This window comes from Ovis aries, chromosome 17 (genome assembly GCF_016772045.2).
Source record: "Ovis aries strain OAR_USU_Benz2616 breed Rambouillet chromosome 17, ARS-UI_Ramb_v3.0, whole genome shotgun sequence".
Lineage (NCBI taxonomy): Eukaryota > Metazoa > Chordata > Mammalia > Artiodactyla > Bovidae > Ovis > Ovis aries.
The window spans coordinates 39233224-39305312 of NC_056070.1; the positions used below are offsets into that span (position 1 = coordinate 39233224).

The 72089-nt window shown below is 38.3% G+C and overlaps 1 pseudogene; it reads right to left on the minus strand.

Moving 5' to 3' along the window:
• Window positions 1–16360: 16360 nt before the first annotated feature.
• On the minus strand, window positions 16361–38714 carry LOC101111051 (heterogeneous nuclear ribonucleoprotein A1-like; annotated as a pseudogene).
• Between the last annotated feature and the right edge of the window lie 33375 nt (window positions 38715–72089).

Here is a 72089-nt window from a genome sequence, read left to right on the forward strand (position 1 = left end):
GAGCCTTAGAAATCATCACTATGAACAAAGATAGTGGAGGTGACAGAATTCCAGTTGGAGCTATTTCAAATCCTGAAAGATGATGCTGTGAAAGTGCTGCACTCAATATGCCAGGAAATTTGGGAAAGTGAGCAGTGGCCACAGGAGTGGAAAAGGTCAGTTTTCATTCCAATCCCAAAGAAAGGCACTGCCAAAGAATGCTCAAACTACTACACAATTGCACTCGTCTCACACGCTAGTAAAGTAATGCTCAAATTCTCCAAGCCAGGCTTCAGCAGTACATGAACCGTGAACTCCCTGATGTTCAGGTTGGTTTTAGAAAAGGCAGAGGAACCAGAGATCAAACTGCCAAATCCGCTGGATCATGGAAAAAATAAGAGAGTTCCAGGAAAACATCTATTTCTGCTTTATTGACTATGCTAAAACATATGACTGTGTGGATCACAATAAACTGTGGAAAATTCTGAGAGAGATGGGAATACAGACCACCTGACCTGCCTTTTGAGAAATCAGTATGCAGGTCAGGAAGCAACAGTTAGAACTGGACATGGAACAACAGACTGGTTCCAAACAGGAAAAGGAGTATGTCAAGGTTGTATATTGTCACCCTGCTTCTTTAACTTACTTATATGCAGAGTACATCATGAGAAACGCTGAACTGGAAGAAACACAAGCTGGAATCAAGATTGCCGGGAGAAATATCAATAACCTCAGATATGCAGATGACACCACCCTTATGGCAGAAAGTGAAGAGGAACTAAAAAGCCCTCTTGATGAAAGTGAAAGAGGAGAGTGAACAAGTTGGCTTGAAACTCAACATTCAGAAAATGAAGATCATGGCATCTGGTCTCATCACTTAATGGCAAATAGATGGGGAAACAGTGGAAACAGTGTCAGACTTTATTTTGGGGGGGCTCCAGAATCACTGCAATGGTGATTGCAGCCATTAAATTAAAAGACACTTACTCTTTGGAACAAAAGTTATGACCAACCTAGATAGTATATTGAAAAGCAGAGACGTTATTTTGCCAACAAAGGTCCATCTAGTCAAGGCTATGGTTTTTTCAGTGCTCATGTATGGATGTGAGAGTTGGAGTGTGAAGAAGGCTGAGCGCCAAAGAATTGATGCTTTTGAACTGTGGTGTTGGAGAAGACTCTTGAGAGTCCCTTGGACTGCAAGGAGATCCAACCAGTCCATTCTGAAGGAGATCAGTCCTGGGATTTCTTTGGAGGGAATGATGCTGAAGCTGAAACTCCAGTACTTTGGCCACCTCATGTGAAGAGTTGACTCATTGGAAAAGACTCTGATGCTGGGAGGGATTGGGGGCAGGAGGAGAAGGGGATGACCCAGGATGAGATGGCTGGATGGCATCACGGACTCGATGGACGTGAGTCTGAGTGAACTCCGGGAGTTGATGATGGACAGGGAGGCCTGGCGTGCTGCAATTCATGGGGTCGCAAAGAGTCGGACACGACTGAGTGACTGAACTGAACTGAGCTTACCCAACATCTCCCACCTTGCCAGTCAACTTAAACATTCCTGTGAATGAGCCACTTATGCTATGTCAAGGAGGGAGAAATTTCCTCTACCCTTCTAAGTTCTTCCGGCTAATTTATGAATTCAGTTGACATGAGGCAGTTTAATGGGAGATAATCAAACAAACTTTAACAACATAAGTACATGGGTGAGAACTAGGGAAACTCAGTAACTCATGAAGGTGGCCAAAGCACTTGCTTTAATATCTTCCTCAGCTAAAGACAAAAGAAGATGTTGATGGAGGAAAAAGTTATGGGAGGTGACCAGGAAAAGCACAGTTAACAAAGGTAAGATTGTTCTTCAGATTTAGGTCTTTGCTGTCTCCACTGAAGAGTTTCTACAGGTTTTGTCACATGTCTCGTCCTTGTTCATCAAGGGAGATGCCTTTACAAATAGAAATTTCCCTTATAAATGTAAATGTTTCTTACCAAAGAGTAACTCCTTCATGGTTTCCAGAGTTTCTCCCAAGCCTTCTGTTTCTTAGAAAAGAGCTAGCTTAAAATAATTAATACACCAAAAAGACGTATTTTGGGGTGACAAATTCCACTTCCATATGGATTCTAATCTTACAGTCGTTTGACTTAATTCCAGGACTTGTAATCTCCATTACACACACATACACACTTACACACACATGCACACACACACACACCTCATTTGGTTTAAAATTCATTCTTTTTCTTCCCATACCTACTTCTTGTGCTACATTTTCTTCTGCATTAATATCACAAGGTAGTTGCCTGAGCCAAGAAACTTGGAGTCATCCTTAATTCTTTCATCACCATCCTTCCCATTTCAAACCTAGACTTTGTCAGACATTTATAATAATTAGCTCCCAGATCTAGTGTCTCTTCTTTATCACCTGTTGCTACTGTCTGAAGTTGAGCTTTATTATTTGTCATTTATTTTTTTGTTATTAACCTCAACGACATTTAATCTATACTCACTACCTCAAAGGTTATATTTCTAAGAACCGTATTTCACATAATTAGAGAGTATAATTTTGGAACATAATATTCTTCATCAAATGCCCATTAACTTTAGGATAAAATCAAAATAGTTCACAGTATATAAAGGCTCCAAACCACATCTTTAACCCTTCAGCTTTCTCTTACCATCTCTCATGAGTATTCTTTGCTCCTATCATGCTGAATCATTTGTTTATCTCAAATACCATTATACTCAAAACATAAGTACTTGGCAATATGTATTCTCTCTTCCTAGAGTATTAGCTCTTCAGAACAAGAACCCTATGTCTTTGCCTCTGTATGCCTCTCTTTCTCTAAACTTAATATCTGTAGAGCCTTGAAATATTCATGGAACATAAAGAGTTTTTGGAACAAATGAGTGAATTATTAAATGACTGTATGAACAGATGACTGCAGGATATAGAGTGAACAGTGATAAAAAGACACGGTCATTTACTTTTCAACATACTATTTTAAAGATTAGTAAGGAATTACTTTACAACATATTATTTAACCATTAGTAAGAAACATACATTAATAATTAGTCAGTCAGTTCAGTTCAGTTCAGTCGCTCAGTCATGTCCGACTCTTTGCAACCCCATGAACTGCAGCTCGCCAGGCCTCCCTGTCCATCACCAACTCCCGGAATTCACTCAAACTCATGTCCATTGAGTCGGTGATGCCATCCAGCCATCTCATCCTCTGTTGTCCCCTTCTCCTCTTTCCTCCAATCCCTCCCAGCATCAGGGTCTTTTCCAATGAGTCAACTCTTCGCATGAGGTGGCCAAAGTACTGGAGTTTCAGCTTTAGCATAAAAGGAGAAAACTGTCTACTGAAAAAAATGTACAATGTGAGATCTGGGAGATCAGTTTTATTTGAGACAAAATGAGGACTATAGCCCTGGAGATGGCCTCTCTAGCTCTGAGTAACTGCTCCCAGGTGGTAACAGCGAGGTCAGTCCATATGTAATTTTGGTGAAGGGGGTACATGCAGTCAAGCACACATCTCTGTAGAAACTCACTACTAGTCTTGAGGAGCAGATGTCTCCATTAATAATTTTAGTGCTTTTCTAGGTATGAGAAGATGCAACAAATGGAGTTCATAAGATCTTCTCCTGAAAATATCTAATTATCTGAAGGCCTATTCTGCCCGTTTTCTTACAGAGTACCTCATTCCTGAACTCCTTTCAGGGGGTGTTAAAGATCAGTGACTACAGTGGCTAATGATCTAATCCTTATAGAGGCAAATGGTGACTGACATTCTTCAGTTTGCAAAAATAGTAAGTTCCAAATGGTAAATACAGACAAATTGACAGAAGCTTGCAAAGAGACGCTATGTACTCTTTTCCTGGAAAATAAAATATAAGAGAGCAGAAAAGATTTCAGAATGAAATATTTGAGTCCAGCCTTGAATACAACATACATTTTGATCTTTAAAAAAAGGGGGTAGATTTTTCTAGCATGACCCTTCCCCACTGTTTGAGGTCAGTGGGTATTCTGATGGTTAATGAGTTACTGAAACTGTAGATGAGAAGTGGATAGTAAGGTAGATTGGATTCAGATTGTGGATTCCATTAAATTTTATGCTGAGGAATTTGAGAACTTTTAGGTAGGCAGTTAAAATAGCTTTATGCCTCATTCTGACAAACATGTCAGTTTCTTTGAAGGAATAAATTAAATGACATGGTTTAAAAAATGTACAACTTCACACTAATCGATAGCCTAGCGTTCTGTAATAAACATTTTGTCAGTTGAAATTCATCTTACTGCTTGTCTCTGACAGATAGGGACTGTTTCAGGTATTTCTTTCCCCACAGACTTTCTGGGAACTTTTCTTCAGTTAAATTATATAGGTGACAAAAGATTCTACTCCAGTAAAATTTCTTGAAATGTCATACACATTTTTTTTTTCCAAATACATAGACATTAAAAACACCATCTGGCTTAGTTTGGGGCTCAAAAAGTCTAAATGTTTGTGTTACAAATCAGAAAGTTAGGATATAGAATGCTTGGGGCTGGTGCACTGGGATGACCCAGAGAGATGATATGGGGAGGGTGGTGGGAGGGGGTTCAAGGTTGGGAACTCATGTACACCTGTGGTAGATTCATGTCAATGTATGGCAAAACCAATACAGTATTGTAAAGTAAAAAAATAAAATTTAAACTAAAGAAAAAAAAAAGAAAGTTACTTTTATTCTTCATGCCCTAATCCCACCACTACCTTTCCATTAATTTGGATGAACTCAACCAGCTTCTAAAACAACACTGCCATCTCCCTGACCTAAATATAATTCCTTTTCAGCATGTCAGCTTCATGTCTTTGATGAACCTGCAGTGATTAAAATTTAATGTGCATTCTGTCATTTTATCCATGTCTTCCTTCTCTTTAATCAGTCTGTTACATTTTGATGTTGAGTAGGTGAATAAGAAGCTGTCTTATTAATATTCCCTAGTTTGTCAAGTATTCTAAGTAACAAGTGAATTCCAGTTTGCAAATCTACAAGAAATACTGGACAGACTAACTACTAGAAATGGGGGCTAATGGATTAAGAGGACAGGAGGCTTTTCAAAGATTTTGTTTGTTTGTTTTTGGATGTAACATCTTTATTGAACTTGTTGCAATATTGCCTCTGTTATTTTTGTTCTCATTTTCTGGCCGTGAGGCATTTTAGCTCCCCTACCAGAGATTGAACTGGCACCCATGAATTGGAAGGTGAAGTCTTAACCACTGGAAAACCAGGGAAATCTCAAGGGGAGGCTTTTTAACTCATGTTATACTAGAATCAACAAAGTTGGAACTTAATTTCCTGAATGATCAAGCTATATGTATAAGAATAACATTTCGGTTCAGTTCAGTCACTCAATTGTGTCCAACTCTTTGCTACCCCATGAACTGCAGCACGCCAAGCCTCCCTGTCCATCACCAACTCCCGGAGTTTACTCAAACTCACGTCCATCAAGTTGGTGATGCCACCCAGTCATCTCATCCTCTGTCTTCCCCTTCTCCTCCTGCCCCCAATCCCTCCCAGCATCAGGGTCTTTTCCAATGAGTCAGCTCTTCGAATGAGGTGGCCAAAGTACTGGAGTTTCAGCTTTAGCATCATTCCTTCCAAAGAAATCCCAGAGCTGATCTCCTTCACAATGGACTGGTTGGATCCCCTTGCAGTCCAACGGACTTTCAAGAGTTTTCTCCAACACCACAGTTCAAAAGCATCAATTCTTTTTTTTTTTTTTTTTAGTTTTTTATTTTTTAAATTTTAAAATCTTTAATTCTTTTTTTTTCCATCTTACATATTTTTTTTTATTTTTTAAATTTCAAAATCTTTAATTCTTACATGCATTCCCAAACATGAACCCCCCTCCCACCTCCCTCCCCATAACATCTTTCTGGGTCATCCCCATGCACCAGCCCCAAGCAAAAAGCATCAATTCTTCAGTGCTCAGCCTTCTTCACAGTCCAACTCTCACATCCATACGTAACTACTGGAAAAACCATAGCCTTGACTAGATGGACCTTTGTTGGCAAAGTAATGTCTCTGCTTTTGAATATGCTATCTAGGTTGGTCATCACTTTTCTTCCAAGGACTAAGCGTCTTTTAATTTCATGGCTGCAGTCACCATCTGCAGTGATTTTGGAGCCCCCAAAAATAAAGTCTGCCACTGTTTCCACTGTTTCCCCATCTATTTCCCATGAAGTGATGGGACCAGATGCCATGATCTGAGTTTTCTGAATGTTGAGCTTTAAGCCAACTTTTTCACTCTCCTCTTTCACTTTCATCAAGAATAACATTTACTAATTTGTATATACTTAAAACTGGTTAAGTTCTTTAAATTGACTTTTTGGGGGACTTCCCTGGTGGTACAGTGGCTAGGGCTCAGTGTTCCCACTGCAGGGGCTGTGGGTTCAATATCTGGTTGGGGAACTAAGATTCCACACTCCAGCATCACCAAAAAAAAAAAAAAAAGGTGTCTTTTTAGTACTCATTAATTCTAAGATGTAGGTACTATTTTTAGACTAGAAAGCAATATTTGATGATTATAGAATGAGTTTTCCAGAGGGTGTTCTATGTTTATATTCCCCAATTGAAGGTTAAAGCCAAGGCTCCCAAGACCTTGTAGAAACCAGGTTAGAATTTACATGATTCCTCCTTATTTGACCTCTTGCCTTTCTATCCCTGACTTTGAATCAAGCTGAAAAAGGCTACAAAATACACTGTCTGCGAGGAGATGAATTTTCAACAGATATCAGGCAGCCGACAAGGCAAATCTATCAAAACAACAGTTGCAAACTGTAGCTCCATCCACTATTGAAAGGAACTGCAAATGTTATTAGTTTGGAAATAAGATTAATGTTTCCATACTGAATGTTGAAATACATGTGCTAAGTCACTTCAGTCATGTCTGACTCTTTGTGACCCCATGGACTATAGCCCACCAGGCTCCTCTGTCCATGGAATTCTCTAGGCAAAAATACTGGAGTAGATTGCCATTTCCTTCTCCAGGGAATCTTCGTGACCCAGAGATCGAACCCAGGTCTCCTACATTGTGGGTAAACTCTTTACTGACTGAGCCACCAGGGAAGCCTAGTTGAAATACATATGGAAGATTTAATGAAAAGCCTTATGTGGTGTAAAAGTGCAGGATGGAGGCACAGTAGGAGGATGAATGGCAGACACAAAGAGGCCCCATCCACCTTTAACATAACCACCCAGAGCACATGGAAAGGACAGCTGCAGCTTCCAGTGCCCTCTGCATCTGGAAACAGGCATCTCTTCTCTCCAGTATTCACTTCCTCTGCTTGTTTCCCCTACAAAACATATTTGACAGATATAAGAGTTGCAGCATGGTAAGGAGCTAAACCAGTCTCTGAAGACAATAATGTATGATGGGTTTCTGCATTATGAACATCCCAGATTACTCAAGACTTGAGTGTTAAGATGCAGTGAAAGATAGTTCCAAAAGGAATTATTAAAATAGGGTAAGTTTAATGTTGGTTTTGTTCTGCGGTTCAAATAAGATTCTTTATTAAGTTCATCAAGGCATGTGAATGATAATTATAAGACATAGATCTAAATTCATAAAAAAATATATATATATCTTTGTATTTATCAGTTATCTATCTGGAAACACCACGTATCCAAATATGTAGGTGAAAGTCTTGTAAATTAGATTGTAATTCAGTGATGCCAATATCTTTTCCTTATAAAGACATTTAAATCTCCAGTAGCATACTGGTATTTTTATATGGCACTTTTAAATGCAGAGATGCTAAAAATTACAATTACCCTCTGAGAAAGAAATAGATATATATCAAAAGCAGTTCAAAAAAGAGTTCAATTCAGGCTTCAAGCTATCTGTCAGGTCACTTTTATTTCTAGTTTAAGCTCATTGTCCCTTAGAGACACAATCATTCACATAGATTAGCTCTCTGATGAACCTGTAGTGTCACCAAGTTCGATATTACCAACTCTTAGAAGAGTTCCTTGTGTGAAGTTTATCACTCAATGAAATATTTATGTATTCAATTACCTGTGTTATGGACTTAATTAAACCTTGCTGAATAACTAGAGTATCTTTTTTTCCCAATTTTTGGCAATATTGATGGAATTTACTGAAATATATCATACCCTAGAAATATTTCAAAGACTTTATACATATATACATATTAAGGTGGTCCTAATAATGAGATTTATTAACTACATACACACATGGCCTAAAATTGTTTTGAAAACTACCAATATAAAGTTAAGTAATTAGCAAAGTCTCCTTAATACCTTTCTGGATAAATTTAATTTTGACTGTCTCAAAGAAAAATTTTTTATTAAATTAAATTCATTTATGAGAAAGGAACAAAGCAAGAATATAATTCAATTACATTTTTTGATTTTTAACCCATGCATTGCATTTATTTTCTTCTAATAAATGTTATCACTATAATAGAAAAGTCTACCTCCAAATATTCAGTTTTCTCTTGTATTCTTTAAAAATCTCTAAATGGAAAAAAAAATCTCTAAATGCACAAGCCTGTTGAAACCATAAGCCTCTGCTGGATACGAAAAAGTAGCTTTTATATTTTAAATCACTGATGAGTAACTACATATTGTCTTGTGTGTTGTTTGAAACATTCGTCTTTTCAGTGGAAAGAAACAAAGAAAAGATAAGAAGTGAGTGATAATAGATGGACAAAGATTGGGAGATTACAAAGCCTGAAATCTGTCTTGCTGACACAAGTTTAAAACTCTGTCCTTCAATTACTTTTTTAGAAAGTAGGAATATAGTCATTCTGAAACTAATATTTTGTGAAAACTCAGGAAAGACATCTATAAAGTGATTTCTTTCTAAAGACAGTTTCATTTACTAGAGGCAAAAACTTTTTGGCAGATTATTTTTATTGATTCCTCTGTATATGGCCCTAAGATTAAATTCAGAGGTCCATGCCTCAGATTATGTTACACAGGAATTATGAGGAATCCTAGCAGTACTTCTAGCAATTTAACCTGTGGAAATGGTTCAAGATATACCTTGGCTACAAAGCTGTAAATTCCTGAACTCTTAAGTGCAATGTCTTTCATCACTGAATTCTAGTGTCCAGATTCTCAATAAATTTCTATTAGTGCAGTCTTATGGGTTTTTGTCGCTATTCATGGAGATCAATGGAGAAGGCAACGGCACCCCACTCCAGCACTCTTGCCTGGAAAATCCCATGGACAGAGGAGCCTGGTAGGCTGCAGTCCATGGGTCACTAAGAGTCGGACACGGCTGAGTGACTTCACTTTCACTTTTCAGTTTCATGCACTGGAAAAGGAAATGACAACCCACTCCAGTGTTCTTGCCTAGAGCATCCCAGGGACGGGGGAGCCTGGTAGGCAGCCATCTCTGGGGTCGCACAGAATCGGACACGACTGCTGTGACTTAGCAGCAGCAGCAGCAGCATGGAGATCAATCCTAAATTCTAAATCCTAAATCCTAAACTGATTTCCTGTATCCTAAAGGAAATCAGTCCTGAATACTCTTTGGAAGGACTGATATTGAAGCTGAAGCTCCAATATTTTGGCTGTCTGATGCAAAGAACTGACTCCTTGGAAAAGACCCTGATGCTGGGACAGATTGAAGGCACGAGGAGAAGGGGATGACAGAGGATGAGATGACTAGATGGCATCACCAGCTCGATGGACATGAGTTTGAGCAGGCTCTGGGAGTTGATGATGGACAGGGAAGCCTGGCATGGCACTGTCCATGGGGTCACAAAGAGTCAGACATGACTGAGTGATTGAACTGACTGAAGAACCATTAAATACCAATTATGTGTCAAGGACACAATAAAGCAACCGAACTGAACAGATTGCCAAGGACTAAAGAAATGTCTCTGTGTTTGTTTTGCTTCACCTCTCTAATCTTAACAATAGATTGCAACATAGATGCTATTATTCCCAGTTTACTGATATTAAAACCAAAGCTCTAAGAAAATAAATTGCCAAAGTTGCCGTTTTTAGGCAGCGTACATAGCACAAGTCAGTCTGCCTCCATAACAATACTCTTTCTGATGCATCCTATTCAGCTGACGCATAATTGCCACATTAGTAATGTTCCAGTGTAGATGGAGCAAGAAGAGTTTGTCACTGTGATTAAATATTAAAAATTTGAAATAAACACCAGTAAGTCCTTAGAGCCATCCCTTGGTGAATCAAAACCATCTACTCTATAGCAGACATGAATCTGATTAATCTTAGTAGCACAGTCCAAGTCAGTCCACACTACTCGAATGGAAATGGTACAACATATACAGATAAATAATAGTATTCTTAAGTAAGGACAAAATACAGTAAAGATACAATATTAGCTAATTTTATGCTGGTACTTTTCTGGAATCCATGGATATTAGTTAAGGGGAAGAGGTGATGAGGCTTTGTAAGTTAATCCCTGCTCTTTGAAACCTAGCTCTACTGTGTTTCAGTCAAAACCGAGTGGAAAATGGATTTCAGTTTGTCTCTTAATCTGGTGAGAACCATTGTCACCCCCATGAAAAGCCACACACCAGTCACTTCCCACATTTGTTTTCACATATGCACCCTCTAATTGATGATCTGTCAGCAACATTGAACTTACTCTGACAAAATTTGTGAGTTTTATAAGAGCAGTCAGAGATGTTTATTTTCCTAAGGAGATCAGCTTCAACTCTGCTGATAATGTGCTTTCTTTTGAAAATGAGCAGACAGGCTGCTGGAATCATCCCAGAATCCACACCAAGTGACAGCTCCAACTTGCTAGGTCCACACTGCCCACGTTCCAGCAGATTGAAAGTCTCACCCAGCTTGGGCAAGTAACAATTGCAGACACAGTGACAACGGGGACAGAGAGCTGCAGGCGGAGGACCTCACAAAAGTGGGAAAAGCAGGATGAGGATTTTGAGGCAAGAGTAACTGAAAAGAAAGTGGGTGGAGAGGGAAATCTTAACAGATATGACTGAGGCAACTCTAAATAGAATTGCACACAAAAAATTTCCTTAAAGAAAGCCATTCAGAAAATCATCCTTTAAGGTGTCCATCGCAAGAAGAAAGGAGACAATATTTTAGAACTGATCTTAATTAATTAATTAATTAATCCAAGTTGCTCAGTCATGTCTGACTCTTTGCGACCCCATGGACTGTATAGCCCACAGGCTCCTCAGTCATGGAATTTTCCAGGCAAGAGTACTGGAGTGGGTTACCATTTCCTTCTCCAGGGGATCTTCCCAACCCAGGGATCGAACCCAGGTCTCCCGCACTGCAGGCAGATGCTTTACCATCTGAGCCACCAGGGAGTCCTCAGAACTGATCTTATGATCAAGCAATGGGGCCTCAGAATCCTTCTGAGAATTCTATTCTTCGAAATCATGGTGAATTGAACATGCTTAGTCCTCAAAGTACTTACTGCCACATTTTCTCTTTCTGGCTTGCTCATGCCTGAAGTCGACTCACAACCATTGTGCTTTCACTTTCCACCTAACTGAGATGTCCTTGTATGTGCACAGCTCTGAGACCTTAGCCACTATTTTTCAATAGCAAGTGTATAAGAGGTCAGGTATCAAATTGTCTTTGTCCTAAGGGATGACTTTATCAGTTCTCACTATAGATGCTATTGTCAAACCAACCTTGAGTCTGCTTGGCCAACATGCAGCAAAGTCAATCTACTGACACTGGGTTGTGGTGAAGGAAAATACAGCACTTATTGCAGATGCCAAGCAGGGAAACTAGGCTGCTCATGCTCAAAAGACCCAAGCTTTCCAATGACTTTCAGGGAAGGGTTTTTAGGATAGTATGACAGAGAGGATCATGGAGTGCCTGATCAGCTCATGACCAATTCTTTGACTGGTTGGTAATGAGGTAACAGGGTGGTGTTTTAAGACTCTCAGTCATCAACCTGTCTGCAGTCTACATGCTGGTGGGCAGGAAGTAGTTAATTCCCTCCACCTCATGGGGGTTTCAGTATCTGCAAAACAACTTAAGGGCATGGCTCGAGATATTATCTATAGCCCTGAGACTTTGTTTTATGGCTAAACTCATTATTTTATCTTAATTTGTTTTCCTGTGTTTCTGAATTTTCTCATTTCTCTTATAAAATTAGCTCTTCAAACACAGGGAAGACTATAAGGCTAAAGCTTTCCTACAAAGAAGAGTCAGTGTGTCTGTTTCCAGGAAGGCCCCTCATGGTCCTGCTTGGTTTCAGTACTGCAGTTTCCTCTACTCAGTCTTGCAGAACTCTCTTGACAGCTGCTCATTTGACAAGCATGACGCTCTTACGTAGTCTAATCAATACCAAAATGAATATCTCAAGAGGTCTTGAAGAACTTCAGAAATCATCAAGTGTGCCTGTGGAATCTGAAGGGGTTAGTGCAGATGGTTCCGAAGTGGAGGAGTGGTCCCTCCCACCCCTGCTATAGTTTGGCAATGGTGGGAATCTGTACAGACTGTTCTATGTATGTTAATGCCAGGTGTATCTAGGCAACACATATAAGGGTCCGTGTTTTACCAATGACTACTGACTCCTACAATCTTTCAGCTTTGTCCTCTTCTCATCCCCCTACCACATCCCACCAACTACTATAAGCTGAGTTGCTTTTTTTTTTATTTTATTTAAGTTTCCATTTTGGATAAAAAGACGGAAGAATTTTATGCAAAATCACTGGAAAGGGAGATAAGCATAGAAGGTTTCAAACTCTGCATCCACCCTCATGTAGGAAATGTTTTCCATGCCCAACCGAGTGAATAGGAGGTAGAGAAAGGGATCTGCTCCCTGCGGATCCTATGGAAGTTGAAAGGAAAACAGACACATTTTGGCATCTTTGAAAGAATTTTAGCTCTTGGATCATTTCAACCTCAACAAGCACTGGAAGAGAGCATCCGGTTAGGTGGCCACCAAAAGATAAACACAGCAGTGACCAGGAGGATGTTTCAGTGGTCCTTTCACCAGTGGATGCAGTGTGCAGAGCACCAGGGTTGAGGACTAATTTACCATAAGCAACAGATGCCAAGGTGAGTAATGGAAATATTTGGATAGGCACATTGCAGTTCCTAAAACAGTACATAGGGACTTCATTAAGGGAACCTTGTGCTAGATTGAAACATTGTCATTTAGGGAAAAAAAATTAAATATTCCTTTTAGCATTTAAAAATCTTTTGCACTCTCCACATTGGTCTCATTTACACTTGTCATTATTTTCAAACTCATCATTCTTTGTCCCAAACAATTTAGACATTAATAAAGCCTCCAATAAAGATTGCTTAAATGCCAGCTTGATTTAAAATGAAAATCAATACAGAAAATACTACCCCCAGCACCTGGGTTTTGCAAGTATTTGGCAAAGATTGATCTAATACCACAACTGTGGAAAGCAAGACTGTTCTGCCTCCAGGTCCCATTTTGCTTGTGGCCAAGTTAAGGCACAGAGGAATTATGCCATTAGCCCAAAGTCACACAGCCAATTGGTTTCGGAGCTCAGATGGCCTGTGTTTAGCCCACAGGGCTGTACTGTCTGCCCCTGTCATTATTTACTGTCTTTTTCATCTCCCTACTAGATCCACACTAAAATCGCTAGTCTTGGTCAAGGAACAGCCAGTGCTGCTATGTATACTGGTCTGCGAACCTGTTCTCTTTAACACTCCAGGGAAAAAGAGGAAGTTTTCACTGTTATTGATTTGCTCCTTTGCTGGACGATGTGTTGTCAAGTGAAGAGAAAGAAAGGCAAGACCAGGAATAAGGGCTCAATCATTTCAGTCCCAGCTGTGTCTGGGGCTTAAGGCAAGTGTCCTCATCTTACAAAACTTCAGATGCAAAAGGAAACTCAGAATACTCACTTCAGCAGTGCTTGAATGAATTTGGTATTTTGTAATATTAAATCACAAAGGATTTATCAAGGTTATGTGATTTCCAGTTATCAATTGTGTTATTAGTATTCTGATGCTTTAACACTATACTGATGAGAAAACAGATTCTTCAAAGAATTTTAAGTCATTGAAGCAACAATATCTATGGATTCACCAAATCCTACTCCTCTTTTTTTTTTTTCCTTTAGAAATAAAGCATTCTTGCAAAGACACACATAAAGGTATTTGTTTCGGTTTGTAAGAAACAGTTTTGCTACTAACATGCCAAAAAAGCATATGAGACAACCCTCAGAAGTAAATGGAGATTTATTACCGGAAAAGAAGACGTTTGGGTTTCAGTATTTTCATTTTCACATATGAGTCAAAGTGCTTTTCAGCTTCCTAAATCAGAAGTGCTAATAAAAGATGTAAAATTCTTGCTTTTATGGCTGTGACAGCACTTTAGCAAAACACTCCTTCTCGATGCTTGCTGAAGTGAAAATTCTCTTCAAGTCTCTAAACACAGTCTTAGATCTTTCTGATTATTTGCAGATGTGGTTTTGTGTGTTCATTAATTTTTTATAATTCATAAAAAATGTATAGAAATGTAAAACCCCTCCATTCAACCCTTACATCTAAATAGACTCCTTTACTACCTGTTCAGTCTATGAAAATCGGCTTCTTGAACCAGGCGCCAGCAGTGAATATTCACAAAGCTCCAGTTAGTTCTCCAGACCAACAAGAAATGGGTCCTGTGCAGGATTCCACTGCAAAATAAGACTTGACTCCTGACCAGCCTGCTGGAACCAAAAAGTAGGGAGCATGTTTACATGCAGCAACAAAGTGAACCTCAGATGGGAGCAGGAGAATCCTGGAAGGATAACTGGATCAAGAGAGTGAAATCTTCTCCAATGTCTCGAATCTCCTTCCGCCAAGAATACAAATGTCTGTGAATTTCCTAAGTCCTTGCTTTTCTCTTATTTCTTTCTCCTTTCGTCTGTACTTTTCACGAATAAGATAAAAGAGGTCAAGAAAGATGGTCACAGGGAGGTTTATTTTATTGCACCCTTTCTTTCCCTTTTTTTTAAAAAAAAAAAAAAGAAGCTCTGTTAGTCCTACTCTACCCTCTTTGCCCTATGTCTGTTTGTCCAATTGCAGTACCTGGGCTTTACTCACTCCAGTGCGTGAATTTAGAGCTCCAGCAAATGTACTCTCCGTCTTGTGCACTTGTGGAGAAACTGTTATCAAATGAGCACAGTGCCATCAACAAGACAGATAAGTGCCTTCCATTTCCCAATTACCCGTGAGTAGGCAGAATGCAGAGGCCGGCAGCCTGGATGACGACCCTAAAGGACGATTTAGACTCAGGTCGCGTTGCAGAGGGCTCTGGAGTCATTTGTAATTGGACTTGCTACCAGGGAGCCATAATGGTTTTTCATTTTCTATCAGATATTTCAGGGCAGATTGCAGGAGAAGTAATGTCTTTTAGTGGCATATTTCTACTTGACAGAGTCTAACATAAATGTTGAGTATAGTAAGTACTCAGATGGTTTTTTAATCAAAGCGGTAAAATTCTTCTACCCAACTTTCCAGCTTCAGTGATATTCCTACCCTACCTCTAACTGACCTCAATGTGTAAATAAGTTTTGAGATTTTAAGACCAAGCTTCTCAGAATAGGGTGTCCTTTTTTTTTTATTCAAGTCTGTGCCAAATTGTTATTTATGTACCAATTAGAGCAAAGCTATATCAAAAGTAATGAGATAAAACTAGGAAAACTGATATAAAACCAGTCATCTAGTTGTTTTTTTAATGTGTGTGTTCATATACGTTCATATCCATACACATATATACATTATATACAATATATCCTGTATATACAAATATATCCTGTATAGTATGTATACACATGCTGTCTATACACTGAACACATTTATATATCCTTCCCCAGAGCTGTCTTCCTTCCTCACAAGAAAAGCAAGAAACCCCAACTGTAACACCTCCCCATTCTATACAAACTATATGTTCCTTGCTTTACTTCCTTAATTTTGCATCGAGAGACAGGTTTGATCTTACCGTCATCTGTCGCATTAATAATACATAACAAAAAGGCATGTTTGATCTGTTTCAGTCTCTCACGCTCACTCCTAGGGTTCCATTTTCCTGCAGCCTTGTAAAAAGCCAGCTTTTCTTCTCATCTGGTTTTTGTTTGTTTGTTTGTTTGTTTGCTCAAAAGGGATTGCAGCTTTATACAGAAGATCAAAGCTCACCAAATCATCAGTATGGAGCTGAGGAAGAAGCTTCTATGAGATTGCTGGAGCTTTTTGATACAAAGGAATTTTGAGTTTGGGGAAGTGCTCAGGGCCCAATAACACTTTCCTTTTCAAAACTGAATGTGCATGATGCTAACAAATATTATTTCAGGTTCAATAACCAATCGTAAGAATGGCTGCATATATGCAAAGTCAGAAAAATTTTCACAGAAAGGCCATCACCACTCATGTTTGATAATGGTTTCACGTGGACCAAGCATATAATCTGTAGTATCGTTTACTAAAAAGAGAGCAGGCATTGAAGGTTACACATGGTCAAGATTTCACTCTAAATAGTACGCAAGTTGGATACATCCTAAAAGTCCAACTTGGTGTAGGACTCGTATCAGCATTTGAGAAATTGCCATCATGTCTTTTCTTTGAATGGGTCTTAGACAATGAGTGATCTGAGGCAAACTGTAGTTGTGAGGGTCCATACTGGATAAGTATATTAAGTCACAGAGAAGCTGGTTTCCAAGGAGCATCCTCAAACTTCTATAGTTTGATCTAATCCCCAAACTAACTTGGAAACACAGTTGTTTTCATTTCCCATAAAGCTTTTCCAATTTTATCCACCAACTTTATACCAAATTTCACCTCAGTTACCAGATATATCAACATTCCTGGTACTAAGCTGCTCTAGAGCTTAGAAGGAAAACAGCAGTTTAAAAAGAATTTTGTCAAAAGTGGTTAAGAGCATGAGTTTTTATATGGACTTGAATACCGCATTTGTAGTTTCTAAGTTATGTGATTTTAGTCAGGTTTTTTTTTTTTAACTTTCTTATAAAGCACATACCAAAATGTTGGGCATAATCTATATTCAATAAATGGTAGCTCTCATTTTACTGTTTTAATAAATCTGTTTTAAATATCCCTAGTCTAGATCCAGCTTCTATACTGGATGCAAGAAAATATAAATTAGAACAGTGACACAAATGTAGTTGGAGACTGTCTAACTTTAGAGGGAAATGCATCTTATCGGGACTTCTTTGTTCATTTTATGAAAAAGAATTATAAACTTACTCTAGAGGAAGTTCCACTTTATTGATCATCATTGCCCTCTCCTGAGTGCTCAGTAAGTGTTAAAATACATTATCTTCTTTAATTCATACAACAAATGGATCAAGCAGGTAATTTTACTCATTTTACGTATGAGAAAATTGACACTTGGAGGAGTTAGCTCACTTGCTTAGGAAAATACTGTTAAGAAAGAGTACGAAGATTTCAATCCGATCATTTCTTAATCCAAGGATCCAAAGTTTTAAATACATAATATACAGTCATCTCATTGTACCCATGATGGATTGGTTCCAGGAACAACCTTCCAATACCAAAATCCATAGATGCTCAAGTCTCTTATATGAGATAGCATAATGTTGACATATAACCTACATACATCCTCCCATATACTTTATCTCTGTATTACTTATAAAACCTAATGCATGTAAATGTTATGTAAATAGTTGCTGTTGCACCAAAATTAAAGTGTTACATTTTGGAGGTTTCTGGAAGCCATTTTTTTTGAACATGTGGAACCTGTGGACACAGAGGGCTGATAGTACTTCATCCTGTGCTGTGTCACACATCATGAGAGAGCAGATAGCGACTTAAAGATAACTGTTCAGTCTCTCTTGCTTAAAGGATGATTCCTCTACATTTTTTCATTCTCAAGGGCTTTACTATCAATAATTCATGATTTCTTTTGTATGGAATACATGTATCTAGAGAAAAAATATATGGACACTTCCTTTTCCCAGCACCGTTGCCTTTCCTTTCAGTAACTGGACGGTGCTCACCAACCATCTATTCCGAAATGACTGTGTTCTAAAACACTGGCATCTTGCAGAAGCCTAAAGCTACAGCAGTACTGAAAGCAAGCATCAAATCTGAGAGGCACTTGCTTTTATTCGTGCTTTCTTTTCAACTGGCTAAGTCATAGTGGGAGACAGAAGGGCTGTTCTATTCATTATGTCAAGACTGAAGGTATAGGACTGCTCCTGGCTTACTTTTGAGCTCTAAATTATATTTGATCGTGGAAGGGTAAGGGTTAGGGGGAAATGTCCACTTCTTCTTTTGCCAATTTTCACTACAACATCAAGCATGAGGTAAACAGTTCTAATTAGCTTCTTTATTATTTGCATACCAGTAATTCTTCTTTATAGGTAACAGAAATGCTGTGCTTTCAGAATCATAGCTTTTCTTTCTGTCACAGACAAGCAATCTGTACTGCCTTATTGATTTGCCCAACCAATTAGTCCAATGATTGTTTCCCATCTATAAAAACAACAGCAATGCAAAATCATATATATCCAATGGAAAATATGATAGAACTTAGAAGGCAGCTATGAATAAAAATGATTGATAAAAATGATACCTACTGACATTTGCATTTTCTCAGTAGCTTTTTTCCCATGTTCCAACTGAATGGTTCACAGTACATTGATGAAGCATCACAAAATCCATGAAAATGATATAAGAAACTTCTTAGTAAGGGCTGAAACTACAGAAGAAATAAGGGAGCTTTTATTTGTGTACATTTGGCTTCTAGTTCAAAAGTTTATGGTTTTCTTTTCACATTCAGTTGACACACTACTATATCGCAGCCTGAAAGATCTGAACTACCACCACTCATGAATTGTGAAGACCAAGACATTTGAAACTTTTACCAGATTTATGACCTAGAGAAGCAAAAATAGAGCAGGAAAAAGAAATGAATGGAACTATAAAGCAGATCTGAGTCTATCTTGCAGGGAAAAGAATTGAACTAAAAAGTTAGAAGATTCTAGAAGTTAAAATTTTATTCTAGGCAACGGTGACTGACCAAGTGTGTTAGGTGAATGAACATGTTAATTCATTTCTAATTAACTAACTAGCTGTTATGTTTCTCTTGCAGCTTTGCTTAAGGAAGATAATGCACCAAGAGTTTCCAAAAGGCATTATTTAAATTTCAGTCTGAGTCACACATGTAAATTATAAGGCAAAGATCACATTATAAGATAAAATTATGTCTCTTATTCTAGGAAGTTGTGCTATACTAATGATCCTTAATGACTCAATATCACACTAAGCAGTCTAAAATTTTTAAGCTGAAATAACCCTGGAGGCATATACATCAACTTCACAGTGATTATTCATCTTGGGTAGGAAACCCTATATTGCATGAAACATCAAAAACTAAACAGAATTTAAATTGTCCAATCACAGAGATCTTCTACTGAGTCAGTATCTCAAATTATAAGATATTAGAAAATAACTAACTTTAATAGAATGAAATTCCCCCCTGATTAGAAAGGCCAGGGTGTCTAAGAATCAGTTGTTTAATTTAAAGCAGTACCAAAGGAATTAACAGGAAAATCCAATAGTAGAAATGCTATACAGAGAGTGCCTTTGGATGCTGGTGATTAATTGAACCTGTATGCAGAATATGGACTACTGGATGAGTATAGAATGACTCATAATTTCAGTTTAGGTGACTTCGTAAATGGCTATAATATATTCTGAATTAGGTCACACAAATAGAAACAGATTGGAATATCATAATTCATTTTGGAATGTGCTATGTTTAAGCCACTTGTGTGAGTGGTATATGTGAAGACGTGGAATGGGAAGCTGTCTGTATCAGTCAGGAGCTCAGAAGGAAAGTCTGAACTTAAGACCGGGATTTAAAGTCATCAGTGTATGAGCAGTATTTAAATCACAGAATCAGATAAAATTGACCAAGGAGACATATAGACTGAGAATGAGGCAGGTTGAGGACACAACATCACCAGCAGCAAACACCAGGAGAATACCAACATCTAGAAAGAGAACATTTAAGGAGACTAAGAAAGAAAGTGAGCCAAAGAAGAAAACAGGAAAGAAGTAGTCAGGAAAGAGACAGAAAGATGACCAAAGAGAGCAATAATTGAGGTCAGAGAGAGGAAAAATACTGTGAAATAATTTAGCAATTGTCTTAACCTTCTAGGGCTGCTACAAGACACTACAGACTAGATGACTGTTTTCTCACAGTCCTAGGGGCTGGATGCCCAAGATCGGGGTGTTGACAGGTTTGGCTTCTCTGGCTCCCTCCCTGGCTTGCAGACAGCCGCCTTCTCATCATTGCTCACATGGGCTTTCCCCTGCTTATGCACATCCTGCTGTTTCTTTCTAATATAATATATTATATTCTAAGGGGTTCTAAATATAACACAAGTTATATTAGATTCAGGCCCCATTCTTATGGCCTCATTTTTAATTTTTTTTCAATTTTATTGAGATTATAATTGACATATAGCCGTCCATAAGTTTAAGGTGTACAGTGTAATAATTTAACCTACATATACATGAAATGATTATCACATAAGTTTAGCAAATATCCATAATTCCGTATAGATACACAATTAAATAGAAAAAAAAATTGTTTTCCTTGTGATAACTCAGGATCTACTAACAAAACCAAAAAGACTAAACTTGACAAGATCAGATTTGTGATTATCCAAGGCAGGGGGGAGGGAAGGGGAACTGGATGAAGCTGGTCAAAAGGTGCATGTTCATAATCAATTGTGTCCAACTCTTTGTGACCCCATGGACCGTGGCCCACCAGGCTCCTCTGTGCTAAATGCCTCCAATCAACTTCTCAGTCCCTCATTGCTATCTCTTACTTCAATTCCAAGGGAGAAATTTGGTTTCTCCTGATTATGCTTGTGTTTGTATGCCTCTGTGCCCTTAGGGTCATCTTGATCCTCTACATAAACAAATCCTAGCTCACCTTGAAAATCTCCCTCAAAAATTTGCTTCTTTTCAAAAAGACTTTTCTTATCCTTCCTAGTAAGAAATGCTTCCTGCATCTATGCTACTTCTGCATTTTATTCCTTTGTCACAAAGTCCTCATTAAATTCTATTATGATTATCTCTACTAGAAGGTCAGCTCATCTAACTATATGTTACTCATCTTTTGTACATGTGTCCTCCAGTATTTTTACAGATAAATGCCAGAACTCTATTAAATGTAAGACAGTAAATAAATAAGGAAATGAATGAACAAAAAACAACAGGTAAATTAATGAACAGCTACACTATCCATAATGAGTCATTTCTCTAATATTTATGGATGCCTGGAGTGCTGCAGTCCACTGGGTTGCAAAGAGCCAGACATGACTAAGTAACTGAACTGAACTGAAATATAAAAAAATACACTGTGTACATTATCATAGAATATGAGAGTAGTGTTCAACTGCTCTAGATAATCACTTTATTAAATACAGTGCAAAAACAAAATATAAATAAATAAGAAACAATGTGATAGGGATGGTAGAAAAATTCACAGATTATAAATACAAAACATGATGCAAACCTTAGATTTATACATTAAAGGAGAAGTAGACTAAACTGCATGCTGGAAAAAAGCACGGGACCAAATGATGTGAAAGAATCTACTTGTTATACATTTAGTTTATCCTGTTCTGTTATCCTGACAATGAGCATTGAATGTGATGAACTTTAAGCACAGAGGATTTGTGTAGGTGAATGATATAGCTCTCCTCAAGTTCTTTAGTATAGGACTTCAGTAACAGGACATCACCACCCAGCTTAGCAGAAACCAACCTTTACATTCCTTATTTAAAACAGTTACAAAGCTTCAACTGTCTATACATACTCTACTATGGGATTAGTGATGGGATTATTTGTCCTTCCAGGAATAGACAGCATCCAAGTTTCCACATGGCTGAGGCAATAACCAAAAGATGTGACAGTAAAGGAGATATCAAAGGTAGAGGTCCAAGAAGCTTGCCTCACAAAGTTTCAGAACTAGGACTCAGGGGACCCCACTCTCCAAGGTCCCAAGTCACTTCCTGTCAGCACAGGTTCTTGAGGATGCATTTGTTGACTCTCTCCAAGAGCAAGAGCGCAGTTACTTCTCATCCCAGCTGATATCCAATCCTGGCCATTAGCTCAGTTATAAGACAAAACTAAAATCATGCATCATTTTCTCTAATAATCCTCTCTATCTCTTTGATTATTTTAACAACACAGCCTTGAGATTCAGTCCATCAGTTTCAGTTTAGTCGCTCAGTCATGTCCAACTCTTTGCGACCCCATGAATCACAGCACGCCAGGCCTCCCTGTCCATCACCAACTCCCGGATTCACTCAGTCTCACGTCCATCGACCCCATGGACTGCAGCCTATCAGGCTCCTCCATCCATGGGATTTTCCAGGCAAGGGTACTGGAGTGGGGTGCCATTGCCTTCTCAGTTATTCTATTCTACATCTATGTAAATGTATAACACTGTCACATGGTCCTGTAAATCAGCTTTAGGTAGCAAAATCATGGCAGGCATGAACAGCATCATTTCTGTGGAAGGACCCTTTTCTGCTCAGTTCAGATGGTTGGGCATTCATGGTTAACTGAGGATTCTACTCATCCTCTGGATGGTCTGAAATCCTGAATTCACTAAGTAATGATTCAACTCTGATACCATCCTGGAACTGTTGTATCAGTAGGAATGTGTGGAAGTCATGAGCAGAATGGTCCTTTCTCTCAAAAGGACTGGAAGTTGAATGTGCCTTTGAAAACATATTGACTTTATACAGACATTTAATTTGTTCTTAGCCCTCTGTTTTCCTCATCTGCACTCTTAGCAATATGATCCATGTTGGTCTATTACCTAAGGTTGAAATATCAGAGGCAGCTGATGACTGCTGTCCCCTCTGCCTTCTGCCATCACCAAAGCAATGTCAAATCCCAGGTATGTATCAGAACCCCCATCACATATCTCATTATAAAACCTGATTTTGCAGAAAGTACACTGGCCACAACCTAAGTAATTACTTTAGGAACCTACAAAACAAAGCTCTAAAACAATAAGAGGAAAAGAAATAATGAAAAATTAGAATGAAAGAATCAATGGATTTAAAAACAGTAAAACTAAAAAAAAAAATTAGTCTAAATCAAAAGCTGGTTCTTGAAAAATCAATAAAATTGATACCTCTATGCAGGCTAGATAAGAAAAACAAGAAGACATATATTACCACTATTAGCCACTAAGGAGGGAAGTTTTTACTGCTGATCCCATTCACATTAAATGGTTAGTAAAGAAATTCTGAGTTCACCAAGTATTCCTCTGGGGTTCTTCCATAACATTTTATGGAATAATTTCAAAAATAATTGCAGAAAACCATTTGAAAAAAGTAATCAATTATAATAAAAAACTTTAAAAGAAAATGAGAAATATAAGTTATACAAGTTATACATATTAAAAAAAATAAAAACCTTATAGCTAATATCATCTTTTGTGGAGTAGGACTAACTCTTTTCACATAAATTCAGGGGTAAGACAAGAATATCTTGTTTCTGAGTTCCTATTCAGCATTGTACTGGAAGTCCTAACATTCAATAAGATGAAAAAGAGAAAAATAAAGATACACAAAATTTAAAAGAAAGAATGAAACAGTTTTTACTCAAAGGTGATTGACTGTGTAGATAACCTGAAAAATAACCAATAAAATGGATAAACAATGAAAAATAATTAATGAATACAGCATGGTAGCTGATATAAAGTCAGCGTGTTTTTAAAAAATCAGTTGATTTCCTATTATCAACAAAGAAAATTGGAATATTAAATTTTAAAATTTCATTTACAATTGTACCAAAAATTTTAAACAAAAAAATGCTGATTAACAAAAAAAAACTAAGTAAATGGGAAATAGATGGGGAAACAGTGGAAACAGTGTCAGACTTTATTTTTGGGGGCTCCAAAATCACTGCAGATGGTGATTGCAGCCATGAAATTAAAAGACGCTTACTCCTTGGAAGGAAGGTTATGACCAACCTAGATAGTATATTCAAAGGCAGAGACATTACTTTGCCAACAAAGGTCCGTCTAGTCAAGGCTATGGTTTTTCCAGTAGTCATGTATGGATGTGAGAGTTGGACTGTGAAGCAGGCTGAGCGCCGAAGAATTGATGCTTTTGAACTGTGGTGTTGGAGAAGACTCTTGAGAGTCCTTTGGACTGCAAGGAGATCCAACCAGTCCATTCTGAAGGAGATCAGCCCTGGGATTTCTTTGGAGGGAATGATGCTAAAGCTGAAACTCCAGTACTTTGGCCACCTCATGTGAAGAGTTGACTCATTGGAAAAGACTCTGATGCTGGGAGGGATTGGGGGCAGGAGAAGAAGGGGACAACAGAGAATGAGATGGTTTGATGGCATCCCTGACTCGATGGACGTGAGTTTGGGTGAACTCTGGGAGTTAGTGATGGACAGGGAGGCCTGGCGTGCTGCAATTCATGGGGTCACAAAGAGTCGGACACGACTGAGCGACTGAACTGAACTGAACTGAACTGAAGTAAATGGAGAGATTTTGTGTTCATGGATTCAAGAACTCAATTACTACTTTTCTTAGTAGTAAAGAAGTCATTTTTTTTTCCAAATTGATGTATTTATTGACTTAATACACTATTGCTAAAATACTAGCAATTTGTTTGGTGGTAACAACAAACCAATTATAATAATTGTACACTAAGAAAGCAAACACTCAATTTCAAGATTCACTTTCATGCAACAGTAATCAAGAGAGCATGGCATTGGTGAAAGAATAGACATACAACCTAAGCAATAAACAGAGAACTTAGAAATAGCCCCACACAGATAAAGTCAACTGATTTTTGACAAAAGCAAAAAGGCAATATAACAGATATAACACAAGGATAGTCTTTTCCATTGATGATGATGGAATAATAAGAAGCCCCCATTTTTTTAAATAAATAAAGAAAAAATAATAAAGAAACTGGACATGGATCTCATGTTTTCTGCAAATATTATTCAAAACATACCATTGACTTAAATGTAATGCAAAGTTACAAAACTTCTAGAAGAATACATAGGAAAAACTCTGCATTACCTGCAATTTAGTGATATGTTTTTAGATATAATTCAACATTGAAAGTAAATCCATGGAAGAAAAATATACATATAAGTTGGAATTTATTAATTTTTTGGAGGGTATTAAATCTTTTTTGTTTACACATAATAATGAATGATACACAAGCTTCATTCCCTGGCTGAGTTCACAAATCTGGGGCAGGGCCTAGCTGCTACAAAGAAGAAATGCTTTAGACAATACTCATGTGTATGGGCAAAAAAATTGAGGACTGTACTTGTGACCAATTGTATAACAGGTCATTTCAGTTTCTTTTCTGTGGAAAGCATAAAGCATTTCAACAAAGGGTTTTAATGTAGATTTCTTTTCTGTACCCATACTGTTGATGGCTAAATGTAATAGGCTGATCATGACATTGAATAAATGTATGTCTCTAATGACAGTCTTGTCTACGGAGTCATGGTAATCAAAAGTTGAAAAGCCTCTCTCTTTGCCACTGCCTCAATCAGTCATGATTTCAACCGCTTCAATTTTACCAAACTGTTCAAAATAACCCCTCAGGTGATGTTCTTCAGTGTTGTCTCTAATGCCGCCAATAAACATCTTTTTCACAGTTAAGTGGGCACCAGGTTTTGAGAATCTTCTCTGGAGACGGCCCTCCTCGGCTCCACAACTCTTCCATCTACCTTGTATGGCCTTGCATTCATGGCCGCATCCACCTCCTCCACAGTGACCTGTGTGACAAACCCGAAGCCTCTGGAGCACTTGGTGCTTGGAACCCTCATCACCACACAGTCTGTGAGCATTCTGCATTGCTCAAAATGGCTCCTCAGACTCTCATTGGTTGTTGCAAAGCTCAGTCCTCCAATGAAGAACTTCTGCAGCTGTTCGGACTCTTTGGGAAACTCTGACTTAGACTTGATTGCAGTGGAGAGGGAGAGGCTTCAATGATGCTTACCCAGCAGCATCCACAGGCAAAAAGTGGAATTTATTTAATTTTTTAAAAATTTTTAAAAAGCAGTGTTCTGCAAAAAAACTGTTAAGAGGATGAAACATCACAGATTAAAAGAACATTTGTAAATCACTTAGCTAGTAAATGACTAATATACAAAATATACAAAATTATGTAATAATAAAGTGTCTCAGTCCTCTATACTAAGAAAACAATAATAAGCAAAAAAAACTGAATAAACAACTCACCACTGAAAATATACAGGTGGCAAATAAGCATGTGTAAACATTCTCAATGTCATGTATCTTTAAGGAAATAGAAATTACGTACTACTGTGCACCTACTGGAATGGCTAAAACTTAAAATCTGACAGTATCCATCACTGATGAATATGTGGACCAACAGTAACTCCCATTTATTGCTGGTAGGAAAGCAAAATGTTACAACCACTTTGAGATATATGTTGGCAGTTTCTTATAAGCTAAACATAGCTTGCTAGAGAATAACTCCAGTTTTACCCAACTGATTTGAAACTTATACAGAAATCTGCACATGAATAAATTATAAATCAGCTTTACTTAGCACCATTAAAAACTGGTAGCAACCTAGATGTATTTGAATAGATGAATAAATGAATAAACCATGGTATATTAGTATAATGGAATATTACCCAGTGATATGAATGGATGAACTATCAACCCAAAAAACAACATATATGAACTGTAAGAATATCACTAAGTGAATGAAGTAAGTCTTGAAAAGGCAGCATACTTTATGATCCCATTTAAACGACATTCTGAAAAAGACAAAACTATGGAGAAGGAAAACAGATTAGTGATTGTCAGGGTCTTGGGGGAAAGGGAGGGGTTGATTGGTTGAAGCACAGAGGAATTTTCAGTGCTGTAACTATTTTGCTTGATACTAGTGTCAGACACATATTACTATGTACTTGTCAAAACTCATAGAATCTTTCACCACAGGAAGTGAACTTTAATATACACAAACAAAAATTCAAGGAGGTCAGGGATCCCAAAATGGAATGCAAACTGTGGCAAGAGAATCTAACTGTATTACAGATGTGTAATATAAACTCTCAGAGAAGTGAAGAGAAATCACTCAGTCGTGTCCAACTCTTTGCGACCCCATGGACTGTAGCCTACCAGGCTCCTCCATCCATGGAATTTTCCAGGCAGGAATACTGGAGTGGGTTGCCATTTTCTTCTCCAGGGGATCTTTCTGACCCAAGGTTTGAACCTGGGTCTCCCGCATTGCAGGCAGACTTTTTACCATCTGAACCACCAGGGAACACCCAACCTCTCAGAGAAGGATGTGGAAAATGTTCTGACTCATGCAAAGAGTTGACTCATTGGAAAGACTTTGATGCTGGGAGGGATTGGGGGCAGGAGAAGAAGGGGACAACCGAGGATGAGATGGCTGGATGGCATCACTGACTCGATGGAAGCGAGTCTGAGTGAACTCCAGGAGTTGGTGATGGACAGGGAGGCCTGGCGTGCTGCGATTCATGGGGTCGCAAAGAGTCAGACACGATTGAGCGACTCAACTGAACTGAAGCAAATTTGGAAATAAGTGGAGAAAAAAAGAAACTGCATGTAAGCACTGTACTCCAGTAGGTAGCATTGTTTCTTACAGGGGTATAGGTTGATAACTGTGAAACCCTAGATTATGCTGGAATTGAACAGATAGGTAAATGGATGCTAAATGACAAGAGCCAGGAGCCTCACTCCTTGGGGGGGGGGGCAGAGTTTACATAGAAGCAGGGGAAGTAGCTAGAAGAACCCATATGGTTATGGATTGGACGTGGTGCCTCCAGCATGAACTCATGTTCAATTTAACATAAATACAGATGGAGAGATTCAGCAATACTTAGAGCAAAATGTTGCCTGGGAAGACTTAGGTGCAATGAGCACATCAGTACAGAATCAGAGCTCCTTGCAAAGAATGGTTGATTCTAGGCCTGGGGAATGTAATACACAATATGAGCCTGGAGCATAATTAATCCAAAAAGTAGGAAATGCTATATTAAACACGCACACACACACACACACGCACACACGCACACATATACACACACTGATGGGAGCATGTAAAGGGGGAACAGAAATCAATTGAAAAAGCTCCCAATGGCCAAAACTGGAACCATTCTAACAATTAAGCAAATAACATATTATTGGATTATGACTCAAAGCATAAAATAAATACCTTGAGTCCATACTCATCTAAATAAATGATTGAGTAAATAAATAAATGACTGAGAATATGCCCAGTATAGAAGAATTCCAAATAATTTATGTAGATACTCTCCCCTTAATATGGTGGAGCTGGTGGGACATCACATCCTTCCCTCCCACCAGTCTTCAAAGAATACAGGATGAAAATGCGGCAAAGGAGTAACTAAGTTGGAAACTGTAGTGGACAAATATTATCTGAGCCAGGTGATCAAGGTTGGCATCAACAATGATAAATCATGTTGAGAATACATATCCTTGATGTGATTTGATGAAAATGTCACTTTATCTGTGACTTTTCTCCCAAGACACATATCCTCAGTCTATTCATGGGAAATAGAAAAAGTAAGACAAACCCAGACTGAACCACATTCTACAAAATATCTGACCAGTACTATTCAAAATTATCAAGGTCCTTGAAAACAAGGTAAGTCTGAGAAATGATCACAGCCAAAAGTATTCCATGCAAACACAGCTACTGAATGTTGACATGGCATCTTGCTTTGGATCCTGGGATAGAACAGCATAAGAAAAAAATTAAAGAAATTTTTAAAATATGGTCTTGAGTTATTAATATTGCATCAATACTAATTCACTAATACAACAAATATTTCAGACATAGATAAGATGTTAGCAATCAGGGAAATAAGATGCAGAATATATGGAACTTAGAAAGATGGTAATGATAACCCTGTATGTGAGACAGCAAAAGAGACACACATGTATAGAACGGACTTTTGGACTCTGTGGGAGAGGGAGAGGGTGGGATGATTTGGGAGAATGGCATTGAAACATGTATACTATCATGTAAGAAACGAATTGCCAGTCTATGTCCAATGCAGGATACAGGATGCTTGGGGCTGGTGCATGGGGAAAATCCAGAGAGATGATATGGGGTGAGAGGTGGGAGGGGGTTCATGTTTGGGAACTCATGTACACCCGTGGCAGATTCACGTCAATGTATGGCAAAACCAATACAGTATTGTAAAGCAAAATAAAGTAAAAATTGAGATTAAAAAAAAAGGTGCAGAATATGAGAACTCTGTATACTGTATTTATACCTTTTCTATAAATCTAGAAATTTCCTAAAATAGAAAAATTACTAAAAAATTGCCCTTATATTTGGAAAAGATGAAAACTCTGACTTGAAAAGATACATGCACTCTAATGTTCGTAGCAATACTATTTGCAGTAGCCAAAACATGGAAGCAATACATACTGTATATATATGTACGCATATAATGGAATATTACTCAACCTGCTCTAGCACTGGATTGCACCATAAGCAATTAGTGGAAATTAAGCCAGTTTTGACATTAAAAAAACAGAAATTTAAAATGGTTTGACCTAATAATCAAGATAATCGTCTTCGGTGTCAATAGCATTTAAAAATTTAATAACTACTGTCAAAATAGGTCTCCAAAAAGGTTGTACATCAATTTATATCAATGGCAGAGAAGAGGACAGGGTACTCTCCACTCTTGGTTAATGGGTCAGTCCCAGGGTGGCCAGTGGCAGCAGTGAGGCCAGAGAGCCCTCCACTCCTTGGCGTCCTCCAGTGTTGGCTCCAGCCTTCCCTGGACCCTCTTCCTGGTGACTCCAGCAGGGCCGCTGCCTCAGTCCACCAGCAGCCATGTAGACCGATCTCTGACAGCTGGTGAAAGTTTACGCACTCAAGGAGGACCAGCAGTGGGACAACCAGGGCACCAGGCATGTAATCTAGCTACACAGAGCACCAGAAGGACATGTCTCTGCTAGTCAAAATGTGGCAAAACATGGTCCACTGGAGAAGGGAATGGCAAACCACTTCAGTATTCTTACCTTGAGAACCCCATGGAAAGTATGAAAAGACAAAAAGATATGATACTGAAAGATGAGGCCACTGAGTCAGTAGGTCTCCAACACGCCACTGGAAAAAAGTGGAGAAATAATTCCAGAAAAAATGAAGAGCCTGAGCCAGAGCAAAAAAGATGCCGAGTTGTGGTTGTGTCTGGTTGTGCAAGTAAAGTCTGATGCTGTAAAGAACAATATTGCATAGGAACCTGGAATGTTAGTCCCTGAATCAAGGGAAATTGGAAGTGATCAAACAGGAGATGGCAAGAGTGAACACTGACATTTTAGAAAACAATGAACTGAAATGGATGGGAAAGGGCACATTTAATCCAGATGACCATTATATCTACATTATACCTAAGGGCAGGAATCCCTTAGAAGGAATAGAATAGCCCTCATAGTCAACAAAATAGTCTGAAATGCAGTAATTGGGTGCGATCTCAAAAATGACAGAATGATCTCTGTCCATTTCCAAGGCAAACCATTCAATATCACAGTAATCCAAGTCTATGCCCCAACCCCAAATGCCAAAGAAGCTGAAGATGAATTATTCTATGAAGACCTATAGGACCTCCTAGAACTAACACCGAAAATAGATGTCCTTTTCCCATAGGGTATTGAAATGCAAAAATAGGAAGACAAGAGATACCTGGAGTAACAGGCAAGTTTGGCCTTGAAGTACAAAATGAAGCAGGGAAAAGGTTAAAAGAGTTTTGCCAAGAGAACACACTGGTCATAGCAAGCACCTTCATCCAACAACACAAGAGAGGACTCTACGCATGGACATCGCCAGATGGTCAATACTGAAATCAGATTGATTATATTCTTTGCAGCCAAAGATGGAGAAGCTCCATACAGTCAGCAAAATCAAGACCTGGAGCCTACTGTGACTCATATCATTAGCTCCTTATTGCAAAATCAGGCTCAAATCGAAGAAAGTAGCAAAAACCACTAGGCTATTCAGGAATGACCTAAATCATATCCCTTGTGATTATATAATGTAGGTGATGAATAAATTCAAGGGACTAAATCTGGTAGACAAAGTGCCCTCAGAACTATGGACTTAGGTTCATATCATTGTACAAGAGGTGGTGACTAAAACCACTCCCAAGAAAAAGATATGCAAGAAGGCAAAGCAGTTGTCTGAGGAGGTCTTACAAACAACTGAGAAAAGAAGAGATGCTAATGGCAAAGGACAAAAGGAAAGTTACATTCATCTGAATGCAGAGTTCCGGAGAATAGCAAGGAGAGATGAAAGAGCCTTCCTAAGTGAATGATGCAAAGAAATGAAGGAAAACAATAGAATGGGAAAGACTAGAGATCTCTTCAAAAAAATTCAAGATAACAAGGGAATATTTCATGCAAGATGGGCCCAATAAAGAACAGAAATGTCAAGAACCTAACAGAAAAAGAGATTAAGAAGAGATGGCAAGATACACAGAAGAACTGTATGAAAAAGGTCTTAAAGACCAAGATAGCCACAATGGTGTGGTCACTCACCTAGAGCTAGACATCCTGGAATGTGAAGTCAAGTGGGCCTTAGGAAGTATTACTAGAAACAAAGCCAGTGGAGGTGATGGAATTACAGCAGAGTTATTTCAAATCCTAAACGATGATGCTATTAATGTGCCACACTCAATATGTCAGCAAATTTGGAAAACTGAGCAGTGGCCACAGGACTGGGAAAGCTCAATTTTTATTCCAAAATCAAAGAGGGAAATACCTAAGAATGTTCAAACTACTGCACAATTGTATGCTTTTTACATGCTAGCAAGATTATGCTCAAGCTAGGCTTCAACAATGTATGAACTGAAAAATTCCAGAAGTACAAGCTGGATTTAGAAAAGGCAAAGGAACCAGAGATCAAATTGCCAACATCCACTAGATCATAGAAAAAGCAAGGGAATTTTTTTAAAAATCTACTTTTGCTTCATTGACTATGCTAAAGCCTTTGACTGTGTGGATCACCACAAACTGTGGAAAATTCTTAGAGATGAGAGTACCAGACCACCTTACCTGTCTCCTGAGAAACCTCTATACAGGTCAAGAAGCAACAGAAAGAACCAGACATGAAACAGCGAACTGGTTTAAAACTGGAAAGGCGTAGTTCAATGTTGTATATTGTCACTCTGCTTATTTAATTTACATGCAGAGTACATCATGAGAAATGCCAGACTGAATGAAGCACAAGCTGGGAGAAATATCAACAACCTCAGATATGCAGATGATACCACCCTGATGGTGGAAAACAAGGAGGAACTAAAAAGCCACTTATAAAGATGAAAGAGGGGAGAGAAAAAGCTAGCTTGAAACACAGCAACAACAAAAAAAAGGTCATGCAATCTGGTCCCATCACTTCATGGCAAATAGATGGGGAAAAATTGGAAACAGTGACAGATTTCATTTTCTTGGGCCCCAGAATCAGTGGAGATGGTGACTGCAGCCACAAAATTAAAAGACTCCTTGGAAGAAAAGCTATGACAGCTGAGAGAGTGTTTAAAAGCCAAGACATCGCTTTGCTGATTAAGGTCTGCATAGTCAAAGCTATGGTTTTTTTCAGTAGTCATGTCTGAATGTGAAAGTTGGACTATAAAGAAGGCTGAGTGCTGAAGAACTGATGCTTTTGAACTGTGGTGCTAGAGGAGAATCTTGAGAGTCCCTTGAACAGCAAGGAGATCAAACCAGTCAATCTTAAAGGAAACCAACCCTAATATTCATTGGAAGGACTGATGCTGAAGCTGAAGCTCCAATACTTTGGCCACCTGATGTGAATGGAAAAGACCCTGATGCTGAGAAAGATTGAGGGCAAGATGAGAAGGGGGTGGGAGAAGATGAGATAGTTCGATGGCATCAATGACTCAATGGACATGAGTTTGATCAAACTCTGGGAGATGGTGAAGGACAGTGAAACCTAATGTGATGCAGTCCATGTGATCACAAAGAGTCAGACATGACTGAGCAACTGAACAACAAAAACAACATAAAAAGAATGAAATACTGCCATTTGTAGCAACATATAAGGACCTAGAAATTATCACATTAAGTGAAGTAAGACATAGAAAGACAAATATTGTATGGTATCATTTATATGTGGTATTTAAAGAAAATGGTATAAATGAACTTAAATACAAGACTGAAACAGAACCACAGACATAGGATACAAATTATGATTATCAAAAGGAAAAGAGTTGGGGGAAGGAATAAATTAGAAGTTTGGAATTAACAGATACATCCAATGATATACTGTCAACTACAAATTGGTACTTGCCTTTGGCACTGGCCATCAACCTCTACAAGGATTAAATCATGTGCTTCTGCAGCTGCTGACCTTCAACACCCCTGAAAGGAATTCAAGGTGGAGAGAATAATTCAAGGTGGAGAGAAGAAATGAGGTACTTTGTGCTCTGGGAAAAATTGGCAGAACAGGTCCTCAGTTAGATAATTTCAGAAGATTTTATGAGTCCTATTCTTGCATCTCCTCATATTTAGAAAAGCACTAAAGTCCTTCATGTTCCTTGTGACTAGCAGAAACCTTCATGAGACTAGCAGAAACCTGGAAAAATATGGGCTTGATTGCATGTACTCCTCCTCCCCCAAAGCCACATATACTACTGACCTACACCACCCCCCACCATGCCCCACTGTTCACCTCTTTGGAGCAGTTTCTCAGAGCTATCTGAGGTCCTGTATCCTGGGCTATAGTCCTCATTTTGTCCCACGTATAACTTAATTAACAATTTTCACATTGTGAATTTTTATGTAGTTAATATAAAAAATATATATAAACATCAGGGACCTACTGTATAGCACAATGAATTATATTCAATATCTTTTAATTACATATAAAAGGAAAATAATCTGCAAAATAATATATATAGAGAGACACATATATATGTAGATACATTTTATTGTTCAGCTGCTCACTTGTGTCCAACTCTTTGCAGACCCATGGACTCCAGCAGGCCAGGCTTTCTTGTCCTTCACCATCTCCCAGAGTTTGCTCAGACTCACATCCATTGAGTTGATAATGTGAGGCTTCCACATCACAGGCAAGTTCTTTACTGTCTCAGCCATCAGGAGTTGCATATATATAATATATATATATATACATATATGACATATATGTATAACTGAATCACTTTACTGTGTACCTAAAATTGACACAACATTGTAAATTAACTATACTTCAATTTTAAAAAGTAATAAAAAAACACATTGCCCCATTGGTATTCTTAAAAGTCAGGCACAAATTCAAACTCAATAAAATATACCTTCAATTTTCTAGGAACCAATTATTCTCATTTTCATTTCCAAGTGAATTATTAAACACAATAATTTGAACAGAGGTTTAAAGAGCTTTACCCTAGATGTCTATTTTGTTTTAATCATGAAACTCAAATATGCATAGTGTTATAGATTGTATATTCCTTTTAAATTATTATAACAGGGTGTCCAAGAAAAAAGGGAAAGAAGTCAAAATCTTATCGTTTACTATTAAGAAATGTCCTAATTTGAAGAGTTCTGTCAGAAATATTTTTATACAGTGTACCATTTTGCATACTGTCCCCTCAAAATTCATGTCCACAGTAACCTCACACTGTGAACTTATTTGGAAATAGAGTCCTTGAGGATACGATTAGGTGAATCATCCTGGAACAGGGTTGGCCCTAATTCAATGACTGGAGTCCTTATAGGAAAATAAAACAGACACATGGTGAGAAAAAGAGAAGAAATAGACACAACATACAGACACACAGAGAAAATCAGACAGATGCCAAGTGACACTGGAAACAAAGACTGCAGTGATGCAGCTACCTGGGCAAAAAAAGGCAAGTGGTATCCACCAGAAGGGAAAATCTTCCCCTAAAGCCTTTAGCAATTTGCATTGTCCTGGCAACCTCTTGATTTCATGCTTCTAGCCTCCAGAACTGTAAGAGAACAAGTCTTGTAGTTTTAAGCCACCAAGTTTATGGTAATTTGTTCTGGCAGACCTAGGAAATGAATGCATACAGATTTGCAGGGTGGGCGATACACCAGAATGAAAGTGGTGCTTGTGTCTTTCTCAGAGCTAATTCCTTCTGTTGTATTTCTTTTTCTCCAGCAGTTACAGACTGCTGATGGATGCAGGGGTGTTGAAATGAGCACTGATTCTTGATCTCAGAAAATATCACATTATCATCACCTACTCTTATCAGACCTATCACAGCTTCTCATCTCTGACTAGCAAATTGTGCTATTTGGATGAAGTCACTTTCATTAATTAACAATTCCTTTCACAAGTCAATTATTTTCTTTTCTAAGCCCAAGAGCCTAATTTTAGCTACTTAACCTCATTATGTCCTTGACATCACTTTGGTGAAATTCTAAAACTTCTTTCATTTACTTTTTTGACAAAAAGTAAAACTACACACCAGACAATCATATTAACGTTTCTCCTGTAATTAAATCTTTTATCTAAAGTTAACATGGCTGAGAAGAAAAGAATATAAAGGGTCTTTGGTCCCAGTCTTCCCAACACTATTTTTGTTTCTAAAATCTATGAAATGCTCCAAGATAGTCTATTGAAAAAAAGAGGTCGAACCTACTTTTATTCTGAAAAGAAGGTCTCGAGAATTGCAATATTTTCCCCCACTCTCATTCCTACTTCTTTACCCATGGAACTATTAATGTAAGATATATTAAGATAAATAAGAAAGAAATGAGATTTTAACAGTGAGAAAATGAGAGAGCATTTTCAGCAAGATATTTGAGTTCCTACAGTAGAGAAGTGATTTCACAGTATAGATGAGGCAAAATCACTGGAAGTAAAAGTTCTTTCTTAATTTAAAATGGGAAGGGGCTGGAGAACATCATACTAAAATAAATGTCTGCTAAGTCTACTGCAAGGCTTTAATTACCTGTGAACCAGAAACTATGGAAGGTAAATAACATGGTGACATTAAGATTACCAGTAATGTAGGTCATTATTTTTACAGAAAAGCAATTGCAATAACCTGCTTAGTATTTTCCTCTCAATATTGCTGAGAAAGAAATAGATTGGCACTAACAAAATAAGACCTGACAAGTGAGTGATACACCCAACAACACCAACTCCCTGGATAACAACCTTACTTTTCTGTTGAAATCTTTTCTGAGCTGCTTTTACTCTTGACAACCCATAAAATAATTCCTTTTTCATAATTCCCCATGGTTCAACATTTATTTGGTACTTGCATACAATAGAATTCAAAGTAAGCTGCAAGTGCTCAATATTAGAATACAGATAGGATGAAATAAAGTGTTAGTTGTTCCATCATGTACGACTCTTTGCAACCCTCTGACTATAGCCCACCAGGGTCCTCTGTCCGTGGTATTCTCCAGGCAAGAATACTGGAATGGGTAGCCATTTTCTCCTCCAGGGCATCTTCCCCACCCAGGCATTGAACCCAGTTACAGTCTGAGCCACCAGGGAAGCCCTGCATCAATAAACACTAATAACTATATACATGGGCTAAGAGTAAGCATCAGAACTCATCTCTGTGTATGCTTGGAGTAAATAAATACACGTAATGGCAATTACCATCTACTATGCCTATGCAAAGTTCAATAAGATTCATACTTCCACTTTTGTCAATAGTCCACTCCACTGTTGTTTGTGTTTTGGCTGTGGTTCCCAGAAAACAGACTTTTAGAAGTACTTTTGTTTATAGGATGTTTGCCAGTTATTATTGTTAGGAAAATAATAAAAATTTGCCTTAAAAAGTAAAGTGAGAAAGATTGGGCAGAGGGAGACATTGAGTGGATTCAGTCTCAAAAGTGGTCTCAACCAGGGAGTTCTTAAGTAGGTCTGACCCTTCAAAGATGCCCCAAGAAAGAAATCAGAGCCTTTTAACCCTATATTAATGAGTCATTAGAAGTGGCTGCTGATGGGGTCATGGCTTAACACCAGGAGAGACAACTCTCTTTCAAAGGCAATTGGCAGAGAAGGACTCAGTGGTGGGCTGTCAGCCAGCAACACCCCATCATCTGAGGATGAGGGTCACAGCCCAGATGGGAGGATTGGGAAGAGCATCTCTGCATTTACCTTAGTTTCCCATTGGTCCCCAGTTTTCCCATCTTTGTTTACTTAATGCCACTCCCATATCCTGCTCACATCCTAAATCTTCTCACCCTTTTACAAGTCTTGGTCCTGATGGCTTATGGTCTGTATCCATGTCCCTAAATATTAACTCAGAGAAGGCAATGGCACCCCACTCTAGTACTCTTGCCTGGAAACTCCCATGGACGGAGGAGCCTGGTGGGCTGCAGTCCATGGGGTCACTAAAAGTCGGACACGACTGAGTGACTTCACTTTCGCTTTCACTTTCATGCATTGGAGAAGGAAATGGCAACCCACTCCAGTGTTCTAGCCTGGAGAATCCCAGGGACGGGGGAGCCTGGTGGGCTGCCATCTATGGGGTCACACAGAGTCAGACGCGACTAAAGCGACTTAGGAGCAGCAGCAGCAAATATTTACGATTTCTGTACTCAGTCAGGACTTTCATCTTATTCCAGTAGAGCCAACAAGGCAGCTGATGCGTCCCTAGAGGCAGGGAAAGAGGAGTTCTATGACTGTAGTGGATGCCACAGGTGTTCCACGCATAATCCCTCATCCCTACCATTTCACTTTACATGGGCTGAATGCCAGCCGCTAGCACTGAGTTCTGTTGCCTTATGATTTTCTGTTTTGCAAGAGCTCATTTTGACCATCTGTATACAAACCAGGGAAGCATGGGAGAATCTAAACCAATGATTGATGTAAACTGGAATATAAAATATCTCAGACCTCGTTCTCCTTATCTGGAATCCTACTGATATGTGTGTTCTGCCCTGGCTACCAGATTTCCCCAGTGGGCTCAAACTCCAGTTACCCACAGTGGTGACTTGGTTACTACTTCCCTTCTCTGTGGCAACTCCCTGATGAAGGTTTCTGAGACTGTCTCCCAAATATACTACTTAAAGGCAAATCCTTATGGATTGGCCTGGTTCATGGATAGCCCAATTGTAAACAGTTATATTAGTTCAAATATACCTAAAGGGACAAATTTTAGGTGGTGATGGAAATAGGAGTAAGGGGAAAAATAAGCAAAGGATGAATTTATAAATGAAGATTTAAAAAATGGAGTTAAGATATAAAAAATGTCAGAAGAGAAAAATGCCAATATTTCAGAAGGTTGATTATTGATATATTTCTTTCCACTACATATTTTGGTTTAGAGCCAGCATATCCCTCAACTAACTATTTTAATGAGATTTACATACATCATTGTTAGTCATCATCTCACCACCAATAAATGAATAAACACATAAATAAATAGTGATGTATGTCAACTGTGTGTATCTGAAGGGCAGAAAAGATAGATCTGTGTTATAAACATGTGTTGTTTCTTAATTGTCCAGTCTCAAACCCTCAAAAGATAGTGTCAGTCCCTATCTTTGGGGATCCTTGTGTAGCATCCTGCAAGGTGGCTCCCGCATCCCACTGTGGAAGCCAAAGCAATAATGTTACATTCCTGCTCTGGCACGATTACTGAACAGGCTTCTCGGAAGTTCTCTTCCTGGACTTTGAACCTGAGTTGCCAAACTGGTGGAGATGACCTTCATCACAGTGTCGGCATTTAGATCAGAGTGTTTCTGCAGGGTGACCATGCCTGTGGATCCTGCAGTGAAGTCTTCGCAAGCTTCCAGGTCCCTGACTGTTCTTCCAATGTAGCTTTCTTCCTCCAACCAGTTCCATGAATCCCTAATATCCATTCAATAAATGTCATGCCCGCTAAGGGAGGAAGATTCGTGCAGATGTACCAGGTCTATGTAGCAGCTAAGAGTCCCAAGGGAAACTTGGGAAATTTGGAACTGGTAACCCGAACATGATGGAGAACCCATGAAACTCTTGTAAATATTTCTCTGAGACCATTTAGAGCTTCCTGATACGTGTCATTGCCAAACCTTGATCTTTGTATCTTTCCAGCATATTCCTTTAAGATGCTTACTTTATCGCTGTCAATCAAATAAATGTAATGTATATTTTTAAGTTAAAAATTATAAGTGCATGAGTTTTATAATTTATCTACATCTAAGTCCATATGACATTTTTTAATCTTTCTAATACCAGTCATTTTTGTAAACCTGGTTTAAAATTCAAATGTGCATCTCACAATTGCACATTTTTTTAATCTGACCAATATCACATGTTAAAAAATATATATATATTTCCCATTAATGATTTACTTTAGTTTGCATTAAGAGCAAATGCAGAAGAAATTGCTAAACTGTATAATAAAGTACTATGAGAAAATATTGAGAAAGTTAATTTAAACTGTATATTTCAAACTCAAACTGATAAAAAGATCCCTCTGTAAAAGTTTTCAAGGTCATCATTTTCAAATATATTCTTATTTTAAAAATCAAATCTATGTTGCCTATTTTTTAATTAATTTATTTTTTATTGAAGGATAATTGCTTTACAGAATTTTTCTGTCAGACCTCCACACGAATCAGCCATATTTTCAACATTCAAAATACAAGACTCTTTCTATTTAAAATTAATTAAGAGAAAAGAAAGTTTAAGCCAAAGAGGAACATCCTCTGTATATTTGGTATGTAAATGTATTTCAACTATATCATGCTAACTGATCCAAGACATCTTCCATTGTTTTGATTATCTGCATGGTTGATCAGGAAATGGAGTGGGAAAGTAGCAATCACTTGTGCGGTTAGATTTATCTTAATTTTTAAACTGTTTAGTTTCATTTATCTGGAAGAAAAACCTCTGTAATTATTTTTAAAGACTTAAACAAATTGATTTAAGTCTGGATGTGAAGTCTTACCATGGTTGGAAAGGCAGTAGTAAATGCATGAGTGTATAGGGTCTTGGTGAGGTCTAGGTTCATACAATGATTAAACCAAATAGAAGTTTAGTCATTTAGGGAAGATCTGATTAATGTTCATAAAGACTGAGTTAGTATTATTATTTCTTAATAAATACAACTATTAATTATTTTTGAATCTTGGCCTCATACTAGAGATAGCAGAGTGGATTTTATGATTTATACATCACTTAGGACACGGTCTCTATTGACTATAATAGTGATCTATCAAATAATGAACTACCAAAAGGTGAAGTAGCTTTAATTTAAAGATCTGACATATTACTTCCCAAACCACATACTTCATCTAGTTTGAAAAGACCACTTTTGAAAAACTGGATGAAAAGTAGAATTTTTAAACTCTACTTTCCTGTTACCTGCATACACAAAACGTAGGTCTTTTACATGTAGTATAAGATGTTGCAACATCTGGATGCTTTAAGCCTTTTGCTTATCCACATAAACCATTGATTCCTGCAATATTGAACTTCTGGAAGTGTCTTCAGTTTTTCATGCCTTTCTTTGTGCTTCCACTTAAACAAATGCTCTTTATCTATTCCCTCATTTAAGGCTTATGTCAGATATCATCTCCTATGGTAAGCTTTCCTTAACTCCCCAACTTTCACCTCTCCTCTACTGCTACAGGACCTCTTTTTCATAACTCTGTTGGTGCCCTGATAGTCTGTTTCAAAAACAAAGGATAGATTTGGAAAGGACTTCAAGGTGACTATGAGCCACTTGGTGGCATGTGCCATGACCTACTCTCCTTATCTCAGACAACTAGCACAGGAAATGACATATACTAGGTCTTGGTATGTTTTCATTTTATAAATGAATGAAAAAATGTCACATTCCTTTATAGGACTGATGCCTTGAAATATGCCATCCAGTTATTGGAAGAGTTATAGTGACAAAAGGTTGATAAAATATCTTTAGTGTACGAAATACAGATACTTATAATCAGAATTATTTTTCTTACTGAATTACTCCCACTGATTAAAAAAAAACACCCTTTTGTTTTCATTTTTGTCATATATGGTATCTATATTTTTAATTTTCTTCCAATAGTTGAAATGGAAGGTTTATTCACTTTGGTTTAAATCCATTGTACAGACATGTAATTTAATGACTTTTGCTGCTTAAGTCACTTCAGTCGTGTCCAACTCTGTGCTACCCCATAGATGGCAGCCCATCAGTCTCTGCTGTCCCTGGGATTCTCCAGGCAAGAACACTAGAGTCGGCTGCCATTTCCTTCTCCAGTGCATGAAAGTGAAAAGTGAAAATAAAATCGCTCAGTCGTGTCCAACTCCAATAGCTTGTAATAAATTAAAACATAGACCACAAATAACGCAAGAAAGAGATACACTGTCAAAACAGCAGCGGGGGTCTAAAAGCTCATTATTTTACTTTGTTCTTACTGTCAGGCAAAAAGATTATTAACTGAACTTTTGACAGGATAGCTTTTTTAGCTATTTTATCTGCATTTATACTTTCTCTGCATTTATTATTTGATTTTCTATCACTTGTTTCTTTTATCACTTTCTTCTTTTATCATTAATTTTCCAACTCTGAAGGTGTTTCTCTTCTTTTCTTGTCTATCCCATGATTAAACTATTTTATAAGCCCAGGAAATAATGTCAGCAATTACAGTTAGAGAATAAAAACCACTAAAATGTAACAAAGCTCAGAACACTTACCCTAGAGGAACGGGTGTCCCAATTTCCTCTCACTATTTAAAATATGCGTTTCCATACAACTTAGGACAAAGCCAGCTTATTTCAAGGCAAAAAATCATTGGTCTAATATCATTTATGGAAAAGGTTATCAAGGGTATATCTTTTCTTGAATCCTAAAACTGTTGATCCCATTGCAGTGTCTTCATTTTCATCAATAAAATACATGCGCATACTTATGGCTGCATACCCCAAAGTTAGACAGACTTTTGCATCCAGATACCTCCTACAGTGGGTTTCCCTGGTGGCTCAGAAGGAAACAGTTCTGCTACAGTAAACACAGTGCTCAGAAAAGAAAAATAAAAGATAAGTGTCTTGTCTTCTTAAATAATGTTAAATTAATACCATAATAGTCAAAAGAGCTGGTCCACAGACAGAAATAATTTGAGGATTGGATCGAAAAGGAACTTAAGGAATTTGCTGCCGTCTAGGGAGAATGTGTTTAAGAATACGTAATGTAGGGGACTTCCCTGGTGGGCCAGTGGCTAAGACCTCTGAGCTCCCAATGCAGAGGGCCTGGAATCAGTCTCTAGTCAGGGAACTAATTTCTACATGCCACAACTAAAAGATCCGCATGCTGAGACTCAGCATAGCCAAATATACAAATGGATAACTAAATATTTAAATAGATAAAAAATAAAATCCTATTTAAAAAAAGAGTTAATGCAAATAACTCAGAAGTAAGCAAGAATTTTCAAAACTTATTCATGTATCCTTTGAATATAGAGTGAGTAACTCTAACAGTACCTGCTAGATATGTGTTGCTCCATACAGAAGTCATTTGCCATATGTGGCTATTTAATTTCCTTAAAGAACTTCATGTTTTAGAAAAATTTCATGTTCATAACAAGGTGGGAGGGAAGTGCAGTGGTTTCCCACGTACACACAGCCTCACCCATCATCAACGTGTCTAACTAGCCTTTCATATTTGTTATGTGATGAACCTACATGGATATATCATGACCGAAAAAATCCACAGTTTACATTAGGGTTCTCTCTTGATATTTTACTATTGTTCAGTTCAATTCAGTCGCTCAGTCGAGTTCAACTCTTTGCAACCCCATGAATTGCAGCACGCCAGACCTTCCTGTCCATCACCAACTCCCAGAGTTCACTCAGACTCACGTCCATCAAGTCAGTGATGCCATCCAGCCATCTCATCCTGTCATCCACTTTTCCTTCTGCCCCCAATCCCTCCCAGCATCAGGGTCTTTTCCAATAAGTCAGCTCTTCGCATGAGGTGGCCAGAGTACTGGAGTTTCAGCTTTAGCATCATTCCTTCCAATGAACACCCAGGGCTGATATCCTTCAGAAGGGACTGGTTGGATCCCCTTGCAGTCCAACGGACTCTCAAGAGTCTTCTCCAACACCACAGTTCAAAAGCATCAATTCTTCGGTGCTCACCTGTCTTCACAGTCCAACTCTCACAACCATACATGACCACAGGAAAACCCATAGCCTTGACTAGACGGACCTTTGTTGGCAAAGTAATGTCTCTGCTTTTGAATGAATATGCTATCTAGGTTGGTCATAACTTTCCTTCCAAGGAGTAAGCATCTTTTCATTTCATGGCTGCAATCACCATCTGCAGTGATTTTGGAGCCCCAAAAAAATAAAGTCTGCCACTGTTTCCACTGTTTCCCCATCTATTTGAAATGAAGTGATGGGACCAGATGCCATGATCTTCATTTTCTGAATGTTGAGCTTTAAGCCAACTTTTTCACTCTCCTCTTTCACTTTCATCAAGAGACTTTTTAGTTCCTCCTCACTTTCTGCCATAAGAGTGGTGTCATCTGCCTATCTGAGGTTATTGATATTTCTCCCAGCAATCTTGATTCCAGCTTGTGCTTTTTACAGCCCAGTGTTTCTCATGATGTACTCTGCATAGAAGTTAAATAAGCAAGATGACAATATACAGCCTTGATATACTCCTTTTCCTATTTGGAACCAGTCTGTTGTTCCATGTCCAGTTCTAACTGTTGCTTCCTGACCTACATATAGATTTCTCAAGAGACAGGTCAGGTGGTCTGGTATTCCCATCTCTTTCAGAATTTTCCACAGTTTATTGTGATCCACAGAGTTAAAGTCTTTGGCATAGTCAGATTCGGACAAATGTATAATGAATGACATGCATTCATCATTATAATATCATAAGGAGCATTTTCAATTTCCTAAAAATGTTCTGTCCTCTGACTCTCACCTCTCCTCCTCCAATTCTGGGTAACTACTGAAGTTCTTACTCAATAGTTTTTCCTTTTCCTCACTAGGATATTGTTGGAATCAAATAGTATATTCAGTCTTTGCAGATTGGCGTCTTTCACTTAGTCATGTGCATTTAAAACTCCTCCATGTATTTTTGTGGCTCCATAACTTATTTCTTTTGAATTGAATAATATTTCACTGTCAAGATCTGCTATTATTTATTTATCCATTCACCTACTAAAGGACTGGCTGGCAATTATGAATAAAGCTACTGTAAGTATCTTTGTATAGGCTTTTTTATGGATGTAAGCTTTCAGATTCTTTGGATAAATATCAAGGGTCACAGTTTCTGAATTATTTGTTGTTGTTCAGTCACTCAGTTGTGTCTGACTCTTTGTGGCCCCATGGGCTGCACCATGCCAGGCTTCCCTGTCTTTCACCAACTCCTAGAGCTTGCTCAAACTTATGTCTATTGAGTCAGTGATGTCATCCAACCATCTCATCCTGTCACCCCCTTCTCTTCCTGCCTTCTTTCTTTCCCAGCATCAGGGTCTTTTCTAGTGAGTAGGAACTTTGCTTCAGGTGGTCAAAGTATTGTAGCTTCAGCTTCAGGATCAGTCCCTTCAATGAATATTCAGGATTGACTTCCTTTAGGATTGACTGATCTGATTTTCTTGCTGTCCAAAGGACTCTCAAGAGTCTTCTCTAACACCACAGTTCAAACTCATCAGTTCTTTGGTGCTCAGCCTTATTTATGGGCCAACTCTCACATCCATGCATGACTACTGGAAAATCATAGATTTGACTGTATGGACCTTTGTTGGCAATGTAATGTTTCAGTTTTCTAATACACTGTTTAGGTTTGTCATAGCTTTTCTTCCAAGGAGCAAGCATCTTTTAATTTTGTGGCTGAAGTGACCATGTGTGGTGATTTTGGAGCCTAAGAAAATGAAATATGTCACTGTTTCTACTTTTTCCCCATCTATTTGCCATGAAGTGATGGGACCAGATGCCATGATCTTACTTTCTTGAATGCTAAGTTTTAAGCCAGGTTTTCACTCTCCCCTTTCACCTTTCGTCAAAAGGCTCTTTAGTTCCTTTTTGGGTTCTGCCATAAGGGTGGTGTCACCTGCGTATATGAGGTTGTTGATAGTTCTCCCAGCAATCTTGATTCCAGCTTCTGATTGATCTAGCCTGGCATTTTGCATAGTGTACTGTGCATAGAAGTTAAACAAGCAGGGTGACAATATACAACTTTGATGTACTTCTTTCCCGATTTGGAACCAGTCCGTTGTTTCCTGTCTGGTTCTAACTGTTGCTTCTTTATCTGCATATCATAAGAATATGTTTAATTTTCTAAGAAACCAACAAACTGTCTTCCAAAGTGCACATTTTGCATTCTCACCAGCAATGTAACAAAACTCCTGTTGCTCTGTGAAAGTGTTCATCACTATCACGTCAGACTCTTTGCAACTACATGGACTACTGTAGCCCCCCAGGTTCCTCTGTCCATGGGATTCTCCAGGCATGATACAGGAATTGTTGCCATGCCCTTTTCCAGGGGATCTTCCTGAACCAGGGATTAAACACGCATTTCTTACATCTCCCACACTGTGGGCACATTCTTTACTATCTGAGCCACCAGGCAAGCCCGTTGCTCTGTATCCTTGCCAACATTTTCTATTGTTAGTGTTTCAGATTTGGGGCATATAACTATGTATGTAATGGTATCTATTGTTTGAATTTAAATTTCCCTAATGGCATTTATGTAGCATATCATTTTCATATGTTTGTTTGCCATCTATCTGTACATCTTCTTTGGTGAAGTGTCTGTTAAGATCTCTAGTCCTTTAAAAAATCAGTTTGTTTATTTTCTTATTTTGAAGTTCTAAGAGTTCTTGGTGTATTCTGCATGTAGTACATCCAGTTGTTTTAGCATCACTTTTGAAGAAACTTTGTTTCATTGTATTGCCTTTGCTCCTTTACCAACGGTCAGTTGTCTGTATTAACGTGAGTCTGTTTCTGTTCTCTGTATTCTGCTCCATTGATCTATTTGTCTATTTTTTAACTAATACCATGTCATATAGATTGTGATAGCTTTACAGTACATTTTGAAGTCAAGGAGCATCAGTCCTCCAACTTTTCTCTTCTTCAATATTAAGTTGGCTACTCTGAGTATTTTGTCAGTCCCTATAAACATTAAAATCAGTTTCATGTTATTCACAAAATAACTTGCTGGGATTTGGATTAAGATTGTATTGACTCTATAAATCAAATTGAAAAGAATTGGCAGCTTGAAAATAGTGTATCTTCCTAATCATGACAATAATATTATTTAGTTCATTCATCTCTGATTTTGTTCATCAAAGTTTTGTAGTTTCCTTCATATAGATCTCATAATGTAAATGTATTTTTATTTAAATTTATTTATTTTTATTGGAGGCTAATTACTTTACAATATTGTATTGGTTTTGCCACACATCAACATGAATCCACCACGAGTGTACACATGTTCCTAATCCTGAACCCCCCTCCCACCTATCTCCCCATACAATCCCTCTGGGTCATCCCAGTGCACCAGCCCTGAGCATCCTGTATCATGCATCGAACCTGGACTGAGGGGCAATTCATTTCTTATATGATATTATACATGTTTCAATGCCATTCTCCCAAATCATCCCACCCTCACCCTCTCCCACAGAGTCCAAAAGACTGTTTATATGTGTGTGTCTCTTTTGCTATCTCGCATACAGGGTTATCGTTACCATCTTTCTAAATTCCGTGTATACGCGTTAGTATACTGTATTGGTGTTTTTCTTTCTGGCTTACTTCACTCTGTATAATTGGCTCCAGTTTCATCCACCTCATTAGAAGTGATTCAAATGTATTCTTTTTAATGGCTGAGTAATACTCCATTCTGTATATGTACTACAGCTTTCTTATCCATTCATCTGCTGATGGACATCTAGGTGGCTTCCATGTCCTGGCTATTATGAACAGTGCTGCAATGAACATTGGGGTACAGTCTCTTTCAGTTCTGGTTTCCTCAGGGTGTACGCCCAGCAGTGGGATTGCTGGGTCATAAGGCAGTTCTATTTCCAGTTTTTAAGGAATCTCCACACTGTTCTCCATAGTGGCTGTACCAGTTTGCATTCCCACCAACAGTGTAAGAGGGTTCCCTTTCCTCCACACCCTCTCCAGCATTTATTGCTTGCAGACTTTTGGATCGCAGCCATTCTGACTGGCATGAAATGGTACCTCAATGTGGTTTTGATTTGCATTTCTCTGATAATGAGTGATGTTGAGCATGTTTTCATGTGTTTGTTAGCCATCTGTATGTCTTCTTTGGAGAAATGTCTATTTAGTTCTTTGGCCCATTTTTTGATTGGGTCGTTTATTTTTCTGGAATTGAGCTACAGGAGTTGCTTGTATATCTTTGACATTAATTATTTGTCTGTTGCTTCATTTGCTGTTATTTTCTCCCATTCTGAAGGCTGTCTTTTCATCTTGCTTATTCCACTTGTTTATTACTGGTATATAGGAAAACAATTGACTTTTGCATCCTGTAATCTGCAATCCTATTCTAGTGGCTTATTATTAATAGTTCAAGGAGATTTTTGTTGATTCTTTTGGATTTTCTACATAAATCAGCATCTCATCTCTGAACAAATGTAGTTTTATTTCTTCCTTCTCAGTCTGTAGACCTTTATTTTCTTATCTTGTCTTCATTCATTATAGTATGAAGCTGAAAAGAGTGATGAGAAGGGAAATCCTTGCTTTGTACCTGGTCTTAGTGAAAAAAATTTAACTTGTAACATCAGTTTTAATGGTTCTGTAGGTTTTTTTAAGAACTTGAGAAAGTTTCCTTTTATTCCTAGTTTACTCAGAGTTTTTTAGAATTATGAATGTATGGTGGATTTTTGTCAAATACTTTTTCCCGCATCTATTGGATTGCATGAAAAAAAATTTAAGCCTATTAATATGATGGATTACATTAATTGACTTTGGAGTGTTGAACCATCATTGTAAACCTGGTATGAATCCCACTTCATTGTGATGTATTATGTTGGGAATTTTTGCATCTGTGTTCATGAAAGACATTTGCTGGTAGTTCTCTTTTCTTGTAGTGTCTTTGTCTGATTTTGGTTAGGATAATGGAGGCCTCATAAAATGAGTCCTGGGGCTTCTTTCCTCTGAAATAGATAGTAGAGAATTGCTATAATTTCTTCCTTAAAAGCTTGGTAGAATTCACCAGTGAATTTCTGTACCAGAGACTGGTGTTGTTTTAGAAAGTTATTAATTTTTAACTCAATTTATTTAATAGATATAGGACTATTCAGATTGTTTCTTCTTGTGTGAATCTTGGAAGATTGTGTCTTTCAAGGAACTGATTTTTTTTTTTTTACTTTATTTTACTTTACAATACTGTATTGATTTTGCCATACATCAACATGAATCCGCCACGGGTGTACATGAGTTCCCCATCCTGAACCACCCCCCCCCACCTCCCTCCCCATACCATCTCTCAAGGAACTGATTTATTTCAACTAAGGTATCAAATTTGTGAGCGTTGAATTGGTTATAGTATTTCTTATACAGACAGGAACTATATAATGACCCAGATAACCATGGTAGTATTGTCACTCACCCAGAGCTAAACAACCTGGAGTGTGAAGTCAAGTGGTCAAGTGGGCCTTAGGAACCATTACTTACAAACAAAGCTAGTAGAGGTGACTGAGTTCCAACTGAACTATTTAAAATCTTAAAAAGATGATGGTGTTAAAATGTTGCACTCAATATGTCAGCAAACTTGAAATACTCAGCAGAGACCAGAAGACTGAAAAGGTCAATTTTTATTCCAATTTTATTCCAATTCCAAAGAAGAATAATGCCAAAGAATTTCAAAACACCATTATAACTGTGCTCACTTTACAATCTAGGAAGGTTAAGCTGAAAATCCTTCAAGCTAAGCTTCAGTAGTGTCTAAACCAAGGACTTCCAAAAGGACGACCCAGAGAGATGGTATGGGGAGGCAGGTGGGAGGGGGTTCAGGATTGGGAACATGTGTACACCCGTGGCAGATTCATGTTTATGTATGGCAAAACCAATACAGTATTGTAAAATAAAGTAAAATTTTAAAAATAAATAAAAGAAAAGGCAGAGGAATCAGACATTAAATTGCCAACATTTGTTGGATCCCAGAGAAAGCGAGGGAGTTCCAAAAAAGCAGCTGCTTCTGCTTCACTGACTACACTAAAGCCCTGAACTGTGTGGATCACAACAAACTGTGGAAAATATTTCAAGGGATGGGAGTACCAGACCACCTTACCTATCTCCTGAGAAACCTGTACGTGGGTCAAGAAGTAACAGTTAGAACTGGATATTGAACAACTGGCTGGTTCCAAATTGAGAAAGGCATATGACAAACCTATATATTGTCGTCCTGCTTATTTAACTTCTATGCAGAGTACATCATGAGAAATGCTAAGCTTGATGAGTCATAAGCTGGAATCAAGATTTCCAGGAGAAATATCAACAACCTCAAACATGCAGATGATACCAATTTAATGGCAGAAAGTAAAAAGGAACTAAAAAGCTTCTTGATGAAGGTGAAAAGAAGAGTGAAAAAACTGGCTTGAAACTCAGCATTCAAAAACCTAAGATCGTGGTATCCAGTCCCATCACTTCATGGCAAATAGAAGGGGAAAAGGGGAAACAGTTGCAGCAATGATAGATTTTATATTCTCGGGCTCTAAAATCACTGTTGATGGTGACTGAAGCCTTGAAGTTAAAAGACTCTTGCTCATTGGAAAGAAAGATGACAAGCCTAGACAGTGTATTAAAAACCATAAACATCACTTTGCTGACAAAAATCTGTATAGTCAAATCTGTGGATTTTCCAGTAGTCATGTATGGGATATGAGTGTTGGACCGTGAAGAAGGCTGAGCACCAAAGAACTGATGCTTTTGAACTGTGGGACTGGAGAAGATGGTTGAGAGTCCCCTGGACTGCAAGGAGATCGCATCTGTCAACCCTAAAGGAAATCAACACTGACTATTCATTGGAAGTTTTGACACTGAAGCGGAAGCTCCACTACTTTGGCCACTTGATGTAAAGAGCCTACGCATTGAAAAAGACTGATACTGGGAAAAACTGAAGGCAAAAGAAGAAGGGACAACAGAGAATGAGATGGTTGGATGGCATCTTCAACTCAATGGACATGAGTTTGAGCAAACTCTGGGAGATGGTAAGGACAGAGAAGCCTGGTGAGTTACACAGTGCATGGAGTCACAAAGAGCTGGACACAAATTTGTGACTGAACAGCATTCCGTATTATCCTTTTAATTTCCACAGTATCTGTGGTAATGCTCCCCTTTCACTTCTGATACTAGTAATTTGTGTTCTCTTTCTTATTTTCCTAGTTAGCTTTGCTAGAATTTTATTGATTTTATTAATATGTCCAAATAGCCTTTCTTTGTTTTTTTTTACTTTTTCTTTTGATTTCCAGTTTTAAATTTCATTGATTTTTGCTCTAATTCTTATTATTTATTTTTTCTAGTTATTTTAGATTTAATTTGCTCATCCTTTTAGGATTCCTAAAATGGAAATTTAGATTATTGGGGTTTTTTCTTCTAAAATGCTTACATAATGCTATAAATTTCCTTCTAAGTACTCCTTTTGCTGCATCCTACAAATTTCAATGTTGTATTTTTTCATGTTTTATTAATATTTATTGCAATATAGTTGCTTTATAATCTTGTGTTAATTACGTAAAGCAAAATGAATCAGTTATATATGTACATACATCCCCTCTTTTTTGGATTTCCTTCCCATTTCAGTCACCACAGAGCTTTGAATAGAGTTCCCTATGATATACAGTAGGTTCTTGTTAGTTATACAAGATAGTGTATATATGACTTCCCAAGAGGCGCTAGTGGTAAAGAACCTGTCAGCCAATGCAGGAGATTTAAGAGATGCAGATTCACAGTTCTAATGAGGTGGATGAAACTGGAGCCGATTATACAGAGTGAAGTAAGCCAGAAAGAAAAATACCAATATAGTATACTAACACATATATATGGGATTTAGAAAGATGGTAATGATAACCCTGTATGCGAGACAGCAAAAGAGACACAGATGTATAGAACAGACTTTTAGACACTGTGGGAGAGGGAAAGGGTGGGATGATTTGGGAGAATGGCATTGAAACATGTATAATATCATGTAAGAAATGAATCGCCAGTCTATGTTCGATGCAGGATACAGGATGCTTGGGGTGGTGCACTGGGATGACCCAGAGAGATGGTATGGGGAGGGAGGTGGGAGGGGGGTTCAGGATTGGGAACTCATGTACACCCGTGGCAGATTCATGTTGATGTATGGCAAAACCAATACAGTATTGTAAAGTAAAATAAAGTAAAATTAAAAAAAAAAAAACAGAGGGAAACGATCTGTTCAGTTTTGTTGATCTCACTTAAAATACTATTACAATAAGGTGTTTCTAGTAAAAGCAAAAATATTATTTGTATTGATACCAAATAAATTATTAATTGTTTTTTAAAAAAGAGATGCAGATTTAATCCTTGGGTCATTAAGATACCCTGGAGGAGGGCACGGGCAACCCACTCATGTATTCTTCCCTGGAGAATCCCATGGACAGAGGAGCCTGGTGGGCTATAGTCCATAGGACTGCAAAGAGTTGGACACGACTGAAGTAATTAAGCATGCACACACGCACAGTGTATATATGTCAATCCCAATCTACCAGTTCATCTCATCCCCTTCCCCTCATGGTATCAATAAGTTTGTTGTCTACATCTGTGCCTCTATTTCTGTTTTGCAAATAAGCCCACCTGAATATTTTTCTAGATTACATATATCAGCTATATTATATGATATTTGGTTTTCTCTTTCTTACTTTGCTTTATATGACAGTCTCTGGGTTTATCCATGTCTCTGTAAATGTCACTGTTTAATTCATTTTATGGTTGAGTAATATTAAATTGCATATCTGTGCCACATCTTTTTTGTCCATTCTTCTGCTGATGGATATCTTTGTTACTTCCATATCCTGGCTATTGTAAATAGTGCTGCAATGAAATTTCAGGTGCATATATCTTTTTGAATCATGGTTTTCCCTGGGTATATGCCCAGGAATGGAATTACTGGGTCATATGGCAGAAACCTACATGCAGGTCAGGAAGCAACTGTTAAAACTGGACATGGAACAACAGACTGGTTCCAAATAGGAAAAGGAGTATGTCAAGGCTGTATATTGTCATCCTGCTTATTTAACTTATATAGAGTACATCATGAGAAATGCTGGGCTGGAAGAAGCACAAGCTGAAATCAAGATTGCTGGGAAAAATATCAATAACCTCAGATATGCAGATGACACCACCCTTATGGCAGAAAGTGAAGAGGAACTAAAAAGCCTCTTGATGAAAGTGAAAGAGGAGAGTAAAAAGGTTGGCTTAAAGCTCAACATTCAGAAAATGAAGATCATGGCATCTGGTCCCATCACTTCATGGAAAATAGATGGGGAAACAGTGTCAGACTTTATTTTGGGGGTCTCCAAATCACTGCAGATGGTGACTGCAGCCATGAAATGAAAAGATGCTTACTCCTTGGAAGAAAAGTTATGACCACCCTAGATAGCATATTAAAAAGCAGAGACATTACTTTGCCAACAAAGGTCCATCTAGTCAAGGCTATGGTTTTTCCAATGGTCATATATGGATGTGAGAGTTGGACTGTGAAGAAAGCTGAGCCCCGTAGAATCGATGCTTTTGAACTGTGGTGTTGGAGAAGACTCTTAAGAGTCCCTTGGACTGCAAGGAGGTCCAAACAATCCATTCTAAAGGAGATCAGTCCTGGGATTTCTTTGGAAGGAATGATGCTAAAGCTGAAACTTCAGTACTTTGGCTACCTCATGTGAAGGGTTGACTCATTGGAAGACTCGGATGCTGGGAAGGATTGGGGATAGTAGGAGAAGGGGACGACAGAGGATGAGATGGCTGGTTGGCATCACGGACTCGATGGACGTGAGTCTGAGTGAACTCTGGGAATTGGCGATGGACAGGGAGGCCTGGCATGCTGCGATCCATGGGGTTGCAAAGAGTCGGACACGACTGAGCGAATGAACTGAACTGAACTCTACTGATGGCAGTTCTATATTTAGCTTTTTGAAGAACCTCCAAACTGTTCTCCATAGTGACAGCACCAATTTACATTCCAACAAACAGTGTAGGAAGGTTCCCTTTTTCTCCACACCCTTCCCAGCATTTACTATTTTTAGATTATTTTGATGATGGCCATTCTGACAAGTATGAGATGATACCTCCTGTAGTTTTAATTCTATTTCTCTAATAGTTAGTGGTGTTGATAGTCTTTTCATGTATTTATTGGCCATGTCTATGTATTTTCTGAAGAAGTGTCTATTTAGATTCCCCTCCCCATTTTTTGATTGGGTTGTTTGTTTATTTTTTATATTGAGTTGCATGAGCTGCTTGTTTATTTTGGAGATTAATCCTTTGTTGGTTGCTTTGTTTCTAAATATTTTCTCTGACTCTGAGAGTTGTCTTTTTGTCTGTTTATAGTTGTCCCAAGAATCTTTGGATATCTTTTCTGTTTCTTTTTTTCTCCTGTTTTTGCAGTTTTTGAGGTTTCTGTTGTATTCTCAAGCTCAAAGATTCTTTTCTCAAACATGTCCTGTCTATTAACAAGTCTATCAAATAAATTCATCTCTGTTAACATTCCTGTCTATTAACAAATCTATCAAATAAATTCTTCATTTCTGTAAACATTCTTCTGCTATAGGGTTTTCTATGTCTGCTATTTCTTTCTGGTTTATCTTAAAATCTCCATAACTGCTTACATGTCCATCTGTTCTTACATGCAGGGAAGCCTGACATGCTGCAGTCCATGGGGTCACAAAGAGTTGGACATTACTGAGAAACTCAACAACAATCTACTTTAGCCAGTAGAACCCTTAGTGTGTTAACCTTAGTTGTGTTAAATTCCCAGTCGGATCATTCCAACATCTTTGCCATGTGTGGTTATGATCCTTGCTGTGTCTCTTCAACTTGTGTTTTTCACCATCAGTATGCTTGTAATTTTTTTCTTTATAAGCAGACATGATGCACCAGAAAAAGGAACTGCTGTAAATAGGACTTTAGTAATGTAGCCGTGAGGTATAGGAAAAGGGGAAGCACTGTATAGTTCTATGATCAGGTCTCAGTCTTAGTCGGCCTATACCTCTGGACTGTGACTCTCATAAGTGTTTTTAGTTATTTTATCTCCACAGCTTAGGTGGGGGGGGGAGGATGGCTATAGTTGGCTGGAGATGGCTGTTTTCCCTCTCCCCCATGGAGGACTAGACCTCACTAGAATTGGGTATTTCCCTTACCAAGGTCAGTAAGGCTGCAGTAATACCCCTGCAGGTTACATGCTGATTACCTGGCTTCTCCTAAGAGCTGACCTTCTTAAGAGAAGCAAAGTGCTCTGGTGAATTTCAAAATCATTGTTTTTCCTCTCCCCCTGCCAGAAGCATGAGGGAAATTCTCTCCAGCATTTACTAGGGAAACCTGGTCAATCAAACTGCTGAAAGTAAATCTCAAAACTGTGGGGGCCTCATTATAACTGGGTCCCCCTGGAGATTTTAAGTCTCAGAGTTCTCCACACTGAGCTTCTAGAAATTCATCAGTACAGTTCAAATTTTCCTATACCAGCATTGGTTCTCACAGAAGTTTCCATCTGTGTCTCTGCTTAGGTAAGTTGTTGTTTGCTGAATTTTTCTGTCTCTCAAATGTTGCAGAGCAGTGATTTTCCTGTGTCCTCACCTCTCCCAAGATTCTAGAAGAGCTGTAGATTTTTCAGTCTGTTCAGGTTTTGACTTGTTATGAGGACAGAGTGGCTGCTTCTAGGATACTTAAGTGCAGAAACAGCCCTATTTAAGATAATTTTAATTAAGTAAAACCTAAAAATTCAGTTCCTCAGTTGCACTAGTCACATGCACAATGGCTGCACATACCATATTGGGCAACAAAGAACATCCTCATCATTTCAGAAAGTGCTACTGGACAGTGTAGTACAATGCAGCATTCTGAACTAGTGTTAAATAATAAAACAATGTATTTTGAGCAATTCACAATTTAAAAAATCTTCTATTGAAATGACTTGGGAAGGAGGTTGTCACATAAGAAAGAAATAGATGGTAAATAAGAAAGCTAAAGGTAAAAGCTAAAAGTACTTTTTCATATATTTTTCTTTTTGTCAAATGTAGAAACTACTTAATTGGATCTATTAATTAAAACTCAGAAGATATTTTGTGCATTATGAATAATTACATTTGGAGAATAAAAGAAATAATAATACTGAGAAAATCCAAAAATATGGAGGTTGAACTTTATTTTACTTCTGTTTGTTTAGTTAACATTTCCCTACCTTCTTTGGTAAATTGAGCTTTCTTTTTTTACAATTTTTAATTGGAGAACAATTGCTTTACAATGTTGTATTGATTTCTGACATACAACAACATAAATCAGTCATATATATATATGTATATATATGTATGTGTGTGTGTATATATATATATATATATATATATATATATATATATACACATACAAACCCTCCTTCTTGAGCCTCCCTCCCACAAAAACCCACCCCATACCACCTCTCTAGGTCATTACAGAGCACCAGATTTGGCTCCTGTGTCATATATATGTTGGGCTTTCTAAGATTTCCAAAAAATGCCAACTTATACATGATAAAGTATTATTCAGGGGCAGTATAGAAGTTGTTATTTCCTTTTTAATCTCTAATGAGAATAAAGAATCCAAAATTGATAATTATATAAAAGTACTGCTAATTTCTCCTTAAAATTCATGAACCCTTTGTATTGTTTTACTTACAGTCTTTGAGGAAAAAAAAACTCTCAAAATTGGTTTTCTCTGCCCTGAAAAATATCGGAAATAATACTTCTATTCAAGAGAGAGTTCACTGGCCTTGAAAACAAAATAATTAATATTTGTTCCTATTTCTGACCCTTATTTATTGTATTACAAAGTCACTTCCTCTCTATGCCTCAGTTTCTTCAAGTATGAAATCCTGCTTGGAATCAAATCAACAACCTCTAAGGCTGAGTGAGCACTTTTCATGCTGTTATCACTCACCCCCTGGCAGACATTGCCAACCTGGTATAGCACCATTTCCCATGCAGCCAAGACACAACTTCAGAATCATTCTTAACATTATCCTCCAGGAAGCCACAAACAGTTAATTGCCATTTTATAATCAATTGAAACACTTCTAAATCTCTTACAGCTGCAACATTTTTTAAAAAACTACAAGATATATTTTATATTTCTACATAGAGAAAAAAAAAAACATAAAGAAAACCCCTAGATTTATTCCTGAAGAACTAGGTCAATGATACTTGATTTTGTAAACCTAAATGGATTTTATCCCAGTGGATTAACCTATTAAGGATTATCTGTGATGTCCACAGAGCTGTAGCCTAGCTAAATCTTGAGCAATGCATGTATACAAAAAGTGGTGGGTGACATAATTATTTATTGAACATATTTAGTCTTTTGGAACCAGGGATGGTTATCATGAAATTACCCTTCTCTGTCACACTGACTTTGCATCTCATCTGTGCTTTCATGGTTCACTGAGTAACTACCACAATGCTTACTTTACGATATTAAATCGTCCATACATTTCTGTTTTCCAAAGACACTATAACTCATGTAAGCTCAGGAACTGCGTTGTGGTATCCAATGCTCAACTCTTAAAAACTTAATAGATATCTACTGGTTTGGCTAATTGAGTTTCAGGGATAAATCAGAATCCTTTCCATCATTTTACTCAAAGGAGAGGTGAAAACATTTATATCCAATAGCATCAAATTCTTACAAGAGCACTTTACTCATCTCAGAAGATGTTTTCTAGAAGTAACATCTGAGGTGAACTTTGAAATGGGTAGTGTCTACCCAGGTGAAGGAGAGCATTGAGGAAGAGAACTGAGCAGAATAACTGAGATTCCTTGCCATACTTGAGGGTTAGAAGTTATGTCATGTAGCTAGAGATATATTTGCAATCTAGAGCACATTTGAAAATGATTCCCAAAAAAGTAAGGCTGTGTCCCACTGGTGAATGATCATGATGTGGCGCATTGTGACATCAAAACACTTCAGTTGGGTAGAGAGGTTTCCAAGCTGTCACTCAAAGATTAGTCTACAAGTTGTGTTGTGGTTGAAGTCAAGAGAAGCAGTTATCCCAGAGGCATGACAGCCCAGGTCAAAAAATGACCAGTCCGTGAACCAGAGCTGTAGAGTAGAAAACAAGCAATAGCAATAGAGATTAAAGGGAAGACACTAGTTTTGATCACTGATTATCCATGAAAAGTGAGCAAATGTTGTGAAAGGACCAAAGATTTAACACAAAACATAGTTTTCTCCTCTATCATCCAACACCCTGAAGGTAAGACTTCTTTTTTTTCTTTCTAACCTTCCAATATAATTAAATTCTATCATCTTAAACCTACCTCATATACTGGAAAAAATTAACTCTCACTTTATTGATTTATCATTAGCAGCTATTAATATAAGAATGAGCTTGGCAATTTTTCAAATAATATTTAGAGATGCACATAATTAAGAATAACAGCTGCAGATTTTCCACTAGGAAAAGCATTCTCCTTAATGTATACATTATATGTTGTGTTACTGCAAAATTAGGTGTTAGAAGGGATCCCTCAGAAAAACAGACTCAAATGATTGATTTATTAAAGGACAAAGTGACACATGAAATTAGCTTAGGAAGTTCTCTGAGCCCCATAATCCTACAGACTGATCATCAGCTTCAGAATGGACAAGCTATCAACCAGGGTATATATATATATGCCTTCCTCCCTACCCATGGCTCAGCTGACCAATGTTTTTAGGATTCAGTGTCCTTTGACTTTTGCTACTCCCTAACTGTGCAGAAATTTCAGTGAAGGTAGATCTCCTTCTATAGATTTTCACTTCTTACCCTCTGCACTCGAATTAGAGGCAGAAAGCATGGATATAATTTTCAAATCTACTTTAATTAAGTGTAAGTTTTTTGTAGGTCATATAGCATTTTTGAAATCTCTTTTATTTAAAATAAGAAATAATATCTTTAATCCCCTACAGACTTTTTTAAATAAATTTGCACATGCTTAATAGCTTGCATAATGACAGACATCTAGTAGTTTTTCAAAACATAACAGCTATTAGTATAATTATTACTATCCCCACTCTACTAGAATACTGTCCTCGGGAAAATGAGAGGCCCTAAAACCTGAAAATTAATTGATAATGACATATTCTTAAATGCTAATGCTGTGAATTTGACTGATGCTATGTGTTAACAGGAGAAGGCAATAGCACTCCACTCCAGTACGCTTGCCTGGCAAATCCCATGGACAAAGGAGCCTGGTAGGCTGTAGTCCATGGGGTCACTAGGATTCAGACATTTCTGAGCGACTTCACTTTCACTTTTCGCTTTCATGCACTGGAGAAGGAAATGGCAACCCACTCCAGTATTCTTGCCTGGAGGATCCCAGGGACGGGGGAGCCTGGTGGGCTGCCATCTATGGGGTCGCACAGAGTCGGACATGACTGAAGCGACTTAGCAGCAGCAGGAGCAGCAACATGTGTTAACAATCAGGTGAATATTTTCAACTGATGAGCTCTCTTTTTGCAGTCAATGCTTAAGCAGATGTTCCTTTTATTTGACTCCTTGATTTTAATAGACATTTTATTCAAAAATATGTTTCCACAGCCAAATCTGGGAAATGCTGTGTTAAACAGAAGTGAAAAGAATTATTTCCTATATTAATTCTCCTAATTCTTTAACATGCTCATGTACTTTGTAAAAGAATTTTAGAACTTGATTGGATCTTTTAAGCAACTTCCAGATCTTGAGTTCTATGATTCATACCAGGGAAACCCTGATACCCAGAGTGACCATAAATTCCAGAATATGATGCAGCTAGCAATGGACTCTAATCTTTCTGGTGTATATTCCTTCATATTTTAGGTATCATCCAAAATTAGTTATCCTACTTACAGCCTGCAGCCACAAACATCCACATCAAGATTTTCTAAATGATCCAGTCAAAATTCTTGATCATACAATTAACATTTTCAATAAAAGCACTAAGCACTTTTGTTTTTCACTGCAAATTGCTTGAAATGTAGGACTTGCTTAGAAGGTGTTTATACCTTTTCCTGTCTCTTCACTCCTTCACAAGATACGTCACCCTGTGCCTGATGTGAGATGCCAGTTCTCACATTATTTCTTGTGCAATAAGTTTCTATTTATATCTAGATAGTCAAGACCAATGCCTGTATGCTTTCTCTGAGGACTGCATATAAAGAATTCAAATAACTGAAGTGCTGCTTGCATTGGAATTTACGTGTGTTTGTCTTAAATACCTATCCAAAATAAAAGTAGTAGCCAGTAGCAACCTAAGTACCAATTAATGTACAGGATGCTCTCCAGTTGAGTACAAAAATGTGATTATTTACAATGAACAAAAATGGAAGAAGAATGGGTGGATTTACAGTTATGGACACTCAGCACACAGCTTTTGCTGCTTTGCAATCTGTGAGCTTTATACTCTAACATAATCGTGTGACCATAAAGAACAGCCCCCAGAAAGCCTGGGCTCAGGTGGGAAAAAGACTCTCTGCAAAGTCGTGGAAATGAGACTGAAGTAACCACAATGACAACAAAATAGGAGGCAGGATTATTATCTAATTAAAGCAGTTCTTTATTATCTCAAATAATGTGTGATCATCTATTTGTCAGATTGACTTATAATAATTAAAACTACACATTTCTTAGTAACTTTTAATAATAAATATGGTCTTTCCTTTCATTTTATCTATAATCTGGGAGTGTGAACAATTTGTATTGAAATAGAGATAATTTTACTAAACAAGAAACAATCTACATGACAAAAGGTAGCATTTAGGGTATAACTATTTACATGAATCATCTCATTTATAGAAAGAGCAATTCCTATCGTTAAATAGACTGCAACAGACAAAATAGCACTTTCTCAAGACCACAAAGAAAAGCAAATGCCAGAGTCAGAATTCAAGCCCCCAGGTCTCTATGATTTCAGGGCCCAGGCTCTTAACTGGCTGAATCATGACGTCATTATCCTTTCCCGTATGAATCATGAGCAAATAGACTGCACAATATGCCATTGTGCCTATAGCCATTCTCCAGTCAAACTCATCTCCCATGTAAGAGTTCAAGAACACACTCTTGAAAAACTAACATTTATACTCCCTGAAAAAAATAAGGTATATTTGGAAGTCCACTGTAATATCTTTTGTTGGTAATAGATGCCTTGTTTTTGACCCATCCTGAGTCTCTTAGTGCCAACCCATTTCTGCTATTTAGTGGATTTTGAACTGAAATGATGAGGGAAGCTGTTTGTTGGTCTCTTATAGATTTGGGCAATTGCCTGGTTTGTGGAATTGCCCAAATCTATAATATAATTTTGCCCTCACTTACCCTATCTGTTAAACATTATTTTAAAACCTGAATGATATGAGGCTGAGAAATAGGTCAGTCCACTTTGCATGTTTGATATTAAGAATTATAGAATACTTACAGTATCTCCCTCCTAATTCTTGGATCCATATCAAAGACTATTAGGAACTGAAATTACTTTATAAAATATCTAGTCAAGCCTTTCACTTTATAGGTAAGAAATACAAGGTCAAGAGGAGATGGGTCTCCTAGGATAACTTTCCCCATTGAAATACAAATTCATTTCTTGATGTCCTCATTCAGAATTATTTGGTGACAATTACACATTTTGGGGGCTTCCCTCGTGGCTCAGATGGTAAAGCGTCTGCCTACAATGCAGGAGACCAGGGTTCAATCCCTGGGTCGGGAATATCTCCTGGAAAAGGAAATGGCAACCCACTCCAATACTCTTGCCTGGAAAATCCCATGGACGGAGGAGCCTAGTAGACTACAGTCCATGAGGTCGCAAAGAGTCGGACACGACTGAGTGACTTCACTTTCACTTTCACATATTCTTTGTTTGTGTCCACAAGGTTTTAGCATACATGAGACCTGGAAAACACTCCCTAATCAACAAAGAAGCCTCAGTAAGATTTCTCATTAAATAAATTTCTTAAATAAAATGAATTTGCTTTTACTTCATGCTTTAGTATAAATACCCTTCCCTTATAATAGGCAGATTTTCATTCCTTTCACTTGATTTTCAACCCTGAGCACAACCTTGAATGCAAGGTTAGGTGTATCTTAGTGTACTCTTTTACCACTTTATAAATGTGCTTCTGAGAATCCATGTAAGTTATTTTTAACATTATATCCTTCTGAAATTTTGCAAAAGTTGGTAAAGGAAACAACTAGGAGCAAGATTCATTTCAGCATTGTAAGTCAACAATTTATGACTCTGTTGTATAAATTTTTTCCTACTGAAATCCATAAGCATGATTTCAAAATCCACTTTCATTTCCCAAGACTGAGAGAGAAATAGCATAGAGGAGTTGGAGGAAAATAATAACAAAAGGTAGGCTAAGAATCTGAATCTAAGACATTATTCTTAGTCTTAGGTAATCGGAATCACATCATTTAATCTTTTTAAGCTTGGCATGTTTACCTATAACCTAAAGCTAATAATACCTATCCTGCTAGGACATGGTTGATTTGCAATTAAATGTGATAATGAGTATGAGTGCTTTGTTAGCTCTTAGTCACTACCAGTTAAGTTATTCATTTATTCAAACACTCATTTATCTAACATTTTTGAGCTCCTACCCTATGTCATGCTTTCTACTGAATATTAGGCACATAGTCATGATTCCAAAAATGCAGAGTCCACTTCTATGGGTCTTACGGTATAATGGGGGAGACAGACATTAACCAAAAAGCACAGAAATAAGTTAATCGTCAAATTGTTATAAACTGAAGTGAAAGACCAGAATACTGTGAGCAAGAATCAGAGTGGAAAGCTACTTAAGCTTCAGGGAAAGTCTCTCAAGTTAATAGCATTTAGGCAAGAATGCACAGTTTTCTTACCTAGAGAATCCTATGGACAGAGGAGCCTGATGGGCTACCATCTATAGGATCGCAAAGAGTCAGAAACAGCTGAAGCCGCTTAGCACACACACACGCAGAAGACATAGACAATGAACTGGAGATTAAGAATCAAGTATAGGACACGATAGATAGATTGCTTAAAAGAGAAATAATTTTGAGTTCTCCAAGAAAAACAAATAGGTAGAAGAGAATGATGCAATATAATGTTGGAGAGACAAGGTGGGGCCAGATTGCTGACAAAATTAAACTTCTTACAAAGAATGTTATTTTATATTCTAAGTGCAGTAGAAAACTATTAAAGTATATTAAGAAATAGCTTGACATAATATGAACAATGTTTATAAACAAACACTTCAGTGCCTGTGTGGAGCAGATTTGAGACCTGATTTTGCGACTGAAAAAGAAAAGAGAAGAGAGAAATGCATGGTGAATTAAGAGTTGGAGCAGTGTGAGGAAGAAAAAATGTCATAGAAATAATGTTTGAGTTTCTGACTGAGGAGAAGCTGGGTGGTGGTGCTGTGCTGCAGTGGGAATGGTCAACAGATGGCAGCAGGCTGAAAGCAGCATCAGGAGTCAAGCGTGTAGCTGGCTCTACACATCTGTGTCTCTATTGCTGTCTCGCATATGGGGAGGGAGGTGGGAGGGGGGTTCATGTTTGGGAACGCATGTACACCCGTGGTGGATTCATGTCAGTGTATGGCAAAACCAATGCAGTATTGTAAAGTAAAAAAAAAAAAAAAAAAGAGTGTAGCTGGCAACTTGCTAAGGTTGAAGATTAATGTTCTAACAATGTACAAAGGTACACAAAGGACACTGGGGCCCCAAATACTGAAATACATAATCTGAAAGTCAGTAAATGTCCCCTTTTGTATGAGGTGAATTGCTCCAAATGTTTGCACAACTTGGGCACAAGTGAAACCTTTCCATCTAGGTCTTTCGTTTCAGTACAACTTGGTTAGGATTATAAGGTCCACAGTCTTTTATGTGAAATTTCAAGATCTAAAAATTATAAACTTGACGTGTGATTCTAAAACTCTTTCAAAAACCAAATTTGGCAGCAAAGCCCATATGCTGAACTGATGGGAGACTTCAGAGCCTTTATTCACCCTGCCTGCCTTGACTGTGCATGTTTCACGGAAGTGTAAACAGAAATAAGAACATATTTGATTATGAGATGCTACTATATACCCCTCCAACAACATCATGTAATATAAATGTACTTTATTGCATTTCTTGAATCTTAAAAACTCAGAATCCAGAGGCACCTCTGACCCCAAGAATTTCAGATACAGGAATGTGGGACTGTAATGATATACACTTTCTGGAGAATCACTGAATATTTATCAACCAATAAATATTAGCAAATACTAATTGATTAGCAATGGACAAGAAAAATATTTTTTTTTCTATTTTTGTTGCATTCTGGAGGTAGATTTGGAAGCATGGTATCCTAATAAAGAGTTGTCAACTGCCTTCATCTCAACCACAAAATAAAATTTTTTAAAAAATGGGATTTAGGAGAGGAGGAGAGATTGGAAGTTTGGTACAGACATGTAAACACTACTGTATTTACAACTGATAATCAACAAGGACCCACTGCATAGCACAGGGAACTCTGCTCAATATTCTCTAATAACATAAATGGGAAAGGAATTTGAAAAAGATTATATATGTGTATATGTATAACTGAATCAGTCTGTATACACCTGAAATTAACACAACATTGTTCTTCAACTGTGTTGCTGTTCAATCTCTAAGTCATGTCCAACTCTTTGCTACCCCATGGACTGCAGCATACCAGGCTACTCTGTCCTCTACTATCTCCTGGAATTTGCTCAGATTCATGCCTATTGAGTCAGTGATGCTATATAAGCATCTCATCCTCTGTCACCTCCTCCTTTTGCCTTCAATCAGAGTCTTCTCTAATGAGTTGACTCTTTGCCTCAGGTGGCCAAAGTATTGGAGCTGCAGCTTCAGCGACAGTACTTCCAATGAATATTTAGAGCTGATTTCCTTTAGGATTGACTGCTTTGATCAACTCACAGTCTCAGAGAATCTCAAGAGACTTCTCCAGCACTGCAATTCAAAAGCATCAATTCCTTGGCTCTCAGTCTTCTTTATGGACCAGCACTCACATCCATATGTGACTACTGAGAAAGCTAAAAGGTTGATGCTATGAGCCATGAATGATGTTGGAATTAATGGCCTCCAGAGAAGAGGAATTCAATCCGGGGCCAGAGATGAGGCTTGATCACTCAGAGTCTTTTGTGTAGCAAAGTTTTATTAAAGTATGAAAGAGATAGTGAAGCTTCTGATAGAGACATCAAAAAGGGACATAAAGAGTGTCCCCCTTGCTAGTTTTTGGCAAGGAGTTATATACCTGTTAGCAAGCTGCTAATCAGAGAAAGGAATCACCTCAAAACTGAGATAGTTGCACCCAGCCGCATTTTGAGATAATCTTGGCACAAGGTGAGTCATCCCCAGCCATAAAACAATTGACATGAATCTTGAAGAAAGGCAGATTTCCAAGCAAATACATAGTTTATTGATGTAGCTTAAGAAAACATTCCCATAAGAAGAATGCACTGGTTACCTCAAGGTTTGAGATAAAGTTAAGTTCAGGTGGAACCAGGTGTCTCCATGACAACGCAGGATTAGAAGAGAAAAGAAATATATATATATATATTTTTAAAGTCTGTCATTTGCAGTTTATTTCCTCCTGCCTCTTGGGGACCTCTGGCCTTCCTACTGAGGCTGTTAATACTCTCAAAACCATAGCTTTAATTATACAGATTTTTTGCTGGCAAAGTGATGTCTCTACTTTTTAATATGGCGTCTAGGTTTGTCATAGCTTTCCTCCTAAGGAGCAAGCATCTTTAAAGATTATGGCTGCAGTCACCATCCACAGTGATTTTGGAGCCCAAGAAAATAAAATCTTGTCACTGCTTCCACTTTTTTCCCTTCTATTTGCTATAAAGTGACGACACTGGATGCCATGATCTTAGTTTTTAGAATGCTGAGTTTCAAGACAACTTTTTCACTCTCTTCTTTAACCCTCATCAAGACGTTTTTTATTTCTTCCTCAGTTTCTATTACAGTGGTATCATCTGAATATCTGAGGTTGTTAATATTTCTCCTGGCAATTTTTATTCTGACTTGTGATTTATCCTGGTATTTTGCATGATGTCCTTTGCATATAGGGCTTCTCAGGTGGCTCACTGGTAAATAATCCAGCTGCCAATGCAGGAGACATGGGTTCAACCGTGGGTCAAGAAGATCCACTGGGGGAAGAAATGGCAACCCATTCCAGTACTCATGGCTGAAAAATTCCATGAACAAAGGAGCGTGGTGGGCTCCAGTCCAGGGAGGTGCATAGAGTTGGACACAACTTAGCAACTGAGCATGCGTGCGTGCGCACGCGCACGCGCGCGCGCACACACACACACACACACACACACACACAAAGACACACACTGCATGTAAGTTAAATAAGCAGGATGACAGCATACATCCTTGTACTCTTTTCCCAATTTTGAACCAGTCATTTGTTCTGTGTCCAGTTATAATTTTCTAACTGTTGCTCCTGGATCTGCACACATGTTTCTCAAGAGACAGTAAGGTGGTCTTGCACTCGCATTTCTTGAAGAATTTTCCAGTTTGTTGTGAGCCACACAGTCAAAGGCTTCAATGTAGTTGATGATGCAGAAGTAGACATTTCCCCTGAAACTCCCTTGCTTTCTCCATGATTCAGCAACTGTTGGCAGTTTGATGTCTGGTTCCCCTGCCTCTTTGAAATCTAGCCTGTATATCTGGAAGTTCTCAGTTCACATACTGCTAAAGCCAGGATTGAAGGATTTTGAGTATAACCTTGCTAGCATGTGAAGTGAGCTCAATTGTACAGTAGTCTGAACATTCTTTGGCATTGCCCTTCTTTGCTATTGGAATGAAAGCTGACATTTTCCAGTCTTGCAGTCATTGCTGAGCTTTCCAAATTTGCTGATGAATTGACTGCAGCACTTTAACAGCATCATCTTTTAGGATTTTAAGTAGCACAGCTGGAATTCCATCACCTCCACTAGTTTTGTTCATAGTAATGCTTCCTAAGGCCCACTTGACTTCACACTGCAGGATGTCCAGCTCTAGGTGATTTATCACACCATTGTGGTTATCTGGGTCATTAAGACCTTTCTTATATACTTCTTCTGTGTATTCTTGCCACTTCTTCTTAATCTCTTCTGCCTATATTAGGTCCTCACCATTTCTGTCCTTTATCATGCTCATCCTTGCATGACATATTCTCTTGATATCTCCAATTTTCTTGAAGATATCCCTAGCTTTTTCCATTCTATTGTTTCCCTCTTTATTTTATTTTATTTTTTTTTTTGCATTGTTCATTTAAGATAGCCTTGTTATCTCTCCTTGCTATTCTTTGAAACTCTGCATTCAGTTGGGTATATCTTTTCCATTCTCCCCTGCCTTTCACTTCTCTTCTTTCCTCAGCTATTTGTTAAGCCTTCTCAGACAACCACATTTCTTTTTCTTTGGGTTGGTTTTGGTCACTGCCTCCTGTACAATGTTAAGAATCTCCATCCATAGTTCTTCCAGCATTCTATCAGATCTAATCTGTTGAATTATTCATCACAATTTTTAGATCATACCTGAATGATCTAGTGGTTTTCCCTACTTTCTTCAATTTAAGCCTGAATTTTGCAATAAGGAGCTCATGATCTGAGCCACAGTTAGTTTTAAGTATTGCTTTTAATCGTTGTATAGAGCTTCTCCATCTTTGGCTGCAAAGAACAAAATCAGTCTAGTATTGACCATCTGGTGATGCCCTTGTGTAGAGTTTTCTCTTGTATTGTATTGTATTGTATTTGTTATGACCAGCATGTTCTCTTGACACAAAACTCTTTTAGCTTTTGCCCTGCTTCATTTTTGTACTCCAAGGCCAAACGTGCCTGTTTTTTGGGTATCTCTTGACTTCATATTTTTGCATTCCAATCCCTATGGTGAAAAAGACATCTTTTTTTGGTGTTACTTCTCAAAGTGTTGTAAGTCTTCATAGAACTGGTCAACTTCAGCTGCTTTGGCATCGGTAGTTGAGACATATACCTGGATACTGTGATATTGTTTGGTTTGCTTTGGAAACGAACCCACATCATTCTCTTATTTTTTGAGCTTGCACCCAAGTAGTGCATTTCAGGCTTCCCTGGTAGCTCAGGTGGCAAAGAATCCACCTGCAATGCAGGAGACCCTGAATTCAATTCCTGGGTCAGATAGGGTACCCACTCTAATATTCTTGGGTTTCCCTGGTGGCTCAGTCAGTAAAGAATCCACATGCAATGTGGGAGACCTGTTTTTGATCCCTGGGTTGGGAAAATTCCCTGGAGAAGGAAATGGCAATCCACTCCACTATTCTTGCCTGGAAAATCCCTAAGGACAGAGGAGCCTGGCAGGCTGCTCTCCATGGGGTCACAAAGGGTCAGACATGACTGAGCAACTAAGTACAGTATAGTGCATTTCAGACTCTTGTTACTATGATGTCTACTCCATTTCTTGCCTACAGAAGTTGCTATAATGGTCATCTGAATTAGTTGCCCATTCCTGTCCATTTTAGTTCACTGATTCCTAAAATGTATATGTTCAATCTTGCCATCTCCTGCTTGACCACATCCAATTTCCCTTGATTCATGGACCCAACATTTCATGTTCCTACGGAATATTTTCTTCACAGAACCAGACTTTACTTTCACTAATAGACATATCCACAACTGAGCATCGTTCCCAATTTCACCCAGTCACTTCATTCTTATGGGAGCTATCAGTAATTGGCCTCTGCTCATTCCAAGTAGCATATTGGATACCTTTCACCCTGGGGGGAGGCTGGGGTTTATCTTCTAGAATCATATCTTTTTGCCTTTTCATTCTGTTCATGTAGATCTGGGTTCAATCCCTGGATCAGAAAGATCCCCTAGAGAAGGAAGTGGCAGCCCTCTCCAGTACTCTTGCCTGGAAAATCTCATGGATAGAGGAGCCTGATAGGCTACAGTCCATGGGGTCGCAAAGAGTCAGACATGACTGAGTGACTTCACTTTCACTGTTCATGGGGTTCTCCAGGCAAGAATATTAGAGTTTCTGTTTTCTTCCCAGTGGACCATGTTTTTTTCAGAACTCTTCACTATGATCCATCCATCTTGGGTGGCCCTGCACATGTCTCATAGCTTCACTGAGTTATTCAAGCCACTTCAACATGACAAAGCTGTGATCTATGAAGGTGATTGAATCAATGTCTGCCGCATTAGCAGGTGACTCTTTACGGCTAAGCCTCTAGGGAAGCCCTAATCAACTATACTCCAATGTAAATCAAACTTTTTTAAAAAAATTTTTTTTAAGTGCAAGTAGAAAGCATTACTGAAAAAAATCAAAGTGGATGTAAGTAGACATAGGAATAATCCATGGCCATGAATCATAAAAGTCAATATGTGAAAAATGTAAATTTTATGCAAATTGATCCAAAAATATAATAATTTCACTATTTACAAAAATGAGAATGAAATCAATTCCAAAGTGTTTTTCTTGTTTGTTTGTTTGTTTTTTGTTATAGACTGAAAGTAAAAGTGCCACTCAGTTGTGTCCAACTCTTTGCATCCCCAGGGACTGTAGCCTACCAGGCTCTTCTGTCCATGGAGTTCTCTAGGCAAGAATACTGGAGTGGGTTGCCATTTCCTTCTCTAGAGGATCTTCCTGACCCAAGGATCAAATCGGGGTCTTCCATAAAGCCAAGTTCTTTATTGTCTGAACCACCAAGGAAGCCCCTTGTTATAGACTAAATGAATCCAAAAATGCTAGCTGAGTGAAGAGAAAAGACAAAGTTAATTATTGGTCCTTCCCCAAATCTTCACTTGACTTTGGTTCTAGTTTGCAGAAGGTAGTAGCAACCCACTCTGGTATTCTTGCCTGGAGAATCCCATGGACAGAGGAGCCTGGCAGGCTACAGTCCATGGGGTCGCACAGAGTTGGTCATGACTGACATGAATCAGCCTGCATGTAGGAAGGACAAAACCTGAAAGATCCCTGGTGGTTCAATGGTTAATACCCTGTACTCCCAATGCAGGAGCCTGGGTTCAATCCCCGGTCAGGGAACTAGATCCCATATGTGCTACTGCTGTCGCTGCTGCTGCTGCTGCTGCTGCTGCTGCTAAGTCGCTTCATTTGTGTCCGACTCTGTGCGGCCCCATAGACGGCAGCCCAACAGGCTCTCCTGTCCCTGGGATTCTCCAGGCAAGAACACTGGAGTGGGTTGCCATTTCCTTCTCCAATGCATGAAAGTGAAAACTGAAAGTGAAGTCGTTCAGTCGTGTCCAACCCTTAGCGACCCCATGGACTGCAGCCCACCAGGCTCCTCCATCCATGGCATTTTCCAGGCAAGAGTACTGGAGTGGGGTGCCATTGCCTTCTCTGATATGTGCTACTAGAAGATCCCATATGCCATAAGGAAGATTGAAGATCCCATGTGGTGCAGCTAAAAGTTTGAGGTCTTCAACTAAAGATCTCACATGCTGTATCTAAAGATCCTACATGCCACAACTAAGACCCAGTAAGACCAAATAAATACATAAATAAGTAAGGAGCTTCAGCATAACTACAGCCATGTGTTCCCACTAACAGAGCACCTGGCACCCAGAATGAGAAGAACTTGGCAACTTGGGCCTGTCTGCTTGGTAAGAAGTAACAGCTGCTACCATATACCAGGAAAAAAAAAAAGAGTTCTAACCACCTTCCTGGAGTGGAGGAATCAAACCCTCATATCTGTTTGACTTTTGAATGATCTTAGATCTCTGTGCCCAATGAGATCCCTGCTAGATCCTTCATCAAAAGGTAGAGAGGGAATCAAGCATGAGAGTGCCATCATGCCCACATCTACAGAGCTCAGAAAGTGGGAATGTATGCAAGCACCATACAACAGCATAATGAGACAAGGCTCTGTTGCTTTATTTGGCCAGATGTTGTCTGTCATTCAGCTAGATAGAGAGAGGACAGTATCCAGAAACCAGACATAACTCCCAGGGATCTGTTGCCAGTTCCAGCCTTAGATAATTGGAGCAACTCTAGAAGGACAGCAAAAGTAGAGGCAATTATTATTACTTTAATATAATAAATAATTAGCCTTAAACTTTGAATACTTATAAGTGTCAGGCACTCAGCTGGTTACTCCATATGGATAATCTACATTACCCATATGGCTAGAACCTATAACAATCTTGCAAAACAGTCACTGTTTTCATTGTACATAAGCAGAAACATTTGCATGGAGAGATTAAATAACCTGCCCAGCCAAGTACAGCTTGTAGGATGTGAAAGATTTCCAATGCTCCAGAGCTTGCATGGTATCCAGGATTTAAAACTAAGTCTCCTCTTAAAATAACTAACATTGGTATGGCATCTGACAGTATAAAGTGCATCACTATCTCAGACTGTAAAAACAGCATTTTGAAATGGAAAAGGCACTTTTCTGGAAAACAAAGAGGAGACCCAGAGAGAATGAATGGTTTTCATTGAGCCATCTGACTGGACAGTAAGAGACCCAAGACCAAGAAGCAGAGTGTTGACCCTAAACTGAGCCCTCTTGTCTTATTTCACGTGGTTCCTCAAATTCAGAGACACAGAAATGAAAATCAGAACTCCATAACTTTTTGCTGCTCACCACAGAGTTAGTAGAGAAGACCAGAATAATGACCTGTGGGGTAAAGTGGTCATTTCTTCATTTGTTTAGACTATCCCCAACTTGATTCCTGGGAGTTCATGTGGCACCTGTGGTTCTTTGTGGACTGTTTTTTAGTTTATTCTATCCTCTTGAAAAAAATCTCAAGAATCTTAAATACATAGGGACTGCTGGTTAGTATCTGCCTTCCTATGGTCCACCTTATTTTCCTCTTGGAGGAGTTTTGTAGATATACAATATATACAATAAATTGATGGACTTAAAAATAAGTAAAAAGCCAATCTGTACTTCCAAATAAGTCAAAATAGTGCATCCCATCAAAGCAATGAAATGTTAAGAAGAATGGTTTACTTGGGTCAGAAACGGTCAACAGACTCTCCCCCACCTCTCATTCCCCCAAATTAGAACCTTGAACTGGTGTGCTGGTGGAGGGGGGTGGGGCAGTTGGCGGGGAGCGGGGTGAGGGAGAGTGGAAGAAGGCAAGGAATGGGGACTTAACTGGAAAGATTTGGAGGAAGCCTCTTGGACTTCAAATATGTAATGTGTCTCTCTATGCTCTAGTTTAGGCTAAGAATGTCCTCTGTCTTAAGGAAATTTTCATCCCAGGAATGCAGACAGGTGAAGGTGGAGGGGAGAAGAGAGGAAGCAGAGAGCAGAGGGCTCCACTCTTTGCAGACTCAATGCAGAAACCACTTTTGCAGCTCCTTTTGGGTCTCGAGTCCAGCTCAGTCCACTAAATAGAGCAAGAAGGTCAGTGCATTTAGGCAAAGGTTCTCTCTCTAGAAAAAGAGATCCCGATGCTGCCTGTGCAGCTCTGTCTGCCCAGAACACAGCTCACAGCATCTCATCTTCAAGACTCAATTGATGGTGCATCTTCCTGGGAAATGTTCTTGTATCCCTCTGTGTATAGGTTAAATGTCTCTCCAAGCATCTCCACTGTACCCATTTTAGTATCAGTCTTCTCTTCAATATATGATATCACAGACTTAACTCTTTGAGGACAGGAACTGCATCACATCTTTTTTGTTTATCTAAGAGCTAATGTAATCATGAATGATGTTTTTATACAAACTTTATATTTATTTCCTCGTCTCCCTTTAAACACCTCAATTAGGGAAAAAATTCCTCTTCCTCTAAATGAAAACACTGGTAGAACTTATGGCTTTTTGCTTACTCTTAGACAAACTGAAGTGAGAATTATTTCCATTTATCAGTTAAAATACATCCAAAGCAATAATAAAAACTTTGAATATGAGTTGCAGTTGGACCTTCTATCAGCTAGGTCTGCATTTAGGCAGGTAGCTGACTTTGGGGAGGGGTATAAGCATTTTTTTTTCTCTCTTTCTCTGCATGTCCTCATCCAGCTCACTGTCT